This window comes from Pocillopora verrucosa, chromosome 13, assembly GCF_036669915.1.
Source record: "Pocillopora verrucosa isolate sample1 chromosome 13, ASM3666991v2, whole genome shotgun sequence".
NCBI classification, from domain to species: Eukaryota; Metazoa; Cnidaria; class Anthozoa; order Scleractinia; family Pocilloporidae; genus Pocillopora; species Pocillopora verrucosa.
In genome coordinates, this window is record NC_089324.1 from 12,139,772 (window position 1) to 12,209,883 (window position 70,112).

The 70,112-nt window shown below is 36.8% G+C and overlaps 6 protein-coding genes and 1 long non-coding RNA gene across 10 annotated transcripts; 3 read left to right on the forward strand and 4 right to left on the reverse strand.

Moving 5' to 3' along the window:
- Positions 1 to 361: 361 nt before the first annotated feature.
- LOC131792585 (zinc finger CCCH domain-containing protein 15) lies at positions 362 to 7,721 on the reverse strand. The gene is made up of 13 exons (XM_059110001.2): positions 7,619 to 7,721; positions 7,466 to 7,537; positions 7,352 to 7,384; positions 6,174 to 6,197; positions 5,346 to 5,430; positions 4,989 to 5,150; positions 4,292 to 4,383; positions 3,462 to 3,638; positions 3,075 to 3,143; positions 2,864 to 2,944; positions 2,286 to 2,393; positions 1,680 to 1,850; positions 362 to 1,168 (listed from the first exon to the last, which is right to left on the reverse strand). The coding sequence occupies exons 1-13, from the start codon at positions 7,691 to 7,693 to the stop codon at positions 992 to 994; spliced, it is 1,326 nt and encodes a 441-aa protein (XP_058965984.2). The 5' UTR covers positions 7,694 to 7,721; the 3' UTR covers positions 362 to 991.
- A 668-nt stretch (positions 7,722 to 8,389) lies between these two features.
- LOC131792579 (heat shock factor protein 5-like) lies at positions 8,390 to 10,251 on the forward strand. Its single transcript, XM_059109994.2, has 3 exons — positions 8,390 to 8,741; positions 9,071 to 9,526; positions 9,839 to 10,251. The coding sequence occupies exons 1-3, from the start codon at positions 8,390 to 8,392 to the stop codon at positions 10,249 to 10,251; spliced, it is 1,221 nt and encodes a 406-aa protein (XP_058965977.2).
- Positions 10,252 to 11,241: 990 nt separating this feature from the next.
- On the reverse strand, positions 11,242 to 18,115 carry LOC131792587 (uncharacterized). 3 transcript variants are annotated; one of them, XM_066160698.1, is made up of 2 exons: positions 18,018 to 18,115; positions 11,242 to 14,297 (listed from the first exon to the last, which is right to left on the reverse strand). In XM_066160698.1, the coding sequence occupies exon 2, from the start codon at positions 14,293 to 14,295 to the stop codon at positions 13,198 to 13,200; it is 1,098 nt and encodes a 365-aa protein (XP_066016795.1). In that variant the 5' UTR covers positions 14,296 to 14,297; positions 18,018 to 18,115; the 3' UTR covers positions 11,242 to 13,197. The 3 variants fall into 3 exon arrangements, 2 of the variants coding, with proteins under 2 accessions (XP_066016795.1, XP_058965986.2); XM_059110003.2 differs by lacking the exon at positions 18,018 to 18,115 and adding an exon at positions 16,220 to 16,350; XR_010716068.1 differs by lacking the exons at positions 11,242 to 14,297; positions 18,018 to 18,115 and adding exons at positions 15,762 to 15,992; positions 16,220 to 16,325.
- Positions 18,116 to 22,581: 4,466 nt separating this feature from the next.
- On the forward strand, positions 22,582 to 28,415 carry LOC131792594 (uncharacterized). Its single transcript, XR_009340859.2, has 3 exons — positions 22,582 to 22,696; positions 25,757 to 25,890; positions 27,808 to 28,415. It is a non-coding gene; the product is annotated as an uncharacterized lncRNA (long non-coding RNA).
- A 1,630-nt stretch (positions 28,416 to 30,045) lies between these two features.
- On the reverse strand, positions 30,046 to 32,376 carry LOC131792597 (BTB/POZ domain-containing protein 6-like). The gene has a single exon (XM_059110017.2). It carries the CDS (start codon positions 32,335 to 32,337, stop codon positions 30,991 to 30,993), a length of 1,347 nt encoding a protein of 448 aa, XP_058966000.1. The 5' UTR covers positions 32,338 to 32,376; the 3' UTR covers positions 30,046 to 30,990.
- A 1,250-nt stretch (positions 32,377 to 33,626) lies between these two features.
- LOC131792589 (uncharacterized) lies at positions 33,627 to 44,653 on the reverse strand. Its single transcript, XM_059110009.2, has 16 exons — positions 44,549 to 44,653; positions 43,904 to 43,986; positions 42,444 to 42,550; positions 41,083 to 41,179; positions 39,609 to 39,725; positions 39,404 to 39,475; positions 39,024 to 39,089; positions 38,277 to 38,403; positions 37,820 to 37,926; positions 37,169 to 37,260; positions 36,866 to 36,913; positions 36,267 to 36,317; positions 35,536 to 35,653; positions 34,575 to 34,627; positions 34,345 to 34,461; positions 33,627 to 33,953 (listed from the first exon to the last, which is right to left on the reverse strand). Exons 1-16 carry the CDS (start codon positions 44,604 to 44,606, stop codon positions 33,929 to 33,931), a joined length of 1,338 nt encoding a protein of 445 aa, XP_058965992.1. The 5' UTR covers positions 44,607 to 44,653; the 3' UTR covers positions 33,627 to 33,928.
- Positions 44,654 to 44,894: 241 nt separating this feature from the next.
- On the forward strand, positions 44,895 to 57,428 carry LOC131792583 (heterogeneous nuclear ribonucleoprotein U-like protein 1). 2 transcript variants are annotated; one of them, XM_059109998.2, is made up of 13 exons: positions 44,895 to 45,528; positions 48,905 to 48,965; positions 49,203 to 49,264; positions 49,484 to 49,623; positions 50,184 to 50,280; positions 50,868 to 50,980; positions 51,706 to 51,858; positions 52,193 to 52,300; positions 52,474 to 52,596; positions 53,355 to 53,480; positions 53,966 to 54,131; positions 54,524 to 54,904; positions 55,762 to 57,428. In XM_059109998.2, exons 1-13 carry the CDS (start codon positions 44,997 to 44,999, stop codon positions 56,184 to 56,186), a joined length of 2,487 nt encoding a protein of 828 aa, XP_058965981.2. In that variant the 5' UTR covers positions 44,895 to 44,996; the 3' UTR covers positions 56,187 to 57,428. The 2 variants fall into 2 exon arrangements, with proteins under 2 accessions (XP_058965981.2, XP_058965982.2); XM_059109999.2 differs by having other exon boundaries at positions 49,206 to 49,264.
- Positions 57,429 to 70,112: the final 12,684 nt, after the last annotated feature.

Here is a 70,112-nt window from a genome sequence, read left to right on the forward strand (position 1 = left end):
TCGATAAAAAAAGTAGGCGATCAGTGTCAACTTTAGCTTACGAGACCTGCAAAAGATTTCAACCCATTCTTCCTTTCCCGGGCATGTACCAGTCTGATGCAACAACAAAAGCGAAGGAACAGTTATCATGACGTTACCGCTGACTTTGCGAAATATTCCACTCCAAGTAAACGCTCCCTTTTAGTAAGTCGCTCCTGAAGTCCTAATTACAGGAAAACGTCGGATGTTTATAGGAAGAAAAATGTTTTGAACAAGGTTTGCCTTTATTATATTACATCCGCATGAACTGCAGTGAACAACCTCTAAATTCGATGAGGAGTTTGTTCCCAACTATTTAAGAAAGAGACAGAAAAAACACTAATTCTGTTTAGAGATGATTTATTGCAAGAATTTCATAAGAGGGAGACGCGTTTAAAATTCCCTTCGGTATCACTGAAGGAACGCAGTTAATGAAATTATCTTTATCGACCGCCTTTTTTCTCCTCTCGGCTACAAAAATAACAGTATTTATCATAGTCGCCTCGCAATTGAACGCGTTTCAAACGCGTTCGTGTAAAAGAATGTTGGTCATTTAGTTAACATGTGATTTATTAAATTTGAGAATGTCCTAGTAGGCATTTTCGAGACAGGGCCGGGTAATGGAATGTAAATCAACTGATTCAGTGTAGCTGGCCGCAGTCATTCCGATGGCCCCTTTTCAAGATGGCAGCCTTCCCAAACCTTTATCTTTGAAACCTGAAGTCCTGGGTACAAGTCCTATTAGCTCCCAGGCCTTTTCATTCCAAAGGGAAAAAGTACTAGATTCGAATTCTGTTACAGATATCTATTCCCAAATTGCTAAGTTTCATTGAAACAATTTATTTCTGCCAGGCTCTGTTGACCATTGTGTAATCACTGCCAGATAATGCCTTCAAGGAGATTCTGTAGGATTTCCGGATCCAGCAGTGATGGTTCTCAGCGATTTCGAAGTTTGAAGAGTTTTATGACGTCGTCAATCGACAATTTCGAGATCTTCAAGCTCTAGGTCGTCAATATCGTCCTCCTCGAACAAACTCTCCTCAATAGGTACTCCATTAACGAGGGCAGCGTCCACGTCTCCTTCCGGTGAGTCTGCTCCGCCGCAAGCTTCGTCGAGACCATTTTCATCGGCGTTACTCGTGTCGGGTGTCTGAGGGGTAAATAAATGAAAAACAAAAAAAATCTACTTTCTATCAAACAAACAATATCTGGGTTCCTGAAAGGGGGGGGAAGGGAGGGAGGGTGGTCCTGAAAAGGACTGTTTTTTTTCCGATGCAGTCACTAATGTTTCTACAACCTGAGCAAAGTCATCATCAGCTTCGTACAAGTCGCTGCATGGGGGCAAACGACTTTCGGGATGAAGCTCTTGTGATGGGGGCAGGCGAGGAACAGCAAGTACTTCACACTTCGAAAAAAACAAAACAAAACAAAAATGTGTAAACAAAGAGAGAGAAAAAACAAAGGAAAGCTGCGTATTCAAAGAGGAGCAAAGTTCTTTCGCGAATTATAGGGGTGAACTGGAGGTTAAAGAGGGCCCTGAAAACATTATATATCAACAAAATCTTGGACGTTTGAGAATTGACGTCAGACATATTGAGCCTATATTGAAATTGACCAATTACTTTTGGATCCATGAAAGCACAAAGAAGAATTACAGTCACCTGTTGAGCGGAATTTTCGTTGAGAGTTTCGCTGGTGGCTTGATTGGTTTTTAATCTCTCAGCAGCGCTACTTGACACATCTACTGTACCAGTGCCGTCGACTTCCTTTGCGGCACTGCTCATTTCTTCTAACGTTATTTCTCTGGCTGGTGCACCCTCACCAATTTCGTCCTAACAAAAGAGAAACCAGAGACGTTCAGAGATTCTAAAGGGGATCTCCTTACGGTAGCCAATTCATACTAACAACTCAATTGACAAAACCATATTAACCCTTGAAACCCTTAGAGTGACTAGCATCAAATTTCTCCTTACAATATCACCCCTGAATCACACGTTAAGGTCATGAGAATAAAGGAAATGATCACCAACGAAAGAAGCTTTTGATTGGTAAACAAATTCTCCTTGTCAGCACCTTAGGAAATGTATAAAGAGCAATATGGAGAATATACATACTGATTTTAGAATGTAAAGGATAACGGGTAATACTCCCAACGGAAACCACAGCACAGTTTCTTAAAAAAATTTACCCCTTTCAATTCAGTTTAAGTTTATTTTGCAAACATTACTTCCGTCAATGTAAATGACTTATCACAAAAGGCTACTTACCCCATCATCTGCTCGTCTGTAAATGCTCATATCTTCTGTAGCCTCGTCATCATCAGCATCAGCCTCCACCAGCTCAGGTTTGAACAAGAAAACTTCACGACCACTCACCTACAGAAGCGAAAATACAGGTCATCACTCCTGAACCCTTTAACTCCTATGAGTCAGACCAAGATAGAATTTCTCATTACAATATCAGTACAATATGATGCACACAAGTGATGAGAATAAGGAAAAATATCAGTTAGGGGATTATTAGTTGATCCAATTCCAAATTCTCCAAAGTAGCACCATGAGAATTGTATGGTAGACAGTGATGAGAATTACAGTTAGTAATTCAATACAATACAATAAGTATTACATATCAGTACAATATGACACACACAAGTGACAAGAATTAAGAAAAATATCAGTTGGGGGATTGTTAGTTGATCAAATTCCCAAAATCTTTCAAACTAACATCATACCAATCCTATGGTGGACAGCGATGAGAATTACAAATGAGATCTTGGGAGTGCAAGGGTGGACACTCACTACATCACTTGCCAATTGTGCGTCCAAAAGTTATCAGCACATCTTACCTTTCCAACAATTCTACCAGACTTAAAGTCATCCTTTTTCTTTGCTTGCTCTTTTTCAAATTTCTCTTTCTTTTCTTTTAACTGGAAAAAGGGAATGAAATGTCACATTCAAGTAAGATTTTTCCATTCTTTATACACACACTGTAATTACATGTACATGTACTAAAACTATAATTGAAGCTTTAAGTAAAATTCAACATGGATCACCTACCTTTCTCTTTTTCCATTCGAGGAATGTTTCTAATGTTAACTTTGTCAGATTTCCACCAAGTTTTGCTCTCTAAAGGCCAAAAAAAATAACAATAACAACTATTAAAAATGGAAAATTGACTTCAAATGTTCAAATCAAACATGTCACAGGTTGTGTTCTTCTTTACAGACAGTAACAGGTAAAATTTACCTCCTGCAGGACCTCTCATTACTGCCTAAAATCACTTAGAATTCTTGAAATTCAATAAGTAAAAGTGTTGCTCTGTCCATTTGAAAATTTATCTTACCAGTACTGCTTAGGAAAGGGAGAACACTGCAAAAGATTGTGAACATACCACTCCAGAGATTGTTCTCTGAAAATTACAATAAATCAAGAAATACATCTCACCTCTGTTTCTATGAACTCCTCAAATGATATTTCGTCTTTTATCTCCTTTTCCTGTTTCTTTTTCAACACAAAGCCTGGTGGCAGTGCATGTCTATATATACATTTGGGTCCATTTGGACAACTCCAGAACCAACCATAGAGTCCTTTCTCAACAGCTTCCAGAAAATATTTACAGACCTGAACAAAAAATTAGAGAAAAAATGGGAATGTATTACAAAAATCCACGACATCACTGAAAATTTTACCACTTACAACATGAGTTTTCACAACTTGCAGATGGATGTTTGATTAAAATAATAATAATAATGATAATAATAATAGTAATACTTATACTAATAATAATACATACTAACCATGTGTTCATATTGCTTTACAACAGAAGGATCAAACAGAATTTAGTTTACAAAAAGTTACATAAAAGAAAAAGATGTCTATAGATATATAAAAAAATTATCAATTGAAATCAGTAACTATTAATACTAAATGCATTGTTTCAAAGAAACATCTATACAAGTTTGCAAAATTATTGTGAAGGCAGACAGATTCAGGTAACAATTAATTACTCTCTTCATAACAGAAAGAAACTAAACTATTCCAGATTGGCAGTCCTGAAAACATGATTTAAACTCCAGTGTACTTGACTCATACCTGTTAGCAATTAAATTACAACTGTGGGTGAGGCACAGAGAAAAACAGATTCAGCCAGTCTACAGTCAGAGCAGGACTTGAAACTCAAGCTGCTAACCCATCAATTGGCCATGCTCCTTCTCCAGCCACAAGTATATTTTAAACAAATGTAATATTGATAACCAATAAAAATTTTAACTCACAATTTCTGTTTTGGGCATTGACTTCTCCTTTTCGCCATGCTTTTTCTCAATAACTTCCTCCAATTTGCTTTGATCCCACTTGTCCATGGTATCTGAAAAAAGGAATGATCATGCCAAAGTCTATAAGAGCTATTTCAAACCGAAAAACTCCTTGAGAACAAAAAAATTAATACCCTACGGCCTCTCGGTCAAGAACAGTTAACCATAGCCCAGGATTAACACAAACTTGGTTTAGACTTTCCTTAAACAAAAGTGAACTCTCTTCTGCTCAACTTAATCCATATCAATGACTGTGAATATGTTAAAATCATATGTGGAAAACTGTGGACAAATAAGTGAATAAACATAATTTGGAACCAACATTAAGACCAGCTTCCAATGGGCTCATTAGCGCAGTTGGTAGAGCACTGCACTGGTATCACAGGGGTCATGGGTTCAAATCTCATACAGGTCTGAACTTTTTTCAGGCCCTATTTTCACTGCTGCTTAAATATTGTTCACAACTGCAACGATCACTTTCATTTTCACTCAATCCATATCCTAATCTGCTTTCAATAAAAATCATCATTTGAGAGCTGATATCAATTTCAACTATTTAAAGTATCATTCAGTATCTTAGATTTAAGGACAGATGGCTGCGGGCTACAAAGTTGTCAGTTCCAGCACATTTGAAACTGATTACTGCTGAGTTACTCACCATTTTTGAGCTCATCCTCCTCTACGTCTCTGGCATCGACATACAGACTCCTCTTCTCCCCTTTTCTGTCCAAGGTGATATCATGAGAGAATTTACACTTGTCACCTTTGGAACATTGGCCTTGTTTGTAAAATGCACACACTACTGACTTGGGATCAGCACCTGTTGATGTACCATGATAAAATCTAAGAAACCACCTTACTTACAGATCGTCATGGGTTTAATTCTCAGCATTGTATTATGCATTCTAATGCATTTTCTGACTCTGAGCTAATCAAAATATTCTGATCACTACCTTCTGTGACAGTTTTTGTAACAGTTTAATGTTTTCTGATGTCTAAATCTTGCTAAACTTACCTGCAGACACTTTTTGCCCAATAACAGGCCTGAAAAGCTGATTTAAATCATCTTGTTCCTTCTTTTTCTGTTCTGAAATCTTTTTCTGAAATAACAATTTAAAAAAAAGTTATTGCCAAAGTTGCACGATGTCCTTGACAGATGAGCCTCTCTTTCTAGAAATCTCCATATATGGGACATAAACTGTAGTCTGCACCAAAAAACAATGCATTTGGAACTCTCATTCTAAGGAAACTTTTTCTAGTCATCACTGTCCCTTGAGTGAATGTTCTTACTATTTTTAAAAAAGAGATTTTTGTAATGAGGTCCTTTTTGCTGCAACTGAAATGACATTCCTAAGTTATACCTACAAACAGCACTCACAAGAGATTCCATGACTCATTCAACACCCCTCACATGTAAAACTTATGTTTATTATATATTAAAGTTCACACGGCAACCAGGTGGACAATCAGACATAGTTTGAAGCTACACTGGTTTGCAGATTTAAAGAATGTAACCGAAGAAGTTACAATTCATAGACCCAACGTTTCGACACTCCTGTCTAGTGCCTTCATCAGGGGTGATCTAAACGCTGCAACAAGAGGTCCTTTTATATGATCACTAATTAGCGGCCTTTTTTCTGACGAGGTGTAAATAGGCGTCAGGAAGCAGACCGCCATCGTCACGACTTAAAGGAGCGTGGGCGGAGTTAATGTGCCAAGCCTCCAAACAAATTAATGCTTAACCAAAAAAAGGTACAAACATGTGAAATTTTTGGCCTAAAAGTGCTATGTCTAAGTGTTATATACTGTTTTTATGACTTGCAAGAGAAAAATGTACAGATACCTTGCTGTCCTGCTCTTGGGCAAGCTTCACAATAAAAAGTTAAACGGGAAGAAAATAAATAAATTAATAATCAATAAAGGGCGTACATTTCTAAAGAAACTGTGGTACTGCATTGGTGAGAGAGTATAACAGGGTAATTTGGTATTATTAACTGAGTTGATAATGTAATTTGGCCACCATAAAGAGTTTAAAAGCTAACGTTTTGAGTTTATCCCTTCTTCATTTCCTCTGATGAAGGGCTAATTGTAAAAACTTCACCTTTGAAACTCTTTCAGTGGCCAATTTACGTTATCAGATCAGTTGCTAATACTAAATCACCCTTATCAATAATCATCAATTTTCACATGCAAATAATCCACCCAATCTAAAAAGTTGAAAAATATGACAAAACTGGGCACTTTTTGGCCATTAATCAAAGAGAGGATGTCTTTGCAGGTGAACATGAAAGCTTCCTAACACTTAATCACATGAGCTTAAATACCATTAACTAAGTGAGTTAAAGGTCTGTTCAGTAAATTACAGACTGAGCATTGCCAACGTGGATTTCTGGCCTAAGCATAATGAATGCCAGCCATACAAGGTTCTGTAACTCACAGTACAGACTGAGAAATCAGGGTTAGTATGATACTTCCTATATCTGTGGCTTCAAACAGAAGGGGGAAGATTTCATTCAAACAAACTTTTGAATTTAGTGAACTGTACAGTACAGTGAAATATGGCTTTCTAATTTGACCAATCATGGCACAGGTCCTAATTAAGAGATCCAATAAAGGAAGTTGAAATGAAACAATCCTGTTTTGTTACTTTGTAACATTATAGCAACTTCAACTTAAATGTTAAAAAGTCAAGAAAAATCAAGAAAAATTTGCATAAAAATTTCAAATTTTTTAATTTTAATTTCTCTTTTGATAGTAAAACTGTTCTATCAGGTCTGCGTATTATGAATCACAGTGAGCTTATTTAATAGTTTACAATATTTTTAATAATGTCGCACTGATGTAAACAAATATCATCATAGCTAAGTGATATTGTTCATACAGTATTCATTGCTTTCCAAAGTAAAGACTTTCAGAAACTAGCCATAAAAACTCGGATAAGCACAAAATAAAATTATACGTACAGTACATGTGTTTAATTTTAAATTATAAGTGCCTTCTCTTTGGGTGTGTAACACATACCTTCCTCGCACTGGGATTTCCACCAAATTTCACCTTATGAAAAAAAGATAAAGCGTTACCATTAGACAATTAGAGAACCGGAAAACATGAAAATTAATAAATAAATCCGCAAACCTGTTGAGTCACATGTTTTACGAAGGTCTGCTGTTTCTTGCCTTTCTTGTTCTTAAGGCCAAAAGTTTTATCCTATAATGGACAAAGATCACAAATATAAGTTGACAGAAGACGAGCTGTATTATCCGAGAATATGATAAGACTTTCAAATACCTCGATTATCTTTTCTTTCTTTTTCTGATCGGTTTTCTTCGATGGTTCGTTTGCTGCTTTTTTCTTCGGTGGCATGATGGCGGATACGACGATTTCCCGGCAAGCAGCGCACACAAGCTGATGATACCCACAAAGCCTTGCACAGCTCAAGAGTGAAATTGGCGGGAAACTGAAGGTGATTATTCTACTCGTGCTTTGGGGTTTAAGGTTACATCTAAAGCTGTTATGAAGGAACAAAACATGTTCCATCAAAAAAAGGTGAGTGACTTCTTGATGTGTCGTAACGAGTGAACAAAAATTTTTTGAGTACTTTCCATGGTATAAAGTATTTATTTCAGTCATACTGAGATTTTTTCCTACTGACCGACACATTTCAAAGATTGGAAGCCATTTAAGTGCATAAGTGATAAGACTTTCAAATACCTCGATTATCTTTACTTTATTTTTCTGATCGGTTTTCTTCGACGTACATAACAAAAATGATCATTTTTCGCATATGGAAAGTTTTCCTAAAGCAACAGACGAAGAGCCCGGAATCAATAGCGAAATCGATTCATTCAAAAGTTGATCTAGTTCATTCATTTTAAAAAAATGTTTTTTTTTCGAACGCATCAGCATTGATCACTACGCACGCGCGCAGTTTTATCCAATCACAGCTACTTTTGCGGAGCCATTCATACGTCATGTTAGAATCCTAAGAATTCCATGGAAACACGAAAACAACGGATTAGAAACGTGCAGCTAAGATTCTTTTCACTGAAAAAATTTTCAATGGCGAGAGTTTCTTCTTATTTAATACCAGACAGGCAATCGGATTATACCTTACTGGCTTTTCCAGAGAAACTATGGTGGATTGTTAATAATCCTAAACGAGACGAAATTCACTGGAATGCCCAAGGAACATGCCTTGTTATTCCGAACACTCAGAGATTCATTTCTGAGGTTCTAAACAATAAATCCAATGGACTTTTCAAGACAAAACACTTTGCGAGTTTTGTCCGTCAATTGAACTTGTACGGGTTCCGAAAAGTCACAGAATATGGAAAACGGGCGACATCATCTCCGTTTTCGCTGTATTCAAAATGCGAATTTAAACATCCTTATTTTCGGAAGGGAAGACAAGGTAAGTCCCTCTTCTCTCATCTTTAATTCCATCTTGCTTCTATAGAAAAAATGTTTAGTAAAGGACCAGAACATTATTTATCGCCTTTGAGGGGGGAGGATTTTGGGGGATCATTTAGATTTCAGGCGGAGCGGATTGGGGATCAGTCGTTGCTAACAGAGTTTTAAGGGAGGTACATTAAAACACTATAGAGAGTTAAGGAAGGGGGGAATGAGGAAAATTCTAGTGTGACACAAGCAAACAAAAATAAACCCTTATCTTCAATTTTAACTTCATCTTCTTCTATAATACAGCTACCAATTTTTTTCCGGATCTTCTTTAATTCTTAGATCTGTTAGTTCATGTCAAAAGACAGCAGCATTCCTCCAAGAAGTCAGACAACAAGCGTCACATCCCATCCTCAACAAAAACAGAGCTGAATCAACTACCTGCTTCTTCCTCAGTCAGTAGCTCTTTGAATCCTACGCTGTATACACCAATGCCATTTGTCCCTTTACAAACTCCACTTCACATGCCCTTTACTCTGTACGCACCATTTTACAATGCTTATCAGTTTGCACAAATGCAACAAGGTTCAGTGGTGGGTCTATCGAATGCTCAAGGCCTTGGATTTCCGGGACAATTTCCGCAAAGCCCATCAAGCCCCATTGTGTCGTGGGCTCAAAGTTTGGGACATCGTGAAGAAAATTTGAAACCTTTTTACTCTTTGGTACCGATGAAAAACGAGGCATTCAATGCTGGGATCGTATCTTCCCGAGAAACTTCGCCACCTGAAACTGTTGGAAGTGAGTGGTTGTCCTTCGCCAATGTTGTAGATCCAGTTTGGATTTTAAAGACATTATCATAATATCACTCGAAGAATGCTTTTGACTCTCTTGAGCGAACTTTCGAGCACCGGTCAATGAATAAACACTTTACAGAGCAAACTAAAAACTTCGCTCTGTCACGAGAACTGGAAGAAATAGTGCATTTTTACCGTGGTGTGACTTCTCGGAAATGAACGAAATTCGCGCATTTCGTTTTCACCACCTTTGCGCAATACTGTAACAAATTATATCAAACATTGAGTATTTATGATTTTTGCTCTCCCCATCTAGGTCAAAATGGTCCTCTTTCTCCTTCAGTTATAAAATCAACGGCTACAGTTATGCCAGTTTCAACGACAGATACTATCATCCATAGTAAAGCATCAACTACAGCTACAGGAGTACGCGATACAGAGTTTGAGGTATCTACAATGAACATCATGTCAGCTCAAGGAAGCATATATGGAATGATGAAAGAGCCCGCTGAGTCAACAGGGTCACGTTGGAAAACTTTCACAGTGAACGCAATTCCAAAGGAATTGGTTGTGAAACCTTTTAACCCAGTTTCAAAATCTTTAATGTCAAGAGGAAACGGTGAAAAGTATTTGAGCGATGATGGCCTGCGGAGCATTCAAGAACCAGTGATCAATGAGAGACTAGTTTCAAACGGTAATGAGTTTTCTAAAGAATTTTTCCATGTGTAACATAAATTTCGGACGATTTAAGATAGAGGACATTATATGATAAATAAAACTAAGACTAACCTAGAGCGGAATTTAATGTAAGTTGATAAGTTTCTCCTGATGTATCAGTGAAAACCTATCTTTTTTGGTCCTTGCGTTACATTGAGAGGTTCTTGTGTTGAATAAATAGATCCTGCACAAATCTTGTTAATGTTACACTGAAAGCTATTTGAAGGAATATAAATTTATTAAACGTCATACCCAAATTTAAACATAGAAACGTGGAAGTTTTATTTGTTTGTTTTCTTGTTGTTGTTGCTGCTGTTGTTTTTATTTGATTTCATTCTTTTTTTCACGCAACAGATAAATTTACATCTAACCCGGAACATTTTTCGTCAGGAAAACTATTTCTGTAGCTTTAATATTGAACATATTGGGATAAATCCTTAAATGAGCTGCGGATTGCCTCTGAGGTAGCCAGCTTTTGATTTCAGGTCGGGGCTAGGACACTGAGAAACTTTCAGGAAAAATTCTTCACTAGACTCGTTTAGATTGACCTTTCTCTAATTTTTTAAAATTAAGTCTCTTAGAAAACAACTTGAAAAGCTTAGAAATTTCAAAACTGAAAGCCATTTTTCGCTTCAATATAATTATTCCAGGAACTGTACCAGAAAAGTAACCCTCGACCCCATGCCCTAGACCCGGTTTTCCTGCCTCACGTCCGATAATGCTCAACGAGATTAGTCACCATTTTCAGAAGGGAATAAGAAGTGTGCCAGAGAAACCATGTGACACTGACCACTTTTTGAGACTCCAAAGTGTTACCTAACCTTTTCTATTCCAGAACGGTTTCAAATTTATTAAAAAATGCCGACAGCGGACGCCAACATTTTGAATCTTGCTGAGCAACCTAGCGCTTTCTTGTGACTAAACAAACTGCCATCTCTTCTTCTTCCTTCTCTTAGTTGTTTGTTTTAAAAATCATGAGCTAACCAGTAATATGCACACCGATTAATATTTGAATGACATATTTTATTTGACATAGAGATTTATTACAGTTTCTTAATATAGCTACAGCCCTGAAAGCTATTTATAACTTCGATCTTACTAAAAATGTTCCCATTTTCCATGGCCCATTTGCAGACTTGAGATTAATGGCTTGATTTAGTTTTCAAGTTTGAGGCTGACTGATAAATCTCAAACGCGAAAAACTGTAAAGCAACAAGTTCTTCTTTCGTGAGCATTGTTCTTACTTATATTCGCATAACTAAGTAGCTTTTCTGGATAGAACTAATTAGAAGACACAAGAAGCCATACCGTAAAAGTCAATTCTCGACTTTTTAAGTTTATTTCATCCATTTTACGCCTGCAGAAAAAAATTTCCGCAAGCCTCGATCTGATGAACTGGGCTCACTTCCGTTGGCTTGCGTCCAAACACTTGTGAAATGGGGTGGGGGGGGGGGGGGGAATTTTTTAAAAATGTTTTTAAAGTGAATACCGTTATTTTTTCTTAGTGGAAAATAAAGAACCCTAAATGGCACAATGACAGCTTGCATCTTAATCTGAACAACTTTATTTCCAAGAGTATTTCTAAAACCTCTTGTAGTGTATTCTAATTTATTTTATATTTCTAATTAAGTCTAGGAATTTTTATCGAAGAGACCTGGACCCTAACCGTTATTGCGTCATTCTTGTCACCAGATTGACTCGTTCTTTCAATGACAAGAGGAATGTGGGACCAAGAATTAGTTCGCTTGTCGCCGTTTGTCTTTTCCCGCCATTTACGTATTCCCGCCATTTACGTATTCTCATCATTTACGTATTCCCGTCAAAGGGTCTTTAAGTCATTATAACAATAACTCCTTAGTCTTTAAAAGTAAGAAATCTAGGTGTAAAAAACCTCAATGTTTTTGACTGCGTTACTTTTACATATTTCGCATACGAAAACAACAAATCATTTCAAAGTTTTGTACCCAGGTCGTTCAATAACTACAGAGAGCCACCATGGGTGACGGTTTTATATATTTTAGACCACCCGATAAACATTAACAGGTGGTTGTCGAATGCAACCCCTTTAAAACTGAACGATCGTGGGTTTGATGACCCAAAGCTCGGTTTTGATACCGATTATATTTAATTTTTATCTTTATTTTAAGCACATAGCCTCAAGAACTAATGATTTTTCTACCTCTCATTATTTTGTGAGCAAGCGTTGTCGAATAGTACCGTTATTATTATGTTTTGTTTAAGTAACAAGGGTTTTTCGTTTGCCTTTACGTCTGATTTAAAAAGACGACCAAATTCACTCATTTTGTGAGCTGCAAAATGAGCCGTTGATAACAAGTTGTAGGAAAACTTTGGTGCTTACACCTATCAAGATGGTGAACTTCTCCGGAGATATCACGGCCTCAAACTTCGAAGCTTGTTTTACTCAAAAGTTTAACGTTCGTTATTCAGTGTAAGGCTCCATTTGGCAGTCTATATTGAACACTCAAATTGCAGTTCTGCTGTAAATTGTTTGCTTGTGTTAATGAAAATTGTCTGACGTGTTTGAAAAGGAGATAAAAAGGCAATATCTTGCTTGTTTAACTCCCTCAAAATACACTTCCGTGCCAATTCCGTTATTATTTTTGTTGTATCTTGTAGCTAATGCTACGGCTTAATGGCATACGTTTGACATGCAAGTTTAGGAGATCCGTCTGTGGGAATTAATAAAGTCAGAAGATAAATTTCGTAACAGTAAGAATGAAAAGGCTATAAGCCAGCGATATAACACTATCATTACATTAGATTTACCCCATATCAGGCCCCAGGCCCTCAATAGCGAATTTAACAAACAAATTACTTCAGGGCCTAGGGCCTAGAAAGGCCAAATTCCACAGGCTTCCACTTAGAGCCTCGTAATGAAACCGAGACAAAACCTTATGAATAATTCACATTGCAAAATGAGGTTTGTTAAGGTATACCTTACTCACATTCTTGTCTACACACAGGGGTCTGGTGCTTACATAAATAGATGCACAAATCCTTGATGGTTCCCATTTTATAGTCGCATCGAGGAACTGCGCACTGCTCGTATGTCATGGGGTCCTCACACACCCTCTTACACTGCTTGACATGGACTTCTTCCGCATCTGAGCTCTCTCCTTTTTCGCTTTCACCTTCGGCTTGGCTTTCCTGCTCCTTGTCATGTTTTGCTGCACTACCGCTGTACAGCTCAAATTCATAACCGCTGGCCACTGGCGTTAAGAGTCGGCTCAAGCTCTCGATCCCCTTTTTTATGACTTCAGCACTTCCGCTATCATCGTCTTCGTCCTCACTTTCTCCAGAAACTGTAGCAATCTCTGATTTTCTTGAGGCAGTTTCCTCTACGTTGTTCTCACTGCTCTGTACTGCAACTCCGCTAGCCTCATCTCCTGATGCTGATGCGGGTGTCAACGCCTCAACGCCACTTCCTGCCGACCCCGATTGGTCCAAGTTATCATCTTGTTGCGCACTTCCGGAGCCTGAACCGGAAACGTCCTCGCTACGCCTTGCAGCGTTCTCATTTTCAATCAGTCCTGAGCCGCTGGTAACCTCATCGTCTGAACTTTCTTGTTCTTTTTTTGTCTCTGTACCATCGTCGTCATCATCATCTTCACTTTTCTCCTCATCGTCGTCGTCATCACTTTCATCATCATCGCTCTTATCACCCTCGCCGCTGTCACCGGAATTGGGACCATCTTCATCATTTCCCGATTCCTCGACCTGTTTGCCTTCATCGCCGGAAGTTTCATCACGCCTAGAGCCGGAAGTCTCCGATTTCCCCTGGCTCTCATACACGTGATTTCCGGAGCCAACGAATATGTCTTCCGCAGCTTCTGTTTGCAGAATTCTTTCCCTTTCTTCCTCCGACACCTCATCCTCTAACTCGTCACCATTGCTTCTCGTTTCATTGATCTCCCGCGCTCTTCTAAGAAGAGCTCTTCCCAGAAGGTATCTGGAGTTGGAGAATCGCTCAGCCTCTGTGCTGTAATGCAAAGAGGCGACGATAGCGCACACAAGGAACGGGAGACTCAAACGCATCCCTGTAAAGAAAAAAATGAAATAAAACATTGGTTATATCATAGGAGGCGGCATGGTCGAGTGGAAAGGGCGCTGGACTTGTAATCTGGTGATCCCAGGTTCAAGTCTGAGCACCCCGAGTTTTACCTATCGGCTTCGTTGTGTAAATAGCCAACTGGTATGCTTTCTGCCAGTTGGCATTTTCTAGCAGTTTCTGTTTATTTGAAATATTTGTTTCTCTCTTTGGCATATTCTATATAAATAAAGTGCTATTATTATTACTATTAAAGATTTTCACCTTGAATGTCCTTGTTTATCAATTCTCGTTCCCCTTGGATCGCTAATTTTTTAAACCTGGACGTGTTAGTCAGAGAACATCTGAATATAGCGCATGATTGGATAGCATTTCTACATTGAAACAACGTTTGAATGAAATAAACGGAAACAGAGTGGGATTTGGAAAAAATTAAATCTGCTGGTTTAAGATTAAAGGGACAACGGTAGATATCAAATGATATATGCCAGAGATGAATCATTGATACAACGATTTAATAGAAGCAAAAGCCTTTATCTCGTCTTTTCTGTGTCGGTTTTAAAGTGAAATAAATAGTCAGCACACTGAAATTGTATAGAGATAAAAAGTCTCCTTTTCCTCGTTGAGGACCGTCTACATATTATGCACATTTAAAAACTTAAAAAAATATGATCACTCTCTTGATTTCAACTGTTTCTATCCAGCTGACTGAAGTTTATTGAGGTTTCCCGTAAAGCTTTGTGGAATCGGGAAGGAGTTAGGTAATAAATCCACGAGAATTAAATGTTTTGTTAACGGTGAAGAACACAGCTTTCTGAAATAAGCGGGAAACGGGCTGAGTTCCCGAGAGAATAGAAGTGTGTTCCCTTGATGAATTTAAGGGTTTCCGCGACGTGGAATCGAAATGGAGTTAGAAATGCATCCAAGAGAATCAAATGTTTTGTTGTAGGTTAAGCACAAACAGCTTTCTCAAATAAGCGGGAAACGGAATGAGTTCTCTTATCCTAAGTTATTTCGGGTACGTAAGTTTTAATATGGATATGTTTGTTGACATGGATGACACGCCCCAACAACCTCGTTCGTTCGACCAATTCGTTACTACTTTGGAAATGATCTTTGCTCTTCACAGATACTGAGTTTGGCTTAAAAAATCAGTTTAAATACTGTAACTTTGCCATTTTCGCGAGAGGTTAGAAAGTTGGATGGTGGCAGTTCAAATTTGTTATAATATTGCGCAGTTTTTTTTCCAAATACGTATCCATGTTTGCAAGTTAAATTTACGCTCAGATAATGAAAGCCTTCATACTATTCTAGGTAAAACATTTTTGCCACCAAAGTAACAAAACTAACTGAAATATTCCTGGCTTATATTGGAATATAGAGTGTGACAGTTTGGACCCCCATTTAGCACCTAAGAAGTAGAAGTCTACAAGCTTCTCGGATAAATTAAAAAACTCGCCGAGACAGCCTGACGTTTTCGTGAAGTATGAAAGGTGAAAACACAAATTCATGATATTAAAAAATCTTTCATTTGAAAAACTTGGCTTAAGTTTTTGTTTTCACTCGAGTCGCTGGCCTTGATTATGCCACGGTCCTGCCTGAATCATTTATCTTGATAATGTTTTGATCCGCCAATTTGGTAAACAATCCTGCCACCAGCGTATGAAGACCTTAAACATCTTCACTGCTAACATAAAGAAGTTCGGGTTAAAATCTGAGTTAAAAAAAATAAAATTCACCATATTTTCACCAAATATGGATTAACTAAGGGAAATCAATTCAAAGTACATTTAAGGATAAGTGTTTTTAAACTGGCGGAAAAATCTTCTCGCGGTCATGAGATACTTGTTATCCATTCCGTACAGATACAAACCTATGTAATTTCTGCAGAATATAACAAATTTTACCTACCTTTTAATTGTTTTGTCGGCAGAAAAAACTGCGACTATTTCACGAGAAAAAAAAATCCTCAAGAAACTTGAATTTTCCGCAGAAAAGGCTTTAGACTCTTATTGAATTCTGTGACCTCAGCGGTGTGTAGCGAAACTGCTGGTAATATTTTATTTACGGGCCAAATCTGTGATGTAATTGTCCACTGAACGTAACTTACACAACGGGTGCTGTTGGAAATGCGACGAAATTGCCTGCGTAATTTCACAGACATGTTTATTCTCGGGGATTTGCTATTTCTCGGGCGGTGTTTATGCGAAGAGAATCTCTTCGTTTTTGACGACGTAAATGGTACTTTGCGGTTGTGCGTTGAATGATCGGCCAAGAATATATTTGTTTTGCGGAAGCTGACGGTTGAGATTATGGTGTATCACAGTGTATTGCAGAAATAGTCTATCTCTAAAAAGGTTAATATAATTCTTGGTGATTTATCAAAAAGAAAGCCTTGAAAATGGCATTGAGGAACGGTGAAAATTTAAAGAATCTAGACTATTGAATCCGAGACAATATATATACGACATTGCAGTTTATTTATTAAGAACATTTTACTGTGGAATATAAATGTTTACTCTTCAATTATCCTGGGTCAATTTATAATCAAGCAATCTTTACATCTTTTTTTTTTCTATTTTAGGTCGCAGAACAAAAATTAATTTGGGACCAAAAGATTACCGACTCTGCAAATTTCTTTGAAAAAATTCTAACCATCGAAAACCAAACTTAACAGCGTCGGAAAACACTCGATAGTCGAACTGTGTAACTTTTGGACGCATCCCTTTTCCCTTATCATTGCACTGAAGAGGCCTTGTGTTAAAGTTGCGCAAGGAGTGATGGGACGACGTGCGTCTCTTCCCATCATACGCAGCGAACTTTGCTTTATCAGTTTTCAGTATTGTGTGGGAATCACCTCATCCAGCGTTTTGTCTCCATCATAACTGGAACAAGCATTAAGCGACTGAGAGAAAGTTATAGGATGCCAGAGTCATTTGGATAGTTTATTAACTAGTTTAAATTGCACGATAGTCGCTGCAATAAAATTAATCACAACTACATGTTTTCAGAACCAGGCGCAGAGACCGGCTGCAGTTGTTTGACATTCAATATAACCCAGTTTTTGAGCACATGAACGCTAAATCTGAGTGACACGTGAGATTCAAATATTGCACTGAATACAGCCAGTGTGGAGGAAATAAATTCGAATTCATTCAGGCAGCAGGTTTTGGATGATTTCTTTAAATTTATAACCTACGGCATAAATTCTAATTTTCTGCAACTTTTGAGTTATAAGTTGCACATTTAAATTAGGACAAACTGACCTAGGCTGGTGAATGACATTTTTATTATTATTATTTTTTTAACTTAACGAAATTATTTCCGAAAGAAACTGGATGATTTAGGGCTGTAATTACGGCAGGATCTTCCTTTAGCAGAACAATTTTTGAGCGAGTAAATGGTAGTTAAAATAGAGGTTATGCAAATGTACGAAGATTTGCCTCCGTTCATTAAGGAAATGGGGATGAAAGTTATTGTACGTAAGTGAATTCATTTTTTTTATTTTGAAGTTGTGAAAGTTTGCTCGTTTGTTTTCTGCAGTGGCGTGTGTAAATCTGGTCTTTCCTCCTCAAAAACTAAATTCGAATGAGACGCTTTAACGGGACACAAGGGTATTTAAGCAGCTTTTTCTCATTCAATTCCTTCATTTTCTGCTGTACAATTTATAGTACAATTGTATAAATTGAACGGACTTGGGAATACTCACCGAAAGCGTATATTTGTTGTAGAACTGAAAACTTCGCTACGACCACCAGAATTCAGAAGTAGGGCTGTAATTGCAGCAAGATCTTCCATAAACTGAACAATTTTTGAGCTAGTAAATGGTAGTTGAAATAGAGGTGATGCAGATTGAAGAGAGAAGCTTCACCGAAACATTTTTATTTGCGTAACGATAAAGGTGATTTAGAAGGCTTCCATCAAACTTTGGAACATTATTTTTATAAGTATCTGTCACAATCTGACACCTGTCAATAAGAGAGGGCGTAAGAGAGATTAACACTAGTATACTTTTGAAAAAAACAGCGAACTAGTTTGGTAAGGACTGTCACGACAATGATTTCTTCAAAAGCTGTCAACGATCTTACGGAAAGTATTATTCACTCTCATCGACGATTAATTAATGTATGAAGATTTACCTCTGTTTAGTAAGTGAATGGCAAGGAAAGGAATTGTAAGTAAATTCATTTTTTTTATTTTGAAGTTGTGAGAGTTCGCTCGTTTGTTTACTGCAATGGCGTGTGTAAATCCGGTCTTTCCTCCACAAAAACTAAATTCGAATAAGACGCTTTAACGAGACACAAGGGGATTTAATGTAGCTTTTTCTCATTCAATTCCTTCAGTTTCTGTTGTGCAATTTACGGTACAAATATCCAAACTGAACGGACTTGGGAAGACTCACCGAAAGCGTACATTTGTTGTAGAACTGAAAACTTACTTCGCTCGCCCTTTCGCTACGAACAAATTGTTTGAGAGAATCCAGATATTAAATGAATGAAAGTTCCATCGATTAATTCAACTTTAATAAAATACCTCACGTTTTAACTTTCCAGGTACTTTTTGTGAAGGATTAGAATTAATTACAGACGGGTTTTAGGCAGCTTGTCAACCAATTTAATGACTCTTTTGCGTACACAAATTCATTTCATAGCCAATATTTTTCTGTCAACCAAAGTGATTTGAGAGAGAGAAAACAGAGGATTAATAAGTTATTTATCGGCTTGAGGTGGTGACCGATGTCTTTGCTTAAAAATACTGCCCAGCCGGAAAAACGAGATATAGTTATGAAAAATGGCAGCGAAGGTAAGGGATGTACTCGACGACTCACAAAAGCGTTATCGTTGCCCGTGGGCAGAGATCGGAAAATGCGGACCGCGCAAAGAACCAATCAGATTGCAGGATTCGTTACCAAGCCCTCTGAGAAAAAATAATTTTTGTTATTTGATTTTGTTTTGAATTACTCTTGTTGTGCTTTATCTTTGTTTTTTTTCTCTCCTAGAATTGTAGGTCTTGGTTTGCTCAACTCGTAAACTTCCAGGATCCCAAAAGAAGTTCCTTGGACAGTCATCAAAGACACTTGCTGAAAATCTTGTCTCAGATCAAAGTTTATCGTAGATTATAGATAGTAGTTTTCTTTACTCTCGTCACTTCATTGCGTGGCAATGTATTGACATCGCGGGGAGAAATCACCAATTGGTTACAACTGAGAGAAAAACAAGTAACAACAAACAAAATCCAACTTTCAAAATTTCAATTTGACCTGGAAACAGTGGGCAAAAGGAGCCACTTTGTCCACTGCTAAATTCCTCTTATTATTATTATTATTATTATTATTATTATTATTATTATTATTATTCAAGAAATTTTCAACTAAGGGTCGAAAGTAATTCGGGATTGCATTGCTTCGTTCTGTGATTAGTCCAGAAAACTCGTGCCACTCTCTCAAGCAATCAGATACAAAACTAATCGCGACTTGGTCGCCCGCGCTTTCCCGCGCTTTAGGCGGTGTACTTGTTTTTATTGTGAGTTCTCATTGGCTCTTAAAGATATTCTCCTTTATTCTGATTGGCCGTTGTGATTCTCTCGGTTTGGAATTACGACGCTTGTCAAAAATGCTCTATTACTATTGTTATTATTATTATTATTATTATTATTATTATTATTATTATTATCAGTAGTAGTAGTGGTGGTATAGGGTTAAGCAGTTAGCAATAATTTTTCATAAACGCAGTAAACAGGTTCCAAGGCAGAACGTGTATTGTTAATCTCTCCTATCATTTAATGCTCTTAACATTGCAAACAACTGCACTCTTCATGTTGTTCCATTGAATGATTATATCGGTAAGGACTTTCAGACTGGTTGTCCTTGCAGAGTAGTGGAACTTTTACAGCGCTTTTCTTTACAGGTTTGCAACATTTACAGCTTTTGCCGGAAAATGAATGCTCCGTGAAACAGGTTCCTGCACATTGGTTCAGAAGAACTGTCCTAGTTTGGCAGCCTTCGACTCTTACGTCTACGTTGAACGACCACGGTTTGCACACCTCTTTGTGCGTCCCATAATACTTTGCAGCCCACACGTGACTCGTGACCAGGACTAATAGGATGAAAGCTTGAGGGAGAAGTGTCTTCGAGGTCATGTTTCTGTTGGTCTACAAGAAACAAATATGAAGTTATGGTCGACTCACACGTAGAACAGGTCACAGAGAATGGAATTTGATTTAAATAATGGAACTAAGTCGTCTTCTGGTTTTCAAGACGAAAGGGAATTTTGGCTGTAGTTTTTTGAGGAGGAAGTTGTCCAAGACTGTTTGAAAAAGGCTTAAATTTTTTATTGTTCCGGGAACGTAGTGCAAATTTTTTTGTTGTGAAAATGCTTAACAGCAACATTTTATAAAATCACTTTTCTTGCAAAAAGAAAAATTTTGTACCTGTTGTTGAGATGAGACCGAAAATATCAGGGACTCTAAAATCGTATACACATATTTCGGAAAAAAATTCCCTCCCACGGAAAGAAATAACAAATGTTTTTTCGCGAAGCTTTCAGTATATCTGCGAATTTTACGTGCGTCATTGTCATTGTAAAGATGAACAAAATTTATGGAACGTTTTGAAAAGCATATGGTAATGTGATGAACTGAGGGAAAATCAATCTGAGGTATTTCCTTATCTTTAAAAGGTTTTTCAAAACTCTAAATGACCAACGGCAAACGTATTCTCGATGATTAGTTCCTCTACAATGTTTTTGAAGTTTTTGCTTCAATACTGGGTGAGCAGGCAGTATTTGCTATTTCTTTAACCACAATGACAGGCCAAAGATCGACAATAACTTTTAAGAGAAACAGAAAGACAGAGTCGACGAAAGAAAAAAATACATTTTCTGAAAACATAAATCTAAAGTGTTGCAACAACCATCTATTACAATGTAGTAAATAAACGAAAAACGAAAATGAGTGGGTTTCAGTTTGGGAGTTTGCCTCTTTTTGTCCATGATGTACGAGTTCAATTTCATCTCGACGCGAAAACTGAGGTTACAGAGTGATTTTTAATCCCTGTGGTTAGTTGAAGAGGAGGATTATGTTCACCGATAAGTACTTAAAGGGTCTTAAAAGGATAAGCCATATATTGATTATGTCATCTTGATAATGAAAGATAAAATTAAACCTAGATTATGCCATTCCTGTTCATTGACTTTCACACCGATGTTCTGTTTGAAAGCTAATAATTCTTATCTCTTTTTTCACTCTTTCCTTCCCGTGCTGGATACGAACGGTTTTAAAAAGGTATAGGGGAGTTTATTGATTTTTCAGTGGTTTGATAAGAAATTTACTTTTAACAAATATACATTCTCAAAAAAATATAAACTTAGAAAACGACAAACTTTTCTTTTCTCATAAAATTTCAGAATATTTTTGTTAAGTCCAACCTATAACAGTTTTTCCCTATTTGAGAAAACTGTGTCTCTTTGTCAAACTATGATAGTGATCTCAGCATTTATTCATGTCATCAGTTTCTAATGGAAAACCAAAATTTAATCCACGGCCGTCCTTAAAACTTTGTGGCAAAAACATTGTCTAAACGTTTCTTCAGTGATGAAACAATCAGTTTTGCGGAAAACATTTTCTCTGTCTAAGGAATATACACGAAGAAAATTCAGCAAGGCCAACCAGTGATACAGTTTCTTCGCCCTTAAAAATGGCTTTTTACTATGTTTAGTCGTTAGTTACTTATCTATCTTTCCCTCTGGCTACATCGTAAGAAATTTTGTCTAAATAATGGAAATCTAATTTATATTCCATTGCTCTTGGCATATGGTTTTTTTTCCTGTGCACAATGATTGCCACCTCTACAAATTGGCCGGATTCGATGCGACTGGGCATATTCATAGCTATCATTTGAAGGAGAATTATTTTTGCTGTCAAAAGATATATTGTACCTGTTTTTTTTTTTTAGAAGACGGTTGGAGTAGCTTTTGACGAATACCAACAACGGCTTAATTTAGAGAAGGCTTGGAAACATCTTCAGTGTAAAATGGTCAGGCACACGAAGGCAGCCACAGTGTAATACCAATGGAAACTCGAAACAACAACTTATAATTGGGCTTTTCATTTGCCTCGCATTTAATCCCAGCGGCACATTACTTTCCCGGAACAAAAAACCTTAATGTGCTGACCGAATGAGGAAGCTTTTAATTGAAATAGATCTTATCTCGTTAATTTATTTCACATCTTGTGCAACAAACGTCACTGTGATTGCGATTCGCTTCCGGCATGTTGAGAAATTAGGCTCTCTTGGTAATGATACGATAAAGAAAAAAATCCATGCCACATTACGCTTTCTTTTTCAGTCTTTGTTCAGTTAAACCGAGCAAACTAACACTTTCCTCCAAGGTAGGTGTATAAACCCCAACATTTAGTCATTCTCTGAAGCAGTTTCACTCAACCGACAGCGCTTCAGACTTTGTCAATTGTAGTTTTAATTACTTGTCTTATTTTTCAAGCAAGTCAGACATAAAAGAAAGCTGAAAGGAACTACATCACAATGAACATGTCAAGTATTATTTTTCGATTCCCTACGGAAAGTAACATAGACGGCGTTTGAATTTTGTTTTTAAAATATAACTTATTTTCTGTATCTATTGATGCAATGAGTTTCAATTCAGAAAAAAGAAACTCACACGGACATATGATTTAAACTGATTTTTTTTACCACGTAACAATAGTAGAAAACTTCTAGATAATAAAAGTAGTCTACATGGGAGAATTTTCTACCTTGGTGAATGTTTATCTTTCATGTCATTTTGCTTGTCGGTAAATCTTGAATGATGTTTCTGTGTAAGATATTTTTGAAAAAGAACATCTCCCGTTTTGGCATACGAAGGAAAAGATCATATTTCTGATACTTGATCTTTCAGTTGTTGACATACTTTTAAATCCTGATACAGTTTTCGAAAGGAGAAAAAACTATCATTTGTTGCAAAATTTTTGTTTATTGTTTATCTTGTTTTAAAAGTTTAAAATCATTTTAAACAGAAACTTTCAAATTGATCAAAATTTAAACCTTATTCAAACTTAATTCAACGATTTCGTAGCAAATAGGTAGTTCTGTGTTTGTGTTTGTTTGTTTGTCTGGATATTCTATGTGGGCTGATTTTAATATAGATGTTTCACAAATTCGATGGCATTTCTTGACTAAAACGAAATTTTTTTGAGAGACTGTCCTATGTGTAAGTGTAACTGTTTTAACTGGAAATTCACATGCTAAGATCTCTACTTTGTGAAACGAATCGTTCAAATACATTTGGTTTTTTATGTATTTTAGCTGCATACAAGAATAAGTTATAACTTCCTTAGATTGATTTAACAATGATCCAAGAAAATTCATCACTGAATAAATCTTTTTCATAAATTCTTTCGGTGAAAACTTTGCATAATCTTAAATCCGTTCTTAGAAATATTTGTGATCAGATTTAGAGAATCCAGTAATAGAAATAAAGTTATAAGATTCTAAATCAATTGAATAGGTTGGCGTGTTATACATAGCTTTATGATTTAGTTTCAATCTTTCATTGTCACCACGCAAAGAACGATCAGAGATGTTTTCGATAGAGAACTTAGTTTATTATCCTATTGAAACTGAGACAGTCCTACGCAACTCAAATAAATGACAGAAACGAAATGAATTTGACAAGTAATCTTGTGTGATATATTCGTCATGATTCTAGTACAACCATAGACAGACAGAAAATAAAACACCGGTAACTCAATAATTTTTTCATGTTTGTTCCTTTACAGAATTCGTAAAATAAATGATTTTAAGGGGATATGACGCTTTCCTGTTGAAAAATGTTTCTAATTTTGAAAAAAAAAATTGCGCCAAAACATATAATGAACAACTATAATCGATCAGAAAACACGTCGAAGTAAATTCCGAGAAAGTGATTTAAATTGTAAAATGTAGAAATGTTGAATATTCGTTTGTGTGAATCTTATAAACTGAAAAATAGCTCTAGAGAAGCGTGATGCGTCGAGAGTATTTTGGATTAATAGCTTTAACGCGTCCCGAGGATCAAGTAAATTAATACAACGCTAAAAACCAGAGTCAGGTGTTGCCATTTCATGTAGATTATTTCCATAGATAAAAGAGAAACAGTCGCGAGTTTGTTACTTTGAAATAGGAATTACTTACTTGTTTAGGTAATACTCAGATTCTGCGGCTTCAGTAGAGATCTCTCATTCACGAAATACCGTTTTACAACTTTGTGAGAAGGATGTTCGCGATATAAATTACATTTTGTTGTAAAACAGGTGTTTACGTCGAAGCTTTTTTGATGTAAATGCACTTTATTTAGTTTTATCTTTTGTTTAATAAAAATGCCCCTGTTTGTTTTCTATATGAATCAAAATCCGGAAAAGGGCGAAACTTTGGCGATATCGGACAACTTTGTTCAGGTAGTCTTTAAGTTTACAAGAAGTAATTAACTTGAGCTCAATTGAAAATTGATTGAGTTGTTTGTGAGTTCGAACAAATGGTTAACTGACGAGTTGTGCGTACTTTCTGCGCGGCTGTTTTTTTCTATCGAAAACATCACGTAAAACGTTTCTCATGCCTTATATCTTGTGGCTTTAAGTCACTACTGATTGTCCGAATCCTTGAGACGGGAGTAATCTTTGCAAATTTTGATGAACTTTCGGACATCTCGGTCAAATTTTCTTTTGTAAGTCCCGTTTCATTCAGTTTCCTAGCGTTGAATTTCAAACGTTGCACAATACTGCATCAATTATTAAATTTTGTGAAGAAAATTGTTGGATACTGATCTCTCTTGCTTTGAGGAATAAGGACAAGTATTTAAGAAAGATTGCGAAACCGGGTTTCACATGAAAAAGCAGCTTACAGTTTACTGTATTCACCTGTTTCGCACTTCTCTAGTTGAAGTTGATGAGTTTTTAATTTAATTTTTATTAAGATGGTTTCTTGCCATTGTTTACCCATTCCAAAAAGTGTCAAATGACCAGAGACGCGGCCTATTGAGAAAAGCGATTATCCGGCGCTAATTTTGACGGCATTTAGTAAGAGATGTCTTTCTCCCACTGATTATAAAAGCTTTTATTTTTCCAAAGCTGCACACTCTCGGAAAACAAAGCCAAACGTGTACTCGCACGTGCTATTCATGTGTAAATTTTCGCCCGCTTTGTAAGTACCCTGATAAGACACGCCGTGCCCTCAACCCCTGATCGCCTCTGACGGCAGAAACCCACGCTTTTCTTTAACAAAGCATCTCCCCATTTCACCTAAATTAAATTGTAATTCTTAACTGATCTCATTAATTCAGTTTCCGCTTCATTGTGAAACATACTAGCCTCCCCCTTTTGATCATCATTTCATTTCATCTGCTTCTTCCGACGTAGCGCAAACACGTCATTCAAATAATAAATTTTCTCTTTCAACAGACGCCAGAGTTCACATAGGGCTTTTCCTTGTGTCAGACGCGTCATTCACGTAAACAGATAGCTTGGGAATAAATCCGAAAGAGTGAAGTCATCTGAAACAGTTGCTCAAAGAACTCGAAGACGTCCTAACCAAGGTAAGACTAAAACCATTTGCGATTGTACACAAAGCTCTACAACTGTCACTTTGAATATGACATTTTTTGAAAAAAATCGATTTTTCGTTTTAAAACCTTTTTAAGTCAAATAACAGCATTTCTATTTTAGTTGCTTATGAAGACAGCAATAGATCATGAACCATGTTCATGCCATCTTCATTCAACATTTTTCGTAGTTTTTACGATGAAATAATAAAATCCTCGTTGGTAAGACTTTCTTTAGAGAAGGCAAGATATATCACCTAAATGTTGATAAATATTGAGTTGTACAAAATTTAGATTGAACACCAGTTGTGACACTTTTTGAGCAACATTCTGAAACTAGAAACAAAGAATTATGATTTTTACCTATCTTTTTCTTAATGTTTTTTTTCAACATCTGTGATCAACTGATTTCATCGTATCCCAAAATATCAGTTTGTTTAAAATTAGTAGACTTTAATCTCAATAAATTTTATCCTTTCAATTAAAAACATAAGTCCTGATCAATTGGTGATGAATTCAAAACGCAGTCATATAAATAATTAATAAACTGTTTCTAATTTTACAATATATCTTTATTGAATTGTAATAACGTTATATCTTTGTTTACCGTAAATTATTTTAGATAAATATTCGACTCGGAGAGACATGGTTTTTACACGATTCAGCTTGAGCTAACTCTCTTAATTAATCGATAGCGTTTTTAAATTATCGTAAAATTTGAGCAATCACACGTGCAACAATAACGAATGCAGAATACTCACCAAACAATCTCTTCTACATAAAGCCAACATTCTCTGCTTAAGAAAAATATTTTGCTATCAAGCTGAGCAAAAATTAACTCTTAGCTATGATTGCAGAAAAAAAAAAACCCATTGGAGCTGTTGTTGTTTTTTCGGGCGAGAGATAAAAAACAGAAAAATTATCTCTTGTGTTGTTTTAACCAACGCCGTGAAGCTTATTTCATTTTAACCCTCAGGATATTCATCAAAAGAAACATATGAAGTTTTTAAAACTTTTTTTCAAGAGAATTTACTTAAGATACTTATTTCCTTTCATGTTACACCATAAAGCGTATTATTTACTTTACCTAAATGAAATGAAATTTCGATTGAATAAAAAAATTAAATCGAGATAAGAAAGGAGGACTGCAATTTTAGCAATTGCAGAAAAGAAATCAAATTCGAACCCAGGCCTCTAATATACTATCTGGGTGCTTCTTTCAACTGAGCTGGCTATTCGTTCATTACAAATTAATCTTAAGTTTCATGTTGTCAGTAACGAAATCTTCTAAATTCTGAGAAGTTTGCTGCAATATCAATAACGAAAATCGGAGTGTGAAATACAATTTCTCCCACTAATCACTCTTCTAATGCATTACTGATTAAATTAATTGTAAAATGTGCCGCGCAACTCAATCTTGGTGATTGACAGTTCAAATGATACATGTGACCGCATTACGAAGTTTTGAAAGAACTTGGGTGGCTTCTCATTGGCGGATTTAGGGTTAGGGAATCTGAGGGCTCCGAACAACCTCTTTTCTCCTTCCACCCTTTCCCCACCACCCCACCACCCCCACGCCTATTTGGTCTGTGGGCACTTTTTAAAGCTTGTCTGAAACCATGATTCTTTTTCTGGCGAGATCACATTTTAATACTCAACTTAAGAAATTGAAAATTTATTTGAAATTTTTCCTTGCTTATTTTGATTCCGGTTTAAGAAATAACTACATGTTTTCTAAATCAAAGTTTCCCTTCACCTCCTATCAAAACGTTCTGGACCCGCCTTTGAATTTATCTGTTCCCTCCCAAAATAAATCTTAGAATGATTTAACTGTGCGTTGAAATCCTCTATTTAGCGTAGAATAAAAACAAGTTGTCAAGTTTTGATCTCTTTTCTGTCCTCTTTTTGCAGCATGACGAGAAATTTAGTTTACATCACGATCGCCATGTTGATGTTAAATTACGAGACATGCGCTAAAGACTACTGGGCGGATATGGGGGTGACGTGTGAGAAAGAAAAAGAGACAAAACGGGTTTGTGGTGGACAGTCTGTTGAGGACGTTCATGTATGCCGCGGAACGTGCAGGTCTTTAAGTAGAATTACAATGAGTTCATGGGACCGAACAGTTTGCACGTGTTGTAGAGCTGAAGGATTCCTAGAACGGGATAGAGAGTGCAACGATGGAACTGTGGAGAAAATAAAGGACGCGGCAGCCTGCGTGTGTTCAAGATGCTATTGAGCGTAGGAAAAAGGACACAAAAGCTAGCTGACTTTGAGTAAAACCATACAGAGGAAATAAAACCAGGAACGTATAGGGAACATGAAACTAACAATATTTGGAACACATTATTGGGTAGATTGTTCGTTTTCAAGTATGGTAATGTTGAAATTTCCAATTTAACGCATGCAGCGTAAGGTACTGACCATCTTAAGCTGATTATGAGTAAATTAAGGCTTGATTGCGTCTCAACGACCTGATTGCTGGTTGAGGTATTCAAATAAAACAATTATCAAATTTATCCTCGTTCTTCATTGATGATAAAGTGTAAGCGATCGATGCCGAGGGGGTTTTCACTTAAAGATTTTCACTTCAACTAGGGAACTGATCATTATCTATCCGGAATCCGGATAGATTTTCTTTAGTCCTCCATGTATACTCTGTTAGCAAAGACTAGTCTTGTACCCAGACTTCCACAGCCAAACGGTAGTACGTACATTTCAGTTATAGTTTCACGGTAGGATCTGGGTACGATATTAGGCAACGACTGATTCTCTCTCCTTTCCCCTGAAAACTATGTGATCCCCCCAACAACACTAAATTACCGAGACAGGGTATACTCTCCCATCGACGCAGCATCACAGTTTCTTTAGAAACTTACCCCTTTATTCAGTTTCTTGTATATATTGTTGTTCCATTTAACCTTGTCTTATATATCTTGATAAAACCTAGGATATTCAGGTTTTAGGATTCATGATAAAAGGAAGATCAAAATGCCAATTCTATCCAAAAAAGAAAGTGTCGTTCATTGTCTATTGAAGTTGATATTTTTGGTCTAAGTGAAATTTTTTTTGTGTGTTATATAGTTGTTCAATCCTGATTGATCAAAAACAGTGAAGCTGAAGTTATTATGATGAAGTACTTCATTGTTTAAGTTTTGGTTTGTGTGATACCAGCACGTTACTTTTTCTTTGATGAATGTCTCAATGAAGAGATTACTGGTGGCATACTCAGACCAAAAAGTGGTAAGGGCCTGGATCAATATTTCGAAAGCCATACGGGTAAATATTAATTCACAAACCGAAAGTGCTATTTTCAGATCGATTATTTAAATCTTCAAAATGATAGGGCGGGTCTCAGCTCAAAATTGAAAATCGTTCTGTTTCATTTCCTGAAATATATATATATTTTGTTTGAATTTTTCAACTGCTGATATCTCGATCTTGAGCAAGACCCGGCAAACAAACAGGTTTTTCGGTTAGGTTACCTGATCTTCGAGGAACACGCCCCTAGTTACTTAAAAGATTATTGACTGTAATTATGTTATCGGTAAAAGCCATCCTATAGTTATGTAGCTCAGGGATAAGTGAATAGGACCATTTCACAGCAGGTTGTGAGTTCGACGACGGTCGGCAATCATGAAGGGTTTCCTTCGCCAAACTAGCGACGCTTAATCACAGAGTTTGGAAGTTTCTCAGTCCTTGAAGATCGTTGCAGGCGACACCGCAGAGTGCCCCAAGAGAATATTACACTGCTGATGCAGTTTGTCATCAAAGGCTGTAGTATGACGGTACAATTATTGAAATACTCTATCATCTTACCATCCCATCTAGTACACCAACAAAGCTTTCAAAATTGTTGATCAAAACAGGAAGCTAATCACTTGCCACTTTAATATATGACCCAAGTATAAGTCACGTACCCAGACCTTCCATGGCCAAGTGGTTCGGTTACACTTATACGGTAGGATCTGGGTACGAGATTAGCCCAATATTAAAAATCCGAAAGTCTGGAGATCGAATTCTTTTTCGCATAATTTCCCACTAGCGTCACTGAGAATTCCGCACACGCTGGTTCAATAATCTTGGACCGTATACTTTCACTCGATTCAGGCTTTATTTGTCGAAAATTCAGCATTACACGTACCGTCCAACTATCTATCTATTCCATTCCAAACTAACCTAGGGTTACAAAAATCGCTGCATTTATTAGCTCCACACCCAGTTAACTAATTCCATGTGGGATTCAAGCCTTGCTCACGTTCTACAACGATTCGCGGGTACTAATTTCCTATCAAACATGGGTTTACTTGACAATCATGCTGCTATGTTCCTACGCGCTTAATGCCCTGGAAATACCTAATTCGATACATCTCTGTCGGCGGAACTTATTTGATTATCCTAGTAGAATGTAACGTGGAACACTTCACTTTAACGTTAGAAAAATTCAACCTTAACGGTAACGAAATTACAACTTGCTTAATACACAATTATAAATATGATAAAACAAGGGAATCAATTTTGAGCGTAGAAACGCTTCACGACACACTTTTAATTATTCCATGATATATTTAGTCGACGACTTAGTTATAAATCTACCATCTTTTCCACAGAGATAAAAAGCAAAAACAAGGAAAAGTAAGGGCCCATCAATATGATCTCGGGTTCCCGAGATAATCCTCCCTTCTCACGTTTTACCCTGGACGAGCTAACTTTTCGCTTTTTTTTTTTTTTTGAAAAATCAAACCAACCTTTTATATGACGAACTTGTCTCGAGAGGCGAGACAACAGGGAAGGGTAAGCATGAGGTCTCGCCTCGGGAGATAGCGTGACCCTGTCAGGCGGAACACCTTTTCCTCACTTCGGCTCGCCTGCCCGAGACGAGACGGCTCAAATTGTCTTCTGCGGTCCGCCATTTCAACATGTCACTTGCCTAACCGTTCGAGGGAGACTGGTTAGAGGACAGTTGTTGTAACCCACAACACCATAAAAACGTTCCGTAAAGTTGTCTCGCGGGAAGGTTTGTCTTGGGTACCCGCGACTATGTAAATGTGGCTTAAGTTTAGTTAGTGCCTCGCTGTAAGAAAAATCACCTTGTCAAACAATACAGGAAAATAATATTTCGGGAAATTGCCCCTCCTTAGTGGTGGTGGCATTACTGACATCGTTGACATTTGTAAATGTAAATCTCGCTATGGGAAGTATATATTGGATGATGGCAGTTCCATTTCTCCCGACCCAAGATTGCGGACCATGAATGATCGCTTTAAATTCATAGTCTGTATTTTTCTTGACATAAATTGGAGCGTGGAACATAAGTTCACATCCGAAATAGAAATCACATTTGTATGGTATATACGTGCATTGAACAGTTTCCGATACGACCTCTTCAGGGAAAGTTTGGCCACTTTCTTTTAACTCCACAGTGATGGAGTAGCTATTGTTATCGCTTCCAAACAAGCCGACACCATGTACAATAATATCTCTGTCCACACGAAAAAGGAGTCGATCGTTGTTTCCCCCGTTAACTCTGTTTCTTCCATCTAGTAGTGATCTAAATCTGCGACAATGATAAATCCTATGATCGCTGAATCCTGTTCGTTTGGAATCCAAAAATCCCAGTGAAGACGCGGGCTGGGCGTAATTGTAATATTTGAAAAATCTAGCGACTTCCTGAGTTGTAAGTATTTCACTAACAAGAACAATTCTGGCAAATTCAGCTTGTCTTATAAGAGGAAAGCGTATTCCTCTCACGATGGACTCTCCAAGAATTCTTCTTTTCACTTTGCCGTTTTTTGATAATCCTTGTCTCTCACATTCCTTTGCCGCCCAGAGATTGACTGCTTGGAACAAATTCAACTCTTTAATAGCCAAGCTATCCCTTTGGACAACTGCTTCAAGTAAGGATCTCTCAATTGTCTTAAAAGCCTCCGATCTCAAGGCTTGCTCTGTTTGATTATCAACCACGTCCCAACATTCCTCTACCAACTCTTTCTCTTCATATATCAGAGCCGAGGGTAGAACGTTGAACACATTTGATGAATCCACGTTTTCTTGCAAATAAGTCACGCATATATCAGCCAGTGCAGGCACTATATATTTATTCGCTAAATACAGCACCCCCATCACATTATTTCCGTTTAAGTTGGCTTCGTCGCTGTACATGTAGCGAAACAGCTCCAGCAGACTCTCGTACTCACAGTCAGGCAGTTCAATGGTGTCTGTACGCTCCGCTAGCACATTGTGAAACATTGCCTCAAACACAGGACTGCTGATCGACAGTATGAACTTGTGAGCTGGAATCTGTCGTTTAATTTTACTTTCTCCTACAGTCTTAGGCACAATAAACTTCACGTCGCTGTAGAGATCGTTGTTAAACATATACTCGGTTCTTTCGTTGATGTTGGGTCGTGATGGTTGCCAGTTTCCCTTGGCGTGAGACATGACGTTTGAAGCAAGAGATCGAGGTATAAAAAGCGAAGGTAAAATTTTAAAAGACGTGTTCCTTTTAACAAACTGCGTGTGTTCATCTCAGACATCTGTCTTTGACACAAATTTACATCTCATCACTATGCTGGATACACATATGTTATTTACCGTGTGGGAAGTCCGTATGGCAAACTATTGTATGCGAGGTCCGAAAATAACTTCTGATTTTTTTTTTCCGCTTTGCTGCGGAATGGCGCGGAAAAATTCCGGATAGTGGTCCATAGTGTAAAAAGCTGGTTACGATCGCACGTTTAACCAATCACATTCGAGGATCTAAGATGGGGGTGATATGCAGAGGATTATGGGGGGATCACATGGTTTTTAGGGGGAACGGACTGGGGAGCAGTCGTCGCCAACAGAGTACAAGGGGGGGAGGACTGTAGAAAATTGACTGCCAATGAAATGCCATTGAGGGGGATCATAGGATATTACTGAGCTTAGGGGGGGGTCAGGTAAATGTTATCGTGATATAACTAACACTCCTCCCCCTTCCCCAACAGGCGGTAAAGAATGGCCTGTTCTTAAAGCATCACTTGATTGTTGTCATTTTCAGGATTTTTGTCGTACTTGCCACAATGGTATTCATTCAGCTAACATGGGCCGGTATTTGGGAGGAATGGGGAGTCACATGTGACCGTGAACCACAGATGTTTAAAATCTGATGGAAAGAAAGACGTCACAATTCAAAAATGTCGAGGAACATACCACTCCTGAAGTAGAATTTTCATGGCTTCCCTCCGGTACAGAATGGTGTGTGAGTGTTGCAAGAGTACGGGGTACACAGAACAATCTACGCATTGTCCTAATGGGAAAGCGGAGAGAGTTCGTCACGTTAACAATGGCTCGTGCTACGAGTGTTACACGGCGAGATGAAATGCGTGAACGGTGCTCGGAAAAAATCAAGGAGTACGAGCGCTATGAGGGCGTAGAGGTGCATCTTTTGTTGTGGTAGATCGCATGCTAGAAATGCCTTAACAAACTAAATAAATTCGTACGTCTCCAGCTTCATATCCTCTCTCTCTCGCATGTTTTTCTCTTATGATTTTTTTGTGAAAACGTAAGTGAAGGGTGATTTTGATAGTTAATTTTGAACCCCCCCCCCCCCCCCCCTTGGTAAACACCCCTGAATCCGCCCCTGGATCATCACGGTATGATCCCAGGCGCCACATGTTTCCAACAAATGAAAAAAAATAAAAGTCTAAACAAACAACAAGAACAAAATCAAATGAGGACAAATTCCCAAGAATTCTATTACTTTATTTCTCCTTTCAGTGAAAGCTCAGACTGAATCGGTGACTTCAAAACACTAAGTTGTGAGAAATAATAACCCATCGAACTTGAGTTACAATTTATGCGATCTATGGATTAACTTTTCTTTAAATTTCCAGTGGCCCCAATTCCACCATGATATTCACCAAAATGCAATGCGCGCTTAACGTTTAAGAAGAGGCGAACACGTAGCACTTAATTAGCTTTTCTAAACCAGAGCTCGATCTATCCGAGATGTTTTTCAGTATCTTTCCGGCATATTCTCCGCGGCCTCCAGTTATATACGAAACACATAGGAATCGCTAGGAAGAAAGTAAAAAAAACCACGGTTAGGACATAAAGCATGATCTCAATTTTTTCACAAAGCTAAAAGGTTAGACCCACCGTTTTTCGCATCACAGTCTTCGATCCCCCGAAGGGAAGCGACTGGCAATCGGGCCCATCAAAAGTTCTAAATTCTCCAAGTTAAATCAAAACAATAGAGGGAAAGGGCAGAAATTGGGGGGAGTGGTGACAAGCTGGTGTCATGGGTAAAAGACGAGTTGGATCCAGTATAGTGTTTATCTCATTAAGAATTTATAAGGCATGAAGAGATTTGAGAGAGATTAGGTACTTTCGATGTTATGCCATGGAAAACTTAAATCAAAACCACTGAAAACTGAAGCAACGAATCTTGTAACATTAACATCTCACCTATGAGTGATGTAACGAACCCAGCGAAAGAGGCTGCAAGCTTTCTCTCGATCCTGTACGCGCACATATCGGATTTGGAGACCGGAGCATATATGCATTGGTATTTCGAAGTCCAAACTGAAATACAGAGAGAAATGTTTCAAGACAATACATATAAGTGGGTGATAATGTCATGAAATACTTATGTAAAAAACTGTCCCTGAGATAACTCAAACTTATACAATGCTGACCTTACGGGGCCGACTTCTTTCCGTGAAGATTTTCGTATTTCACTCATATGCGCCTACGAAACAGAAAGACACTAAATTCAGACACTTTGAAAATCAATTGGCTAAAACAAAAATTTTAGCAGCTGTAAATTGCCTACTGCTCGTTAACATTTAATTGCTTTCATTCTTTTCCCACACTTTCCAAACGCTCTGCGTGTCCCCGCGTTTTACAAAGGCCATATATTTTCCCGCCCTTGGCAAACGTTACAAAATTTCCCGCACTTTCCAAACGCTGCATGTTTTCCCGCGCTTTCTAAACGCTACCCTTTTCCCAGCGCTTTTCAAACGCCACACTATTCCTCTCTCTCCTCAGCTAAACCTTAATCTGAACATTTACTTTTGCGAACATTGTTGAGAGGGCCGAAAGCTTACACAGGAAGGACATCATTTTACTCAATCAACCCTCTTAAGGAGAGAGCCTGTGGCCTACTGATTGCGTAAAACCATGATTTGAGTTCGATCTCGTCTAAATTACCGGCCACATATGTTTCCTCGCGTTTTCTAAATACTCCATGCCTCCCTGCGCTTTCCGAACACCACACTTTTCCCGCGCTTTCCAAAGACCACACTTTTTCCCGCCCTTTCCAAAGACCACACTTTTTCCCGCCCTTTCCAAAGACCATACTTTTCCCCGCTTTTTCCAAAGACCACACTTTTTCCAGCGCTTTCCAAACACACACTTTTCCCGCACTTTCAAGAGGGGATATGTTTCCCTGCGTTTTCTAAATGCTATATGTCTCCCGCTCTTTCCGTGCGCTTTAAAACTGCTAAATGTTTTCTAACGTTTGCAGAATGTTACAAGTTTTCTCACACGGCTCCGATCGTACACTGTTCCATTAGAAAGCCAACTAATCAAAAAAGTTTCCGGGAACGACGGCTTACTAAGTTTCAAAAGACGATGGTAAGGAATTCAAACAGTAACCTTAATAGACGCTGATAATTCCGACCCTCCTTGAAGTTTCTTAATATTCCAGTACCAGGCTTTTTCGGATGACTTGAACTCTCCTGTTTGTGTCCCGGATGTTATGTGATGTGAAACACTGTTGGAAAATGGAAGAACAAAAATAGCAGAAAATGTCACATCACAAAATAAAAACTCCAAACGGCTTAATATTCCAAACAAAGGGGTAACAAATTTACGCGAACGAAAGCTCAAAAACAACCAAAACTCCGCGTAAACAAACAAAAAGTAGGCGAAAAATGTCCACGTCAGTTTCCAATGTCAAGGTTAGAGTTCTTTGACGTGTTGGCTTATTTGTGGAATCACGCATGCCACGCGTGAGTACAAAAATAATACAAAGGGGGGAAAGGAAGGGAAAAATTGTTACTTGAAATTTTAAAAAGAAAGAGATTTTCTTTATCTGATGCATATCACACTTCGAGCGTTGATATGGTTTGAAATTTTTTAGGACAATACCGCTATTGTCTGTCATCCTCCAGAGCGGCCGAGTTGTTTAAAAGACGATTTATTAACCCGGGGGTTGCTGTAAATTTTCAATTTAATTTTAAAACCTTTCTAACGGATGGTTTAAACCGCGCTCAGCAAGGTTCGAGTTCAGGCGAGAATTTTTCAGTGAAAGAACTTTGCCCAAGGGTGAAATTACACGGATGATTTTTACAGAATCATATCAATTCCTAACAATATCACCATACCTGTCTGTTAACTTTGGTACCGGTAACTTCACAACAATGTTGTTGGCGCAACTAAGAATAAACAAAGGGATATAGTAACGGAACCACACTTTTTTGTGGGGGAGGGGAGGGGGGACGCGCTTATAGCTTTACGGAAGTAATGAGTACAACATTTTCTTATCATTCTTTACGGACTAAAACTGTACACTGGCCGTTGGAAGTGAAAATCCTATTTCGAAACAAAAACATGCATATGATCACACACAAAGTTTTTAGAAGTGTTCCCCCCTGTTTCAAATTTTCACGTTTGGTTCTGCGTTATAAACGTGAGTTGGAAAACTTCGTTCCATCAGGCGTATTCCTCTTTTCTTACTAACAAGGGAATATTAGTTTCAAGGTCACAACTTTCAGGATTTGGTTGCATGATATTTTCAAAACAAATAATAATACGGTTTATTGCAAAAGAAGGCTGAAATACGCAACCTTACAATCGTTATAATCAGATGAGCATGCGTCTTAGACAAAACTATGTTGTCGGTACGAAAAGGCATACCAAAGAAAAATCAGAATCTAAGTTTCTTTCCGCGTTTAATCAAATATTCCTTTGATGTTCATTTTACCTTGAGGAAGGCACATTGCATCTCAACTTGAGTGCGACTTCAAGAATTCTACTCAGAAACAACAAGAAATGTTAGCAACCGATATAGATCTAAAGCCACGGTCAATCTGGTATCTCTCTACTATAAACAGGTCGGCCAACAGTCCAAGAATCGAAAATGTTTCGATTTCACGACGACTTACGTTTACGATGTTTCGTGTAGGGAACGATCAAGTTCGAAGACCCTCGAAGATTTGCGAGGATTCATTACCAGCTAAGGGTTTTACAGATTAGAAGGAAACATAACAAAACATGCAAAACATACTTTGAATCTTCATTTTCCTCGACAAAGGCAATCAAGGTAAAAGGAAGATTTGACTGGTTGGCCTCTGAAAGTCGGTATTTCATAACAACAAACTGTAGAGAGAGAACACAAGTTAGTATTCGTAACAAGAATAACAAACTTTGAAATATGCTCTGAAAGCACTTTTGGCTGACTGGACATGCTGCAGGAAATAAGCATGGTTTCAGTAGCCTGCATAGCAGGCGCAATTTTGGCGAGCGAGTACTCAGTATTTCCTAACCAAAAATTGTGGCCGCCATGTTTGTTTTAAATGTCAGCAGAAGGCTGGGGTGAGAAAGAAATTTGTACCAAGAGGGCGGTCGCCTGTCAAAAATAAGGAAAGGGGTAAGGGTGGGGTAGTAAAGATTTTGCCCTTCGCTGCCCCCACCCTCCACCCCCTACCCCCCACCGCCTCTATCTCCAAATCAAACAGGGATGGTTGAATAAACGATCGCGAGCTTCTTAACGTTAATTGCCCTAGTAAGAAGCTTTCACCGCAGGCTATGGTTTCTGTAGCTTGAATCAACCATGAACATTGCTACTCCTCCCAGGGATTTCAATAAATTTTTCTATACGTTAATTGTTTTAAAAACAATAACAACAATGATAAATAAAATCAAAACAGTTCCAGACCTCTCCTTCTGGTGGATTCACTAGAAGTGTTCGTGTTGATTCAAAGTTGGTTAAGTCGACAGACTCATGAAACGTACAGTCGTCCAGCCTCAATGCTACACTGTCAACTAAAGAGAGAAACAGGAAAAGTATAGCGTGGAAAACAAACCTTTTCAAATTAAGGCATACAAATTTATTAAATACGAAAATAAATTCTTATAATATGGATTGCTGTGTTCCCATAATGATTCCATACCAAAGATTAGATGAGCGTTATAACTCAGGCACCGATTCGCCAAACTCAACCTGTGACATTTCATTGGTTAACAAAGCTGAACCTGTCATGAATCGACTTAAAAGGAAATATGGGCGGGAACAAAACAACGCATGGCTGAAGCGAGTTCAGCTTTTCGCTGTTGTTGCTGTAGTTCCCGTTGTGATATCCCACATTGTTTCTGGTTTCTAAATTTTCCATTACCTCTGGAAACCACATCAGACTTTCCAACAAAGAAATCGTCATTTAACATGATCTTTACTTCTGGAGAACCAGCCACAAAGTTTTTCATCAGAATGCATCCATCAATTTCACTCCTTAAAATGTTCCCCTTGAAGAAAAAAACAAATTTAATGGTCACACGGACAATATGCTCTTACTTGTGAGACAAATAGAGAATAACACATGGGCGCGCGTAGATAAGATTTCTCTTCAAGTGTTTAGCTCGATATCTCACGAGTGAGCGCAGTAAACGAGTGAACTATCGAGTTGGACACGAGAAGAGAAATTCCAAATCTGCAAGCAACCTTATAATATTTTGTTTATTTGTTTTTTTTAACACCATAGGCCTTTACTGACATGAAAATTCGAAAAACTACCATAGATTAAGAATGGTGATCGCTTTGTCTGTCATTCATTAACTCGACAGAGTGATGAGAAAGACGAGCAACGCATCAGCAGCTGTTTGCCGATATCAAACACACGTAAAATATTATTGTAGTTTTACACGTGTGCATTAACGGCTTTTCTCAAGGCTGGAAATCTTTGTGAAACACCGCAGTTTATATGACAAATCAATTTCTTCGTACGCGGCTGTTTACAAAACCCTTTTGCAACCATGAATGGCTTCCGCATGTTGCTTTGTCCCAAAGAATATAGATTTTCAAGCATTTTTATTGATTTTTACTGATGTTGTGGTGTAAAGCATTATTGTCGGGAAAAATTACTTACATTTGTACCAACCAATACTGTAAGCCTTTCTAACAAATCCAAAAATACTTCCCGTTTCTTTCCTCTCTGTGTAAACATGGACAAGAATAGTTGCAATCATTGTTATTTTGGATCAACAGCAGATTGGAATAAGAGTTGGCTGTATTAAACATATTTGCATGATAAACCTAACATATGGTCTGGGTTATTTTCAGAATATCATTATGTAAAAGAGTGGGGGTCTGCATAAATTTCACTAGCTTTTCCCTAAGTGGCTGCAAGGGTTTAATAAGCAGCTGTGGCCAGAAATCCATAAGGAAGTGTCTTTCACCATAGCCCTTCTAGATGGGCATATTGCCTCTACCCTTGTTGAGTCTAACTAGGAGAATTGTCTCACTTACCTGTATCATCTTTGGAAGAACCACAGGCTTATTAGCAGCAGTACTTGGCAGAGACATCTTATCAGTACCATACTGTCAAAAAAAAAGGATGCCCTCAGGGGAAAAAGACTCATAGAACAAAATTTACAACATGGTTGGCTGCATCAACAATTCAGATGCTTAGGATCAAATGCTCTGTTCCCCTACAGGAATTGCAAGTTCTTACTACTACTCTTCCAGTACACTGCCACAGTGGTTCCTCTGATCTTGTGGCTACCTCAGGGACATTACATACATATGCCTTGAGATTCTCTGTTGACGTAACCTGGACATACCCAAAATCCTGCAAAGGAGAAGTAAATGATGATGAAAATCTTGAAAGCAGGCAAGATTGCCACTATTAGAACTTTTCAAAGCACAATAATGAAAGTTAATGGAAATAGAAGAACTGTACAATTATCTAGTGTTAAACATTTTCTGGGTTACATCGAGTTTTCTTTCACTGTACTCAGTGAGTTCTCTAGAAAACTTGCAACATCCTCTGAGCCCTTTACACCCTAACATCAGTATGCATATTCTCCATACTGTTCTCTATACATTTCTTAAGGTGCTGACAAGGAGAATTTGTTTAACAATCAAGAGCTTCTTAGCTTGTTGATCATTTCCTTTACTCTCATGGCCTTACTGAGTAATTCAGGGGTAATATTGTAGGAGAAATTAAATGCTGGTCACTCTTAGGGGATAGTAGGGTAAACCAATCATAAGCAAAACTAAAATTAAAAGAGAGGTGGTAATATTTATCTAATATCATGCTTTAGTCAATTTTCTTGTAAGTGCTGTTAATCAAGTTCTTGTTAGCTCAGTGTGATATTTACTTCAATTTACTTTGATTTAAAATTGTAATTACAGTACATTATCAAAGGTTTTGGTTTCACAAAACTCAATTCAAATGCACTCTGTCTGATTCCACTATTTGACAATGTATACATAATATTTCCTCTTTGTTCTATAACCCTTTTATTTACAAGCAAGACCTCAAAACCAATTCTCCAAACTCTTTTTGAAATACAGTAAACTCTCTCATAGGTGGACATCCTCAGGAATTGGACAAAAATGTCAATTAGAGGAACTGTCTGCCTTTGAAGATGATTCTCACAAGGGGAAAACAAAGAAACAGTGGTCAGATGTTTGCTTACTAGAGAGTGTTATACTGGACTCTTGTTGCTTTCAAATTAATCAACAGCTTGCTTCACCATTGGCAAATTTTCTGTCAAAGGTTGTCTTTTGTTGATTTGCACATTGAAGGAAAATTTTTTTGCCAATAGTCAATTATTATTGGTGGGATGTGCACTTACAAGAGAGTGTAAACAAAAGCAAAATCCAATGTTCATTTAAAAAAGTGTCCACGACAGCTTACAATAGAGTGTCCACTCACAGAAATGCGTAAATACAGAGTTAAACTGGAAAGCAAAAATGGGAATTTGAATATTTTTTGTAAGTAGAAGTGTCTGCTTACAAAAGTGTCTGGTAGAAAAGAATTAACTGTTTTAGCCCAGAGAATTTGGTGTTTAATCAAACAATATTCCATTGTTGATATTTTTTCTTTTTTCCCAGTACCTCTCTGTTAGAAAATGTGGTATTATTGTAAGGAGAAATTCCTTTTTAATCGCTACTAAGAGTGAAAGAAAGATGCAGCTTACCAATACTTCATCCAGCAACTCGTAAATAAGAGGGAAATTACATTTGATTGCTTCTTCATCAAGAACACCACAGTAATCCTTGCAAAGATCTGAAATTCTACAAAAACATTTATTTCCAGTTAACCCTTTAACTTTCAAGATCTAATTGTTAATTCTCAACTTGAGGTGCTACACATTTCCTTGTAAATTATTTACAAGAATTTGGTGTTTGGTCAAGACAAGTTGACTCATTGCTGATAAGTTTAAGTATTCTCTTTACCTGTTTGCTGGATAAGGTATGGATGTTATAGGAAGAAGTAACTTGTTAATCACTTCTGGGTATTGAAGGATACTAAGGACAAACAGTACTCTCAGCAGAATAACAAACACAGCTACACTATCGCCGAACCCTCTATGTTTTCACTAGTATCAAGTTGTAAAAGTTGTCCAGTGAAAAATATAAGTTGTCTATCCCACCAAATCCTCTAAAGAGCACAGCCTTGTGATTTTTAAAAACAATTTTTATCTTCCTTTTACTAGGTTTGCTTTATGTATTTGTCTCTCATGTAAACAAATTGTAAATTAAGGTACCAAATGCACAGTCAGTTCAATAAAGTTTTAACCCTTTCACTCCCACAAGTGACCAAGACAGAATTTCTCCTTACAATATCAATACAATATCACACAGGCAGGTGATGAGAATAGAGAAGAATATCAATCATGGGATTATTAGTTGATCCAATACCAAATTCTCTGAACTAACATCATAAGAATTGTATGGCAGATAGTAAGGAGAATTATTAATCAGATCTTGGGAGTGAAAGGGTTAACCATTTTCTATTATACAATAAGCAAATAAGAATTACACACTCAGGAAATTAAGATTGGTTCTTACTTATGATCTATTAAAGGACAGAAGCATAATAGCATCACCATTGTAACTTTTTTGCTTCTTTATTAAATAAAACTAATAGATTCCCTGTAGTCGTGGGTCTGTTCAGATATAGATCACAGACAATGTCAGAATGTGTTTAGAACATCAGTGATACACTTGACTGCACCTCATGAGTCACTTTTTTGTTTTTGTTCTTGATGTCAATTTGTGATGTAGTACTAAACAGATGTACAGCAACCAGGAATCTTTTCAGTTAACCCTTTAACTCCCAAGATCTTATTAGCAATTCTCCTTACTGTCTGCCATATAGTTCTTGTGATGTTAGACTTGAGAATTTGGTATTGGATCAACTAATAATCCCCTGATTAATATCTTCCTTCATTCTCGTCACTTGCCTGCTTGAAATTATATTGATACTTGTTAGGAGCAATTCTGTTTTGGTCACTCATGAGAGTTAAATGGTTAATTTCATAACATAACTTTGTACCTTGTTAGTACTTCAACACCAAAGGCAGGTGAAATATTAAACTTTGTGGTGGAAACAAAGTAGAGTCCATTTCTTTTGATGAAGATAAAGTTGACACTATCAACATTCTGTGGAAGTAATCAAAATCATTACTTTAGTCACTTTCTATGACCCTTTACGCCCTCATGCATGTTGTGCATACTGTTCTGTATACATCTCCTATGGTGCTGCCAAGGAGAATTTGTTGTACCCTTTCACTGCTAAGAATGATTAGCATCTAATTCATCCTTAAAGCAATATTGCTGAATCATTCATCTAGAACATGAGAATTAAGGGAATGATTAACAACTGAAGAAGCAAATTCTTGTTGTCAGTACTAAAAGAATTGCATAGAGAAGACTAAGGAGAAAATGAATACTGATGTTAGAGCTTTTTTAGTTGGTGCAAATTTCCTTTATTCTCATGACCTTATAATGTTTGCTTTGGGGTAATATTATTAGGAGAAATTAGATGCTGGTCACTGTTATGAATCAAAGTAATATATAGATTTAGCCAAGCCTAAAAGCGGAGTTCGCAATTTTTTTTTTTCCCAGTGCACTGACCACTGGACTACTGGATAAAGCCATGGCATTGGCGTGCCTGTGGTATAGTTGACCACACATGTTAAAAGTAGCACCTTGTACGGTTGTACAGTCATACAGTTGTACAACCAAATTTTTTTGGCTTGATGGGTTACTACTATTTTGTATAATTATAGGGCTATGCTCTGCAAGCTCCGCTATTAACACACTCCGCTATTAACACTCTTTCTAAATTTTCTAAAATTTGATAAAAAAAAAAAAAGACTTTACCCTTTAACTCCCAAAATCTGATCGTTAATTCTCTCCTCTAGCCGTTACACATTTCCTCATAAATTAATTAAGAGAAATTGGTATTAAATCAGTGTTCTCCTTTTCAGGCAGTAACCAGTACCATTTACCACCTGTAGTACCTCTTATTACTGTTTAAAATTGCTTAGAATTCTTGAAAATTCAACAGGTGAAAGGATTGCTTTACCGGTTTGAAAATATATATTTTACCTGTCATGCTTAAAATAAGGGAGAACACTGTAGATCAAGATAACAACTTCTACCTGATAAGTTTGAGTATTCTCATTACCTGTTTGCTGGATAATGTATGGTTATTATTGAGGAGAAGTTACATGTTAATCACTACTGGGAGTTAACCTTTTCACTCCCACAAGTGACCAAGACAGAATTTCTCCTTACAATATCAATACAATATCAAGCAGGCAGGTGATGAGAATAGAGATGAATATCAATCATGGGATTATTAGTTGATCCAATACCAAATTCTCTGAACTAATATCATAAGAATTGTATGGCTGATAGTAAGGAGAATTACTAATTAGATCTTGGGAGTGAAAGGGTTAAAGGGTTAAGCTTAGGTTAGGTTTCTTTGGTTTCTTTCCAGTAACTCACAAATATTGGAGGGAGACTTTCCTTGCCAGATTTTATTTTCCTGTAGAAGATGTCTGGGGTTCCTTTCACACCATCCCCTCTGTCTTGAATGAATTAAGGAAAGCTTTACCATGATTACAGAAACATAGACTCCCCGAATCAGTAAGGTACCCTAGTGTCTCATTTCGTATTAATCCCCACCCCCTTCACTCCCCAAAAAACTGACATTTTCCTGCATTGCCCACTGATTTCTTGAGGGTTTATTTGATAAACAGTGCCAGAAGAGCCTTGAGATTTTCAGAACCTTGGAAGGAAATGTGAAAATTTTCTAAGATAGATGTCCCACACATAAATTTAAATGGGCAAAAAATTAAAAATGTACTGATATCAAATATAGATTCAGGAACTCCCTAGTCAACATCGGTCGACAGGAATCGTTGACCGTGAAAAATTGATAAAATCAATTTATCGAGTGTTAATGGAAATCGATGAAATGAGAGAATAGCAAAGAGATCTAACTATCGATTTCAAAGCTTACTTTTCAAAGTGCATTTCACAAGAAAAAAAAAGAAATAACATTTAGGCAAGAGCTTAAACTAGAATCAGACAGTGTAATTAAACCCTAAATCAGCCATATTTGTCAAAAAAAGTTCGGGAAAAGGATACAATCGCGATATACAAGCGTATCTCCTCGAGAACTCAAGATGAAGAAATCAGACAACATGGCGGTATACTTTCTGCGATTAACCGCTGAGTAAGATAACAAATTAATTGTAGGCTCGTAACAATTTTCATCGCTTAGAAATCAGTTCTTTTCTTCGTCATTTCTGACCTATTTTGCTCAGAGACTGAATTTTTTGTGTTTTAACAAGTTTAATTAATATGAAATGCAGAAAAATAGCCTGAATAATCGCTCGAGGTGGAAAAATAACAAAAAAATGAGGCGCCCTTTGTCCGAAGTAAAACTACTTTAATGATGCGCATGCGTTTTAGGACTTCGCGGGGGGGCAAAAGACACTCTTGCTACTTTTCTCCAACTTATGCACGTGTGGGAATAAAGTTTTGAGTCAGTTTCGATAAAATTGCTCAGGTTTTTCCTAACATAGTTAGCAGCATGAGTGATTTAGACGAAGCAACCGTTAAAAAGCTCAAAGTTGCAGAGCTTAGATCAGAATTGCAAAATCGGGGCTTAGATACGAAGGGAAACAAACCGGTTCTTGTGGAACGATTGCTCGAAGCGATTTCCAACGTCGGTCAAAAAAATGACAATTCGTTGGACGAGGATGGTGCTAGTGCTGCGGAAGAAAGTGCCATGGAACCACAAGGACAAGAGGAAGCTGACGAAAAAAAAGAGGAGACTCAGATGGAAGAAAATGAGGAAAACACCGTCGAAGACGCGGAATCGAAAGTTGAAGAACCGTTGCCTGTGGCCGAAAATTCTTGCGCCGATCAAGCCTCTGATCTGGAGACTGTAGACGTCCCAATGGAAGAAAAGCCCACAGAGGAAAGTTCCGGAAAGCCTGCAGAATCCGCGGAAGTACTTCAGAAAGAGGAAAGTGCAATAGAAACTGAAAAAGATGTTGCTCAGTCCGCAGAACCAATGGAGACGGGTCAAGAAAGTGCTTCAACATCCCAAACAACAGAAGGTACGATTAAAGAATTTCACGTTTGCATAATCAACAAGTTCTCTCAAAATATGATTCGCTATACTTTGCTACTTGGTAATTTTGAAGTTGTCCTTTAATCATCGTTATTACCCAACACCTATGATACAATGTCAGTTGTTCCCCATCTATCATAAGTCAACTAATCAACTAAGATCTCCAGTCTCTGTTCCCACGTTAGTCAAGTCTATTCGATAACATCGCGTTTCTTTCAATCAAATAAATTATTCATGAGAAACAACATACGTGATAGTAACGTATTGGTTGAAAGAGAAAAGTTCTCTGAGATCCAGAAATGAAAGAGCTGATCTAGTATACTTCAAACTGAGACGAGTGCTGCTAGATGATACATGGTCATCGCTCAGACCTGAAGGTGGAGGTTTTCGTTCGGGGTTTGTTTTAGAAATGCAAGGCACGATTGTATTTGAGAGTGTTAGGGTTTTAAGAGACACTGTCACATGTATAGTTAATGACAGAACCACACTTTGTACTCGGTGTTCATGTTCTTGCAGGATCATCTTTAATCCTCAATGCAGAGGGAATGTGTCACATTTATAGTATACGTTCCCAAAGAATTGTTACAATGAAAACACGGGTAGAAATGTGTAGGATTAAGGGATGAAAATGATACCTCTCAATAATTCAATGCAATCAGGCCCTTCATAAACAAGCTGTAAAGAAAAGCAGAGCTTGAAATAAATTTAAATGTTGTTGAGTCCCTTTGGAAAGTAATGGCAGAGGAACAATTGTTAGTTGTGAAGTTTTTGCTTATCATTAAGGTAACCCTTTGCACCGTAACATCAGTATGCATATTCTCCAAACTGTTCTCCATTCATTTCCTAAGGAACTGACAAGGAGAACTTATTTAATAATCAAGAGTTTTTGTAGCTTTTGACCATTTCCTTTATTTCATGACTTTGTGAGGAAAAATTAGATGGTGGTCAGTCTTAAGGGTTATAAGGTTGAGCTCAAAAGGCTGCTGAATCTAGATTTGAATCATTTTATAATTGCAATGGACTGAAATAAATTTTTCATGTGGTATTTAGTCCCTTGATATGTTAAGCATAGTCGCAAAAACCTTTGTTGTTTAGCTAAGTGTCAGATTGGAGAAAGATACCGACCTTTCTACCTTTCCATGAGTGTTAGTAGTCATTCTGAGGACCTACATAATCCCAAGCACAGTTCTTGTACATTATACTTTTGAACAAATTTTCTTTTCAATTTCATTTTATTGAAATAAACAAAAGCTCTCAGGCAATCATTTATACCAGGGAAAAACAGATGACAAGTGGAATAGTGTAGGTTAGCAATGAGAAAGTGTTGCATAACTATTTTTTACCACACTAACAACAATACACCAATGCAATCGCTAATACAACATAAATGCATAGGTCTGTTATTAAGGGTCATAAACTGTCATCTAACATCTGTTACAGCTGGGCTCACTCAATGTTAAAAGATGTTGATTGCGGCCACCTTATACTTCACCTCATATCACACTGATGCTGGTGATATTGGGTGATATCTCCAATGTAACAGTTGGTTAAAAAATAAGAGACAATCCTGTATGCACATACTGTTTATAACAGATTAAATGTCCAGATTTAGGTTGCATGATGTGTTAACAAGCCTTTGTTTTGTATCTGTTATTCTACAGTTATACAACAACTTAAGATGATTTGTAGATTTGATCCATACAGGAGCTGATAAGGGAAATATCTTGTAATATGCTGAATGAGAACAGTAGTATTCTGATAAAAAAAACATCAAGGCCTCTGGTTTAGTGGTGTCAATCAGAAAATTATGGTCTCTAAATTGTAATGAGCAACTTAAAAGGTTCAACTTTAAATTTACATGTTATGAACTGTATTGTAAAATTGAAATTTTTTTATTTAAATCTTTCACTTCCAAGAGTGACCAAAGAGGAATTTGTCTTTTTGGTTTCAATACATTTTCAACACTGAAAGATGATGAGAAGGAAAAAAGATATTGTTGAGGGGATATTGTTTGAATAAGCACTCAAAACACAAATTAGTAGAAATTGATGACAGAAAGTAATGAGAAATTGTATTTTTTTCTTGGGAATGAAAGGGTTAAAGATGAATCGTAGCAGTTAGAAGTCTTGTACCATGAGCATGAAGGAATTGGTTTAGAAATACATATAAGCCTAATTCCATAGTGGAAGATGCATCTGGGTAAAGTTCAAGATATGCAAGATGATGCTTATTTTAATGTTACTATGACTAGTTGTATTTTTGCATATATGTTATTTAAGAACTAATAAACAGAGTCTAAAATTTTTAAATCCAACTGGAAGTCCTCATAGCCCCCTTAGTACAGTCTGCTTTTGATTACTAAGATTCTCTTGTAAAATGGTTTATGTTTTGCACGATTCTCCAAGCACTAATCTTTTTTTTTTTGGTATGTTTTCAAAGCTGTTAGAAAAATATGAATTTTGCAAAATACCCTCAAAATGCCAATGTACCAACCAGTGGGACTCAACATATCACTTTCAGTTATTTGTAATTCATTAAGAATGCTGTAACACATCAGGGTTAAACATTCCAGGTGCAGCTTCATGTATGCCTTGTGCTTTGTGTTTACCTGTGTTGCGCCAACTTTGTTCAAACTCTAGGGACCACCCCACGTCAGAGCCACTCACTTGACATGTGGGAATGTTGTCTGGCAAGTCTCTTGGTGTTTAAGGTAGCGGTGACTCACTTCAGTTTCGCTCTACGTGTCATTTTTAAGCATTGGGAAACAAGACCTTTCCCATTGATGAGAAAACAGAAAAACTGCAATTACAGCTTAAGGCTGTACAACAAGTGCAATTATCTGTTTGGTTTTGAGAAATGCAGAGTGTCAAATGAAGACCAATTTACACTTTGTTGTGTAGTTATAAGGAGAAGCTCTGCAGTGAGTAACTGCATCTGAGGATAGATTCTGAAGATGCAAGGTCTTAATGACCTGGATGCATTTACTATCAGTTACTTTTCAACCATCAAATATGAATCAAGGTTGCATCTTCTATTTGTGAGGGAGTGATGGATTCATTGTGTGGCGAATGGACAGAAGAGGAACATGGTGTACCACGCACAAAGCATTGGAATTGATGATAAAACCCGGCTAAATTAGATACTGTAGTTAACATGTGTTAATCCATGGAGATATAGTCTTGTGGAGAGCTCCATCTGACAATGAATGGTTGATGGGAGTTGTATGGATTTAAGAGGACTCTAGCACTGGATAGTTCAACCTTATGTTACTACTTGAATCAGCAGTAGATGTAGCAGCTAATAGTAATATAGCATAGTTATAAGTCCCTTATTCATAAGGTAAACTTTGTAATCTTTTTCAGGAGAGAAGGCAGATGCAGAGAAGGATGCTGATGATGATGTAGAGATTTCCACCGAGGCCAGGTAAGGAATTAAAGCTGGAGAGTCAGCGGTGACAGTGCAGCTGAAATGGTGTTTCCTTTCTCTGGAAACGTCAACAATTCTATTGGAATCAGCTTGATTACAAACTGATCTCTGGAATGACTATCTGTGCTTATGTCACTGCCAGGAGAAAGATCAACCATCGGCAAAGGCGTCTGCTAGATGCAGATCGCTCTGACCTCTCATCTGAGTTTTCTACATTTTCATTTTTCCCTCCAGTAGAGTTGAACCTGAGGATGAAGAGATTCCACTTGACGACACTTTAGTCGTCTTGGACAAATGTAAGTGGATGGGCCAAAATGGCGAGTACAATGTGTAACATACACTTGTAAGAGTAAGATTTTCAAGGAGCATGTCAAAACCAATTCACAACTGAGAACTAATATCGGAAGAGGTATGGGTATCTGTTTTAGCTTGTAGGAGTGCATGGCCAGCAGAGTCATGCACACTTATGAGAATTCTGTTCTCAATTTTTTTTTTTGCATTTGGTTGTATTTTAGACAACAGCGACCTGCATCTGAAAATTGCAGCAGATGGCTTGAGTGGAAAACCATTGGAGGATGAAGGGTTTTCATATCTGCTGGCTGGTGCAAGAGCAACCTGGGGTGTCACTACAGGCAAAGTTTGCTTTGAATGCAAGGTAAGGGCATGGACAAAAAGTCCAGGGGGAAGGAGTGGGTGAACTGTAGACTGGGAATTACTAGATGATATAGGAATTCAGGGGTTTTTAGGACAAGACAATTCAACAGAAGTAGTGTTCGTTAAAAATTAAAAATGTTCTTGTGGAATAATGATTTAAGAAGTGCCTGTTTTGGTCACTATAGTGACTTTAAAAAATTTGGCAACAAACTTGCAGCTTCAGGAGCCAAATTGGCAACCTGTCTAGGCAAAGGTTATCATATAAGTTATGTCAGTGGAAAAGGCACTTCACTTCAAAACTATTTCCCCAAAAGTAAGAGTATGAATGGTCAATGATGAACTGTCAGGCAAATTGAAGGAAATGTTTAAAGGGATTAGCTGTGAATAAGTATCCCTTTGAAGGTATTAGTGAGGGTCTTGTGGTGACAATATGTAGTGTGATACTGAGCCATGGCAGTATTTGGGAAATGGCTTTGGTGCAGCAGTAGGAGACCTTGAAATTAAAGGTGTCTACACTATATATACATCATTGTCATACAAGTGTTATTTCTGTTTTCTTAGATAACAGCGATTGCTTCTGTCGAACTCCCTGATGCTGAAGATCCTAAGAATGTGGTCAGAGTAGGCTGGTCAACTGATTCTGCCAATCTTCAGCTAGGTAAGGCTTTTTTGGAATTTCAAATTAGTGAGAGGAGCTGGTGGGGTAATTGTGAGTCTTTTCTTGGGTTTGGCAATTTGTTCTCGAAAGAGAGTGAACTTTAAATGAATAACTATTGACCTAAGTGTACCCACCTTAACATCAGTATCCATCTTCTCCATACTGTTCTCTCTACATTTCTTTTGGGACAGACAGGGAGAATTTGTGTAAGAATTAACGTTCCTTAGGTTTGGGATCATTTCCTTTTTCTCAAGATCTTAGTGAGTCGTTTAGCAGTATTACTTTGAGGAGAAACTAGATGCTGGTCACTTGCGGGGTTTAAAGGGTGAATGATTTTAAAGAGTCTTGCCTTGTTAACATCTTGTGGCCAGGCTTGAACTGTGAACACTTAAATATTTGTATTTCCTGATACTGTTGTTATCATGGACAAGATTCAAGTAAGGTGATTAATTTTATTGAGAGATAATTTTTTGGTCACATCCCATGCCAGTTTTTTGTGAACTCATATTTCACAGCCTTTTTGCTCTTTTGCAAGGGTGAAGAGACATCAAACTGTAACTTTGTTCCTGGAATTTTTTTTCCTGTAGGAGAAGACAAGCTTTCTTATGGGTATGACTCATCTGGCAAGAAAGCCACAGACTCAGAGTTTGCAGAATATGGGCAAATATTTGGTGCTGAGGATGTGATTGGGTGTTATTTGGTGAGTTAGACTGGTCAATACACACAAGTGTTAGAATATCATTTTGTGCTTTAGCAAGGATTCCCAACAATGTTGGTTGACAGTCTACTAATGTTTGCAAGGCCCGACCAGGATTGAAGTAGCAATCAGATAATGGGCTCAAGGTGTCCACCATGTTATAGTTGATGAAAGCAAAGCACTCATTGGCTATTATGCTAACATGAAGATGTGGTTTAAAACTACATGACAAGATTGGTTCTTTCTTTTTTATTATTATATTTTTTAACCTTCTTCTCCTAAGAGAAATAAGCTTCTAATTTCTTCCAACAGTATCACCCTTGAATCAAAAATTAAGGTCACAGGAATAAAGGAAATAGTAAACTAAAGAAGCTCTTGATTGTTATACAAATTCTCCTTGTCAGCACCTAAGGAAGCATATAGAGAACAGTATGGATAAATTGCAAACTGATCTTAGGGGTTAACAACTGTACACTTACAGTGTAAGGCTACTTGCTATTTTCCACAGATTAGGATTAGTAACCTTGCTAATCAGATTTGGGCATTCGTCACAGAATGCTGTGGATTTATACTACTGTTAATCAATATGCAACATTTGTCTTTCAAACAAGACTTAGAAGTCAGTTAGAAAAATTGGTGATAAACCAACAAGCTGAAAATTTTTAGAGCTCTTTCTTATTTCTTTATTTATTTAGTTATTTATTTATTTGTTCATTTGTTTGTTTTAGGACTTGGAGAGTGAACCTAAAACAATTTCCTTCAGCAAGAATGGTGAAGACCTTGGAGAAGCTTATGAACTGACTGATGGTTTGGAAGACAAGGCCCTCTACCCTCATGTCCTGATTAAAAATGCTGAGTTCAGTGTCAACTTTGGATCTCAGGTAAAAGTCGTCATCTTTTAAATCTTTGATCACTGGAATGTTAATTCAGGTGTCAACTTGGATCTCAGTTAAGAGTTTACTATGTATCTGGGCAGGAAAATGAGTTAAGGATCTTTTACCCTTGAAATTTTAATTCTGTAACTCTCAAGATACAAGTGTTAATTCTCCCTTCTGGTTGACACACATTTCCTTATAGGATTGTTACATAATTTGGTGTTAGATCAAGATGACAGTGTCCACCCAATAAGTTTGAGTATTCTCTTGACCTGTTTGCTGGATATTGTTTGGATATTATAGGGAGAATTTACTTATGGATCACACTTGTTTTTTTAAGGAGGAGCCTTGGTTCCCTGCCAAGGAGGGTTACACCTTCATGCAGTCAGTTGGTGAAGAGTTCTTGGTCCATGGCACAAGGGGACCCACAACTAAAAAGGAGTGTGAGGCAAGTCTTTGGTAACCGTGACAGAACTGCTCAGTGATGAACCTCCACTTATACCTTTGAATGTACACAATGGATTTTTCTGCACCTTTCAATGACCTACATCTGAGAATATTCCCTTGTTACTGCCCTTCTTAAATGAAACTTTGTTTTGACACATTGTTCTTGACTTGTAGGTGATAATGATGGTAGGGTTACCTGGGTCAGGAAAGACAACATGGGTGAACCAGCAAGTGAGTGAAAACCCAGACAAGAAATACAATGTGCTGGGCACAAACTCCATCATGGAGAAAATGAAGGTAAAATAATGCAGTTGTTGATACAGAACCATGCTAACTCAAACTGCCCAGGGAAACAAAAAAGGTTTGAATTAGCAAGGGTTTGGGTTAGTTGATGGTAAACAGCTGAAAAACCAGGGTCGAGGGAAACTGGATCAAGTTTGAGGTACTCAGGGGTTGAACTTCATTGCATTTGAGGTAGCAGGGTTCTGTTGTATTAATCTGCTAGTCAGCTTGGAAGTAAACTTAGTGTATAATTTAGTATCTTGTGGTTTACTCTTAGCAGTTTTTTTTTTTGTATTTCTTTCCTTTTTTTTCAAGTTCTCTTGTTTAAAAGAGCTAAATGTGACACTATCTTGTGTATATATGGTCATCAGTTGCAATCTCTAGTGTCCATCCTTTTCATGCTTGTTCCTACATGTACTTGAATCATGTGTTGTTGTTGTTGTTGTTGTTGTTGTGGTTGTTGTTTTTGTTTAAGGGAGGTGGAGGTTCATTAAAAGCCAGTTTTTGGCATCTGCTTAGCTTGCAAGCAAGCTCTTGTGTTTGGTTTCACCTTAGGGCCTGTTTTGGGCACAGCTGCCTGTTACACCACTAGCAGCCACTTATGGAAAAAGCTATGGGAACCCCTCTACAATGAAATGGCTCTGCATGATGCTGAAAGATGTCTGAAAAAGTTGTTGTTTTAGACCAAAATCTTATCTAAGCGGCCATCCATGTGAAGAGAAAACTTTAAGAAGTTGATAAGTTTTGAAATTGACCTTTTGACTTGTTTTCAGATTATGGGTGTGGCCAGGAAAAGAGATGTGGGAGGGTATAGTAAGTTGATGGACAAGGCTGCAAAATGCCTGCACCGTTTGTTTGAGCTGGCAGCAAGTAAGAAGAGGAATTATATTCTAGACCAGGTAAGATTACTCCACACAGGAAGGTTATTTTCTTACTAAAAAAATGTTAGAGGCTACTTACATGTAGTTAGTGAACCTCCCCAGGCTGGTGTTATATCAGCTGGTATTTTCTGCAACTGAGAGATTGATTGTTTCCCTCAAATTGATGGTGATTCTTGTCATATCCCATAATGATTACATTGTGATGACTTCCTTAACCTTTTAACCCCTAAGAGTGATTAACATCTAATTTCTCCTTACAATATCACCCTTTAATCAAACATTAAGGTCATGAGAGTAAAGGAAATGATCACAAACTAAAGCAGTTCTTGATTGTTAAACAAATTCTCTTTGTCAGCATCTTGGGAAATGTATAGTGAATAGTATGGAGAATGTGGATACTGATGTCAGGGAGTAAAGGGCTGCACACTTTATTCACCCTTCCCTTTCTCTTTGGCAGCATTATTTGTTACACATCCTTTAGTATTTTTTGTTTTGCTCGCCAGACCAATGTGTACTTGTCAGCCCAAAAGAAGAAGATGAGGCCTTTTGAAGGATTCAACAGAAAAGCTATAGTTTGCATTCCCACCCAAGAAGATCTTAAAAAGAGGACAGAAGACAGAAAGAAGGAAGGCATTGAGCTGCCTGAAAATGCAGTTAGTGACATGAAAAGTATGTTAATGATCATGTTTATCCTCTTTCCTGTTTTCCATAGCAATGATGACTAGAAGTGTTCTTAATACCCTTGGATGGAATGCCTGTGCCACATTTTTTTTTTCCTAGAAGGAGAGGGGAAGGGGGGTGTGTAAAGTTCCTTAGCACCCACATCTATTCCCGTGTCAGGGCCAGGACTCAGACCCAGAACGACAATTCAGTCATTTGGTCACCATTTCTTCATCCATCATGATAACCATCTAAAACGCTTCCGGTACGTCCTGAGAACGATGTAGGCTGAAAGAGGGGATTTTAGTGGACACGGAAGCAGTGAAAAAGGGCAAATTAATTTAAAAATTAAAAAAATCGATGTGATACTTACTTTCATCTATTATTATTTTTCTTTACAGTGAGTTTCACTCTACCAAAAGTTGGCGAATTTTTTGATGAAGTTGTGTATGCTGATCAGCCTGAAAGCAAGGCGAAAAGTGTCGTTGATGAATACATCAAAGAAGGTCGCTCTTACAGAAGCCGCTCAGGTGCAGGATCAGAGCCACCTTACAAACGGTCAAGATTTGAAGACAGACCCCGACATGGTGGAGGATACAACAGGGACAGAGGCTTTGATGACCGCGGAAGTTACAGACGTGGAGGTGGAGGCGGAGGTGGAGGTTATAACCAGAGATTTGGAGGTCGCTCTTATCACGGTCATGGAGGGGGTGGTGGCTACCACCGAGGTGGACGAGGCGGAGGAGGATACCATGACAGGAGGGATCATCGTGGAGGAAGAGGTACTGTGCGGGTTTTTTTTTATGCATGCGTGAAAGTTTTATTCGCCCAATGTATTTGCTGTTACTATTTCTTAGCAAGGAAACGTTGATAATTAATTGCGAGTGAAGAACTTATGAAACGACATGAGCAGCGATGAACAAACAAGCACAGTTGAGGGACAACTGATGCAGCTTGAGCATTTGTTTTTGCTGCAGTTCCAATTCTCACTGTAATTAGCATTGACCATTCCACCATTGGCTAGCTTTATACATGTACTTATGACGTCTATGAGTATCAATATATATTGATATAATAAGCTCAGTTATGCACGCATTCTGATTGGTTCTCACTTATGATCTATTGGAGGACAGACGTATGGATCATTAAAACTTTTTTTTTAATTCTTTATTATATAAAACAAATAGATTCCAATTTGACGTGCGTCTGTTCAGTAATAGATCACAGAGGACGTCAAAATGTGGCAAGAACATCAGTGACACTCGGCTGCGCCTCGTGTGCCACTTTTTTGTTCTTACCACATTTTGACGTCATCTTTGATCTATTACTGAACAGACGTACGGCAACTTGGAATCTATTTGTTAAATATATACATGCTCATGTGCCAATACAAGTATGCCTATTGTGTCTTGTACGCTTGCTTTACGGATTTTACTCGTAACCACTGGAAGTGGGAGAGGGGCACAAGGCTAGTGCAAGTGGTGTGCTATCATTTCTGATATTCCCATGACCTAAATGTTTGATTCAGCTGTGATGCTGTAAGAAGAAAGTAGAATTTAATCAGTCTTGGGAGTGAAAGGATTCAGTATTCATTTTGTGCTTTTATTTTTATTTAATTGTTTGTTATTTTGTTTACAAGGTGGAGGTTATGGAGGCGGAGGTTATGGCGGTGGAGGGTTCCGCCAGCAGCAGTCGTCCTACCGTCAACACCAACAGTCAAATCAACAACAGAGACCTCGCTACCAGCAGAACTACAACCAGCAAAATTACAACCAGCAGCAGCAAGTTTCACAAGCTTCGTACACACCTCAGCAACAGCAACAGTACAACACCAGCCAGGCCTACAACCAGTACTACAACTACAACCAGGGATACCAAGCAAGCACAGGATACCAACAGACCGGCTACGCTCAGCAGCAGCCGCAGCAACAACAACAGCAGCAGACGTACGGTCAGACGGCACAACAACAGACCTACCAGAATTACCAGAATTATTATGCGGGATATCAGCAGCAGCAACAACAGCAGCAGTATGGAAGTTACGGCAGCGGAAGTGGGTACTAGGTGTGTGTGTGGGATCGGCAAACCTTTGGTTAAAAGATGGATATGGACAGTGTTTGTAATCATATATTAGCCACGTTGGCGCAGATGCTTAAATTAAATCCGCTTTTTTTTTCGTTTAAAAACTTTTTTTTAAGGGGTGTTTGACACAGGGTTTAAAAAATCTTGTGTCATGTAAATTCTTGCAGATACCAAATGTAGCTTAGGAAAGGAAACACTTTTGTCTCGCTTATTACCTTAGTATTAGGCTCGCTTTAAGCCGTGGATGATTTCTATTTTAGGGTTGCCAAACTTGCCTGACGTCTACGTATTGTAGTTTGAAGTGACGATTGTCACACGTAACATTTCACTATTAGCTGTGGTCAAGACATATTAATTTGTACACTTAGTACGATTTCTTGCCGTGCGGTATTTACAAAACACGCCTTGCTAAACCTCTCCAAATAAGGTGCAGTGGTGCCTGCTTTAAGACATAACTAAATAGGCACCGTATTTAAGCATGTGCGAGTGATTCTGGCCAGCACAAGCGAGCGAGGACTCGTGCGTGCATTATATGGTGTGGCTAGTCTCTCGCGCGTGTTATCCACGCTCTGATCGTTCCCACAGAAAGAACTCTTGTACAAAACAAAATTGTTCGACTGTGTAGTCGATTTTTTTAACTTAATTAATGTCATGTTTCACAAAAATTAGGGACAATTTCGTCTAGTTGGTCAGTTCTCGCTTATTAGGTTGATAAGGCTAACAGTGCTCTGTGGTATGTCCTTGCATGACCTAAATTGAGGGACTTACCGAACGAGCATATGTGCTCGAACACGAAGTCACTGGCCATCAATTGATACCTTTGTACGTGCATTTTCAAATAGAACCGGTGCACCAGAGCACCTACTGTTAGTGTGTGTGTGAGACACGAATTTCGTTATTTTTAGCAAGCTAGGTGTTTTTTCGCTCTAACGAAGAAACGCTTTTTATACTAAGATCTTTTTTACGAGCTCAGTTACTCTGTCCATAAATGTGCATTTTTGTTTTGTCTCTATTGTTTTTGTTGTGTGTGTGAAGCTGTATTGTTGTTAGTATAGTTCTAGAAAGCGTTATTGTTATTAAAGACCTGTATGCATTTAGAGTCTGTATTGTTTGGTTAATGTTTCTTACTGACCTGTTCGAATCTATAAATCATTGTAAATGTGAGTTTTGATAATACATCCTTGTGTTGTGGGAACTGTTCAATAAACAGGTTTTAAAAAATAAGATGCGAGTCGATACTGTTGCAATTAATTAATTAATTTATTTATTTATTTATTACACGTAAATGAAACGCGTTGTCCGCCTCCTCCCCCACCAGGATTTCTTCTGCCCTTGAAGTATTTCTATGGTCTTGTATTCAGATATCAGAGGGTGGGGGTGGGGGACAGGGAGAATTTTTTTTTTTTTTGTCTGGGCTATGTGAAGCTCAGCATATTTGAAAATTGCTTCTGTCGTGTTGGGTCGTACGAACTTTAGCGAAAAGGGGGCCCGTTCTTTCTCTCCCACTCTCTCTCTAGACTAATGAATACGAAGGGGGCCGGAAACAGAAATGGACGAGCTGGAATAAGTTCTTTTCATTTCCTTTGAATACCTGGCGAGGCCTTGTGATGTTGCATCTATATACCTATATATTTTACAATCGTTTACGTCCCTTCTTTATCCAGTCGGCAGGTGACCGAATCAAAAAGCTCCTCGGCTGTAACGTGTTTCTTCGATACTGACGTGGATCGAGATACAGCAGTACCATAATAAGTCAAATTGCCCATGACGAAAAAAGCATCGATATTTTGGCAACGTTCAGGTCGACTGACAGTTAATCACCAGAAACATTTAATCTTGGTTGTTAGCTCCTGTAATGACTAGAATATGCTGTTCAAACAATACGTTTTAAGTTCAAGTTGATATTTCTAAAATTGCAATACTATTTACAGCTCTCTGTCGAACTTAAACGTTTCGTTTTATAATTGAACGAAACAAGACGAAGAACTCGGTGACGATTATTTTAAACCCACCCTTTGAAGTCGGAAAATTCATTTGAATTACAAATAATTTCCAAATAAATATTCATGTTTGCGTTCAGTCTTGCACGTGGAAAGAGCTTACGAACTACAAATATTCAAACGTCTCTTTCAGCTTCTACGGAATCAAGAAACACGTTATATCTACCTGATAACCTTTGATATTCAATTTTCTGTCCAGGTCGGCGAGTATTCGTTATGCTGGATCAAGTGGCTCAGATACCATTTCGATGAATCAAGCTCTTTACTTAGTCACGACGCCTTTACAGGTAAACAACATATGGAAAGATTCATTTGGATTCATGTACGGTGTTCATCTTTCTCGTTGTGGTCCTTGTGGCCATAAAATTAGTTTACATAGTGAAGGGTAAGAAGGAAGAGCGTAATGCACATTGCACAATGTAGGAGGAATCTTCAGAGGTAGTCGCCATGACAGTTCCTCTTGAACTGCAACACGAGAAGTTCGTATTGAATTGCTAGTGTATTTACCACCTATTTTATTACTTCTATCTCTTTCCGCTTCTGTACATAATTTCAATTAGCTTTTATGATTATACTGTGTTGAACTGAGAGAATATCGAGTTTATATTTTTTCTTGGTTGGCCAGAAGTGTGTTTCAAACCTGTTTGTTTTCACCTCACTCTCCGACCGCGAGGAGAGGAAACTATGCTGACTCTGAATGAGTTTTTCGATCCAGACGTTGACCTTAATTTTTTTTAATGAAAAGCACTCGGATACTTTCTTATGTATAATGGTAATAGTCGAGTCCAATTCTGTCTGCAATCATGCTCGGACGACCGCGAAGCGGGAGTCCGATTTGTCAATCACGAGTATGATCACAGACAGAATTAGACGACACCAAGTCCTGTTACCAATAAATCATAACCGTTACAATTTCCGAAAAAAATACTTTTAGGACAAAAATCTCCGGTAGAGATAATTTTGGAAATTCTCCAGTCGTTTTTTTTCAGGATGAATGGTTGTTGCTAGTGCCCCAATCACATTTGAGGAAATTGGTATGATTTATAATATAACTCTATCTTTTTTCCCCATAGGGTATTATCAAGAAAAAAAATGAGAACACCTCAAAATCAGGAAAGTCAAGGAAGGAAAAAAAAACACAACTTCTACCAAGGTTAGTCAATTGCTTTTTTTGATTAAAAAAAAAATTCCTGGGTTAAACGTTTTAACCTGGAGTTAGCGAATGTTTCCAACAAGAAAAAGTTCAAACTAAGAAATGTATAAATTTATTCACTGTCGGATTTCTTGGAACTCTTCTTGATTGAGGTTGCTTTCAGTTGTTGCCAGCAGTGTTCATTTAAAGAATAAATTCTACCATAAATACTTTTTATCTGTTTCACTAATTTATCTATTTCACCATTGTCAAAGAAATACCTTGTAATTATTTCGCATATTATCGCTATTCACCTGGCTACGAAGTTACCATAGCAACGGTTTAGCATATCAGAACATTTTCACGTTCCAAAATTAGAGAAGAATTGATCGATCATCCAACTTTTCCTAGATCTTTTTAAGAGGTTAAAAACTGGCAAAGTGCAGACATATTACAAGGTGTAAGTCTCTTTTACGGTTGAGGGTTGACGGTTAATTTTTTAAAGCTTTTGACGATTGACGGTAAAATGTTGATGCCTATGACGGTTGAATTTTATTAAGAAAATATAGTTCCATGAATTACAATAAATATCCAGTTTTTTCTGCTTTAAATTTGAAAAATAAATTGTTTCAGATCTGTTTGGTCTTCTCTGACGAAATGAAATGAAGCGTTTTGAATGACTTTCCAGATTGACTGGTAGGGTAATTTTGGTATTATCAACTGAATGGAGAACTCTTTTAGAATTCTCTTTCAGTGGACTGTTATGTTGCTATCTCGTGCACTTTTAGGATTCTCTTTCATTGGATTGTTACGTTAGTATCTAGCACACTTTTAGAATTCTCTTTCAGTGGACTGTTGCGTTGCTATCTCGCACACTTTTAAAATTCTCTTTCAGTGGACTGTTACGTTGCTATCTCGCGCACTTTCAGGATTCTCTTTTATAGAGTGTTACGTTAGTATCTCGCGCACTTTTAGGATTCTCTATCATTGGATTGTTACGTTAGTATCTTGCGTACTTTTAGGATTCTCATTCATTGGATTGTTACGTTAGTATCTTGCGCACTTTTAGGATTCTCTTTAATCCGATTGTTACGTTAGTATCTCGCGCACTTTTAGGATTCTCTTTAATCCGATTGTTACGTTAGTATCTTGCGCACTTTTAGGATTCTCTTTAATCCGATTGTTACGTTAGTATCTCGCGCACTTTTAGGATTCTCTTTCATTAGATTGTTGCGTTAGGATCTTGCGCACTTTAAGGATTCTGTTTCAGTGGATTGTTACGTTAATATCTCACGCACTTTAAGGATTCTCTTTCATTAGATTGTTAGGTTAGTATCTCACGCACCTTTAGGATTCTGTTTCAGTGGATTGTTACGTTAGTATCTTGCGTACTTTTAGGATTCTCTTCAGTAGATTGTTACGTTAGTATCTTGCGCACTTTCAGGATTCTCTTTCAGTAGATTGTTACGTTGGTATCTTGCGCACATTTAGGATTCTCTTTATGGACTGTTTCGTTACTATCTCGCGCATTTTTAAGTTTCTCTTTTAATGGATTGTTACATCAGTATCTCGTTAACTTTTAGCATTCTCTTTCATTGGATTATTACGTTGGTATATTGCACACATTTAAGATTCTCTTTCATTGGACTGTTACGTTAGTATCTCGTGCACTTTTAGGATTATCTTTCAGTAGGTTGTTACGTTAGTATCTCCCCCAATTTTTGGATTCTCTCTCAATGGATTGTTACGTTAGTATCTTGTGCACTTTTAGGATTCTCTTTCATTGGATTGTTACATTACTGACTTGCGCACTTTTAGGATTCTCTTTCATCGGGTTGTTACAATAGTTACTCGCACACTTTTAGGATTCTCTTTCATAAGATTGTTATGTTAGTATCTCGCGTACTTTTAGGATTCTCTTTCATAAGATTGTTACGTTAGTATCTCGTGTACTTTTAAGATTCTCTTTCATAAGATTGTTACTTTAGTATCTCGAGTACTTTTAAGATTCTCTTTCAAAAGATTGTTACGTTAGTATCTCGCGTACTTTTAAGATTCTCTTTCATAAGATTGTTACGTTAGTATCTCGCGTACTTTTAGGATTCTCTTTCACAAGATTGTTCCGTTAGTATCTCAAGTACTTTTAAGTTTCTCTTTCATAAGATTGTTATGTTAGTATCTCGCGTGCTTTGAAGATCCTCTTTCATAAGATTGTTACGTTAGTATCTCGCGTACTTTTAAGATTCTCTTTCATAAGATTGTTACGTTGGTATCTCGGGTACTTTTAAGATTCTCTTTCATAAGATTGTTACGTTAGTATCTCGCGTACTTTTAGGATTCTCTTTCATAAGATTGTTACTTTAGTATCTGGCGTACTTTTAGGATTCTCTTTCATATGATTGTTACGTTAGTATCTCGCGCACTTTTAAGATTCTCTTTCATTAGATTGTTAAGTTAGTATCTCGCATACTTTTAGGATTCTCTTTCATTAGATTGTTAAGTTAGTATCTCGCGTACTTTTAGGATTCTCTTTCATTAGATTGTTACTTTAGTATCTCGCGTACTTTTAGGATTCTCTTTCATAGGATTGTTACGTTAGTATCTCGCGTGCTCTTAAGATTCTCTTTCATTAGATTGTTAAGTTAGTATCTCCTGTTCTTTTAGGATTCTCTTTCATTAGATTGTTAAGTTAGTATCTCGCATACTTTTAGGATTTTCTTTCATTAGATTGTTACTTTAGTATCTCGCGTACTTTTAGGATTCTCTTTCATAAGATTGTTACTTTCGTATCTCGCGTACTTTTAAGATCCTCTTTCATAAGATTGTTACTTTAGTATCTCGAGTACTTTTAAGATTCTCTTTCATAAGATTGTTACGTTGGTATCTCGCGTACTTTTAAGATTCTCTTTCATAAGATTGTTACTTTAGTATCTCGCGTACTTTTAAGATTCTCTTTCATAAGATTGTTACGTAAGTATCTCGCGCACTTTTAAGATTCTTTTTCATAAGATTGTTACGTTAGAATCTCGCGTACTTTTAGGATTCTCTTTCATTAGATTGTTACGTTAGTATCTCACGTACTTTTAGGATTCTCTTTCATTAGATTCTTAAGTTAGTATCTCGCGTACTCTAAGGATTCTCTTTCATTAGATTGTTAGGTTAGTATCTCGCGTACTTTTAGGCTTCTCTTTCATAAGATTGTTAAGTTCGTATCTTTGGTATTTTTAAGATTCTCTTTCATTAGATTGTTAAGTTAGTATCTCGCGTACTTTTAAGATTTTCTTCAATAAGATTGTTAAGTTAGAATCTCGCGTACTTTTAGGATTCTCTTTCATTAGATTGTTAAGTTAGTATCTCCCGTATTTAAGGATTCTCTTTCATTAGATTGTTAAATTAGTATCTCGCGTACTTTTAGGATTCTCTTTCATAAGATTGTTAAGTTAGTATATCTCGTACTTTTTAGATTCTCTTTCATTAGATTGTTACGTTAATATCTCGCGTACTTTTAGGATTCTCTTTTATTTCATTGTTACGTTAGTATCTCGCGTACTTTTAAGATCTTCTTTCATAAGATTGTTACGTTAGTATCTCGAGTACTGTTAAGATTCTCTTTCATTAGATTGTTAAGTTAGTATCTCGTGTACTTTTAAGATTCTCTTTCATAAGATTGTTACGTTAGTATCTCGCGTACTTTTAAGATCCTCTTTTATAAGATTGTTACGTTAGTATCTTGGGTACTTTTAAGATTCTCTTCCATTAGATTGTTACGTTAATATCTCGCGTACTTTTAGGATTCTCTTTTATTTCATTGTTACGTTAGTATCTCGCGTACTTTTAAGATCCTCTTTCATTAGATTGTTACGTTAGTATCTCGCGTACTTTTAGGATTCTCTTTTATTTCATTGTTACGTTAGTATCTCGCGTACTTTTAAGATCCTCTTTCATAAGATTGTTATGTTAGTATCTCGCGTACTTTTAAGATCCTCTTTCATAAGATTGTTAAGTTAGTATCTCGCGTACTTTTAGGATTCTCTTTTATAAGATTGTTACGTTAGTATTTCTCGTACTTTTAAGATTCTCTTTCATTAGATTGCTACGTTAGTATCTCGCGTACTTTTAAGATTCTCTTTCATTAGATTGTTACGTTAGTATCTCGCGTACTTTTAAGATTCTCTTTCATTAGATTGTTACGTTAGTATCTCGCGTACTTTTAGGATTCTCTTTCATAAGATTGGTACTTTAGTATCTCGTGTAGTTTTAAGATTCTCTTTCATAGGATTGTTACGTTAGTATCTCGTGTACTTTTAAAATTCTCTTTCATAAGATTGTTACGTTAGTATCTCTCGTACTTTTAAGATTCTCTTTCATTAGATTGTTACGTTAGTATCTCGTGTACTTTTAAGATTCTCTTTCATAAGATTGGTAATTTAGTATTTCTCGTACTTTTAAGATTCTCTTTCATTAGATTGTTACGTTAGTATCTCGCGTACTTTTAGGATTCTCTTTCATTAGATTGTTACTTTAGTATCTCGCGTACTTTTAAGATTTTCTTTCATTAGATTGTTACGTTAGTATCTCGTGTACTTTTAAGATTCTCTTTCATAAGATTGTTACGTTAGTATCTCTCGTACTTTTAAGATTCTCTTTCATTAGATTGTTACGTTAGTATCTCGTGTACTTTTAAGATCCTCTTTCATAAGATTGTTACGTTAGTATCTCGCGTACTTTTAAGATCCTCTTTTATAAGATTGTTACGTTACTATCTTGGGTACTTTTAAGATTCTCTTTCATAAGATTGTTACGTTAGTATCTCGCGTACTTTTAGGATTCTCTTTCATAAGATTGTTACGTTAGTATCTCGCTTCCTTTTAGGATTCTCTTTCATAAGATTGTTACGTTAGTATCTCGCGTACTTTTAAGATTCTCTTTCATAAGATTGTTACGTTAGTATCTCGTCTACTTTTAGGATTTTCTTTCATAGGATTGTTACGTTAGTATCTCGCGTACTTTTAAGATTCTCTTTAATTAGATTGTTACGTTAGTATCTCTCCTACTTTAAGGATTCTCTTTCATTAGATTGCTACGTTAGTATCTCGCGTACTTTTAAGATTCTCTTTAATTAGATTGTTACGTTAGTATCTCGCGTACTTTTAAGATTCTCTTTCATAAGATTGTTACGTTAGTATTTCTCGTACTTTTAAGATTCTCTTTCATTAGATTGCTACGTTAGTATCTTGCATACTTTTAAGATTCTCTTTCATAAGATTGGTACTTTAGTATCTCGCGTACTTTTAGGATTCTCTTTCATAAGATTGTTACGTTAGTATCTCGTGTACTTTTTAGATTCTCTTTCATAAGATTGTTACGTTAGTATCTCTCGTACTTTTAAGATTCTCTTTCATTATATTGTTACGTTAGTATCTCGTGTACTTTTAAGATTCTCTTTCATAAGATTGGTAATTTACTATTTCTCGTACTTTTAAGATTCTCTTTTATTAGATTGTTACGTTAGTATCTCGCGTACTTTTAGGTTTCTCTTTCATTAGATTGTTACTTTAGTATCTTGCGTACTTTTAAGATTCCCTTTCATAAGATTGTTACGTTAGTATCTCGTGTACTTTTAAGATTCTCTTTCATAAGATTGTTACGTTAGTATCTCTCGTACTTTTAGGAATCTCTTTCATAAAATTGTTACGTTAGTATCTCGCGTACTTTTAAGATTCTCTTTCATAAGATTGGTAATTTAGTATTTCTCGTACTTTTAAGATTCTCTTTCATTAGATTGTTACGTTAGTATCTCACGTACTTTTAGGATTCTCTTTCATTAGATTGTTACTTTAGTATCTCGCGTACTTTTAAGATTCTCTTTCATAAGATTGTTACGTTAGTATCTCGTGTACTTTTTAGATTCTCTTTCATAAGATTGTTACGTTAGTATCTCTCGTACTTTTAAGATTCTCTTTCCTTAGATTGGTAATTTAGTATTTCTCGTACTTTTAAGATTCTCTTTCATTAGATTGTTACGTTAGTATCTCGCGTACTTTTAGGATTCTCTTTCATTAGATTGTTACTTTAGTATCTCGCGTACTTTTAAGATTCTCTTTCATAAGATTGGTAATTTAGTATTTCTCGTACTTTTAAGATTCTCTTTCATTAGATTGTTACGTTAGTATCTCGCGTACTTTTAGGATTCTCTTTCATAAGATTGTTACGTTAGTATCTCGCGTACTTTTAAGATTCTCTTTCATTAGATTGTTACGTTAGTATCTCTCGTACTTTTAAGATTCTCTTTCATTAGATTGTTACTTTAGTATCTCGCGTACTTTTAAGATTCTCTTTCATAAGATTGTTACGTTAGTATCTCGTGTACTTTTAAGATTCTCTTTCATAAGATTGTTACGTAAGTATCTCTCGTACTTTTAAGATCCTCTTTTATAAGATTGTTACGTTAGTATCTTGGGTACTTTTAAGATTCTCTTTCATAAGATTGTTACGTTAGTATCTCGCGTACTTTTAAGATCCTCTTTTATAAGATTGTTACGTTAGTATCTCGCGTACTTTTAAGATCCTCTTTTATAAGATTGTTACGTTAGTATCTCGCGTACTTTTAAGATTCTCTTTCATAAGATTGCTACGTTAGTATTTCTCGTACTTTTTAGATTCTCTTTCATTAGATTGTTACGTTAATATCTCGCGTACTTTTATGATTCTCTTTTATTTCATTGTTACGTTAGTATCTCGCGTACTTTTAAGATTCTCTTTCATAAGATTGTTACGGTAGTATATCTCGTACTTTTTAGATTCTCTTTCATTAGATTGTTACGTTAATATCTCGCGTACTTTTAGGATTCTCTTTTATTTCATTGTTACGTTAGTATCTCGCGTACTTTTAAGATTCTCTTTCATAAGATTGTTACGGTAGTATATCTCGTACTTTTTAGATTCTCTTTCATTAGATTGTTACGTTAATATCTCGCGTACTTTTAGGATTCTCTTTTATTTCATTGTTACGTTAGTATCTCGCGTACTTTTAAGATCCTCTTTCATAAGATTGTTACGTTAGTATCTCGAGTACTGTTAAGATTCTCTTTCATTAGATTGTTAAGTTAGTATCTCGTGTACTTTTAAGATTCTCTTTCATAAGATTGTTACGTTAGTATCTCGCGTACTTTTAAGATCCTCTTTTATAAGATTGTTACGTTAGTATCTTGGGTACTTTTAAGATTCTCTTTCATTAGATTGTTACGTTAATATCTCGCGTCCTTTTAGGATTCTCTTTTATTTCATTGTTACGTTAGTATCTCGCGTACTTTTAAGATCCTCTTTCATTAGATTGTTACGTTAGTATCTCGCGTACTTTTAGGATTCTCTTTTATTTCATTGTTACGTTAGTATCTCGCGTCCTTTTAAGATCCTCTTTCATAAGATTGTTACGTTAGTATCTCGCGTACTTTTAAGATCCTCTTTCATAAGATTGTTAAGTTAGTATCTCGCGTACTTCTAGGATTCTCTTTTATAAGATTGTTACGTTAGTATTTCTCGTACTTTTAAGATTCTCTTTCATTAGATTGTTACGTTAGTATCTCGCGTACTTTTAAGATTCTCTTTCATTAGATTGTTACGTTAGTATCTCGCGTACTTTTAAGATTCTCTTTCATTAGATTGTTACGTTAGTATCTTGGGTACTTTTAAGATTCTCTTTCATTAGATTGTTACGTTAGTATCTCGCGTACTTTTAAGATTCTCTTTCATAAGATTGTTACGTTAGTATTTCTCGTACTTTTAAGATTCTCTTTCATTAGATTGCTACGTTAGTATCTTGCGTACTTTTAAGATTCTCTTTCATAAGATTGGTACTTTAGTATCTCGCGTACTTTTAAGATTCTCTTTCATAAGATTGTTACGTTAGTATCTCGTGTACTTTTTAGATTCTCTTTCATAAGATTGTTACGTTAGTATCTCTCGTAATTTTAAGATTCTCTTTCATTATATTGTTACGTTAGTATCTCGTGTACTTTTAAGATTCTCTTTCATAAGATTGGTAATTTACTCTTTCTCGTACTTTTAAGATTCTCTTTTATTAGATTGTTACGTTAGTATCTCGCGTACTTTTAGGTTTCTCTTTCATTAGATTGTTACTTTAGTATCTTGCGTACTTTTAAGATTCTCTTTCATAAGATTGTTACGTTAGTATCTCGTGTACTTTTAAGATTCTCTTTCATAAGATTGTTACGTTAGTATCTCTTGTACTTTTAGGAATCTCTTTCATAAAATTGTTACGTTAGTATCTCGCGTACTTTTAAGATTCTCTTTCATAAGATTGGTAATTTAGTATTTCTCGTACTTTTAAGATTCTCTTTCATTAGATTGTTACGTTAGTATCTCGCGTACTTTTAGGATTCTCTTTCATTAGATTGTTACTTTAGTATCTCGCGTACTTTTAAGATTCTCTTTCATAAGATTGTTACGTTAGTATCTCGTGTACTTTTAAGATTCTCTTTCATAAGATTGTTACGTAAGTATCTCTCGTACTTTTAAGATCCTCTTTTATAAGATTGTTACGTTAGTATCTTGGGTACTTTTAAGATTCTCTTTCATAAGATTGTTACGTTAGTATCTCGCGTACTTTTAAGATCCTCTTTTATAAGATTGTTACGTTAGTATCTTGCGTACTTTTAAGATCCTCTTTTATAAGATTGTTACGTTAGCATCTCGCGTACTTTTAAGATTCTCTTTCATAAGATTGCTACGTTAGTATTTCTCGTACTTTTTAGATTCTCTTTCATTAGATTGTTACGTTAATATCTCGCGTACTTTTAGGATTCTCTTTTATTTCATTGTTACGTTAGTATCTCGCGTACTTTTAAGATTCTCTTTCATAAGATTGTTACGTTAGTATTTCTCGTACTTTTTAGATTCTCTTTCATTAGATTGTTACGTTAATATCTCGCGTACTTTTAGGATTCTCTTTTATTTCATTGTTACGTTAGTATCTTAGAGGGCCACAGGTTTGTCAGCTTTTCAGCTGTTACGTGTCCCCCTCTATAAATAAAGTCCTTATTATTATTATTATTATTATCTCGCGTACTTTTAAGATCCTCTTTCATAAGATTGTTACGTTAGTATCTCGAGTACTGTTAAGATTCTCTTTCATTAGATTGTTAAGTTAGTATCTCGTGTACTTTTAAGATTCTCTTTCATAAGATTGTTACGTTAGTATCTCGCGTACTTTTAAGATCCTCTTTTATAAGATTGTTACGTTAGTATCTTGGGTACTTTTAAGATTCTCTTTCATTAGATTGTTACGTTAATATCTCGCGTACTTTTAGGATTCTCTTTTATTTCATTGTTACGTTAGTATCTCGCGTACTTTTAAGATCCTCTTTCATTAGATTGTTACGTTAGTATCTCGCGTACTTTTAGGATTCTCTTTTATTTCATTGTTACGTTAGTATCTCGCGTACTTTTAAGATCCTCTTTCATAAGATTGTTACGTTAGTATCTCGCGTACTTTTAAGATCCTCTTTCATAAGATTGTTAAGTTAGTATCTCGCGTACTTTTAGGATTCTCTTTTATAAGATTGTTACGTTAGTATTTCTCGTACTTTTAAGATTCTCTTTCATTAGATTGTTACGTTAGTATCTCGCGTACTTTTAAGATTCTCTTTCATTAGATTGTTACGTTAGTATCTCGCGTACTTTTAAGATTCTCTTTCATTAGATTGTTACGTTAGTATCTCGCGTACTTTTAGGATTCTCTTTCATAAGATTGGTACTTTAGTATCTCGCGTAGTTTTAAGATTCTCTTTCATAAGATTGTTACGTTAGTATCTCGTGTACTTTTAAAATTCTCTTTCATAAGATTGTTACGTTAGTATCTCTCGTACTTTTAAGATTCTCTTTCATTAGATTGTTACGTTAGTATCTCGTGTACTTTTAAGATTCTCTTTCATAAGATTGGTAATTAAGTATTTCTCGTACTTTTAAGATTCTCTTTCATTAGATTGTTACGTTAGTATCTCGCGTACTTTTAGGATTCTCTTTCATTAGATTGTTACTTTAGTATCTCGCGTACTTTTAAGATTTTTTTTCATAAGATTGTTACGTTAGTATCTCGTGTACTTTTAAGATTCTCTTTCATAAGATTGTTACGTTAGTATCTCTCGTACTTTTAAGATTCTCTTTCATTAGATTGTTACGTTAGTATCTCGTGTACTTTTAAGATCCTCTTTCATAAGATTGTTACGTTAGTATCTCGCGTACTTTTAAGATCCTCTTTTATAAGATTGTTACGTTAGTATCTTGGGTACTTTTAAGATTCTCTTTCATAAGATTGTTACGTTAGTATCTCGCGTACTTTTAGGATTCTCTTTCATAAGATTGTTACGTTAGTATCTCGCTTCCTTTTAGGATTCTCTTTCATAAGATTGTTACGTTAGTATCTCGCGTACTTTTAAGATTCTCTTTCATAAGATTGTTACGTTAGTATCTCGTGTACTTTTAGGATTTTCTTTCATAGGATTGTTACGTTAGTATCTCTCGTACTTTTAAGATTCTCTTTAATTAGATTGTTACGTTAGTATCTGTCCTACTTTAAGGATTCTCTTTCATTAGATTGTTACGTTAGTATCTCGCGTACTTTTAAGATTCTCTTTCATTAGATTGCTACGTTAGTATCTTGGGTACTTTTAAGATTCTCTTTCATAAGATTGGTACTTTAGTATCTCGCGTACTTTTAAGATTCTCTTTCATAAGATTGTTACGTTAGTATCTCGT

Excerpts from the sequence above, each read along its gene's own strand:
- LOC131792587 (XM_066160698.1), bottom strand. The coding sequence starts at position 14,295 with ATGCGTTTGAGTCTCCCGTTCCTTGTGTGCGCTATCGTCGCCTCTTTG.
- LOC131792583 (XM_059109998.2), top strand. The coding sequence starts at position 44,997 with ATGAGTGATTTAGACGAAGCAACCGTTAAAAAGCTCAAAGTTGCAGAG. Across the intron at positions 50,981-51,705 it reads ATGTGATTGGGTGTTATTTG|GACTTGGAGAGTGAACCTAA; the intron begins GTGAGTTAGACT and ends TGTTTGTTTTAG. Across the intron at positions 53,481-53,965 it reads GGAATTATATTCTAGACCAG|ACCAATGTGTACTTGTCAGC; the intron begins GTAAGATTACTC and ends TTTGCTCGCCAG.
- LOC131792579 (XM_059109994.2), top strand. The coding sequence starts at position 8,390 with ATGGCGAGAGTTTCTTCTTATTTAATACCAGACAGGCAATCGGATTAT. Across the intron at positions 8,742-9,070 it reads TTTTCGGAAGGGAAGACAAG|ATCTGTTAGTTCATGTCAAA; the intron begins GTAAGTCCCTCT and ends TTTAATTCTTAG. Across the intron at positions 9,527-9,838 it reads GCCACCTGAAACTGTTGGAA|GTCAAAATGGTCCTCTTTCT; the intron begins GTGAGTGGTTGT and ends CTCCCCATCTAG.
- LOC131792597 (XM_059110017.2), bottom strand. The coding sequence starts at position 32,337 with ATGTCTCACGCCAAGGGAAACTGGCAACCATCACGACCCAACATCAAC.
- LOC131792589 (XM_059110009.2), bottom strand. The coding sequence starts at position 44,606 with ATGTTGTCTGATTTCTTCATCTTGAGTTCTCGAGGAGATACGCTTGTA. Across the intron at positions 39,476-39,608 it reads AGTGTACTGGAAGAGTAGTA|TATGGTACTGATAAGATGTC; the intron begins GTAAGAACTTGC and ends TTTTTTTGACAG. Across the intron at positions 35,654-36,266 it reads GTACCAAAGTTAACAGACAG|TGTTTCACATCACATAACAT; the intron begins GTATGGTGATAT and ends ATTTTCCAACAG.
- LOC131792585 (XM_059110001.2), bottom strand. The coding sequence starts at position 7,693 with ATGCCACCGAAGAAAAAAGCAGCAAACGAACCATCGAAGAAAACCGAT. Across the intron at positions 7,538-7,618 it reads AGAAAGAAAAGATAATCGAG|GATAAAACTTTTGGCCTTAA; the intron begins GTATTTGAAAGT and ends TGTCCATTATAG. Across the intron at positions 4,384-4,988 it reads GGAGGATGAGCTCAAAAATG|ATACCATGGACAAGTGGGAT; the intron begins GTGAGTAACTCA and ends TCCTTTTTTCAG.